This window comes from Sturnus vulgaris, chromosome 2 (assembly GCF_052056855.1).
Source record: "Sturnus vulgaris isolate bStuVul1 chromosome 2, bStuVul1.hap1, whole genome shotgun sequence".
Taxonomy (NCBI): Eukaryota; Metazoa; Chordata; class Aves; order Passeriformes; family Sturnidae; genus Sturnus; species Sturnus vulgaris.
This window is the reverse complement of record NC_142244.1, coordinates 32049348-32106198: the sequence shown is the minus strand read 5'-3', so window position 1 is coordinate 32106198 and position 56851 is coordinate 32049348. Positions and strand designations below refer to the sequence as shown.

Here is a 56851-nt window from a genome sequence, read left to right as displayed (position 1 = left end):
TTATGCTTCTAAGCATGGTACTGTGATGGTCACTAGGTAAAACTCTTCTTCATGGTAAGCACCAGTGTTTCTATACTTCAGAGATGTGAAGCCTATTCTTAATCTCTTGCCAGTTTGGGGAAAATCTTTGACTCCTTGCAAATTGATCCACTAAATGTCTTGAGATTTTCTATAGACTGAGCAGAGAATAAACAAATTTTTTTTTCTTACTGTAGTTGTTGCTAGTTTGTAGGCATTGTTGTTAGAGGTTGTTGCTAGGCCATGTTATTAAATGCTCGTGCCCACAACCACCAAGAAGTGCAGAGAAGAGCAATGCTGAGGTAGAGAAGCACTAATTCTCCTCCTCCCAGAGCTATCAGAGCTTTGGTGTCTGGGTAGGAGACCTATCCAGTGGAGTCAATGGGAAGGGATTACCTTGTGGGTTAAAGGGAGGTTTCCCCTCTGAGGGGTATGGGATGGATGTGTAGGGAGGGGGGAAATCAAAGGCAAGAAACAGGAGTGATTAAGGATGGGAAGCACCATGGGAAAAATGGACAGGAAAAGGGCACAGGAGTTAGCTGCCTGTATAGACTATGCTTGTCTGGCTGTGCCCTGTGTTGTGTCAGCAGTGCAGTCTGTCCATGTCTTCATAATAGTTTTTTTTTTTTTTTTTTGTTCCCTGTGCCTGGAATCTGTTCTGTGCAAATGGATCTAAATGCCAGCATCTGAACAGACCTGAGTGCATGTATATTGTGTGGGTGTGTTGTTGCCAGCAAAATCAAGTCAGAGTAGCTGGTAAGGTAAGATATTTGAGAGCCAGGACATGGCACAGCTGTGGGTCTGGCTAAATGCTGTGAAGACATGTGTGAGTCAGCTGCTCAAGCTCCCAGGAGCTGAAAGAGAAGAGTTTGCATCTGTGTGTGAGGACACTGGGAGACCAGGGAATCCTGGAGCCAGCTGCTGGGTGGAGCCAATGCCTAAGGCTAACTCCTGGAGGGCTCCAGGGTGTGTGTGTGCTTGTCTGCATGTCCACCACTGCAGCAGGGTTGCAGGCCTGGAGGATTGGTGTATCCTGGTGCCAGCAACTGAGAGCAGCTCAGGCTCCAGGGCGTGGAGCTAGCTGCAGGATGGCTGGTCTTGGGCACTAGAGGGATCCATCGAGTGTTTCCCTATAACAGGTTCATCCTGATCAGCCAGAGCCGGGAAGAGGATTAGGCTGTTTGTGCTGTGCTTGCATGTCTGCTGTGCTCTCTGCCTCCGGCCAGTCGTGTACAGTGTGTGTGTGTTTATATGCGTGCACACATTATATACTTGGGGATTTTCTGTGCATGAATGCCTATTGGGAATGCATGCTCAGGCTTGCTACTGGCTGTACCCTGAGGACATGGAACTAACAGCCTCTTCTATACTAGGGCAGCTGATTCAGCAGCTCCTAACATTTGGAGAGGACCTCCCTTCTCAGAGCAGGGTCAACCAGAGCAGGTTGCTTTTTAATACTTTAAAGGATGAGACCTGGATAATCTGTTCCAGCTTTAACAACTTTCACTCCTAAGTTTTTTTCTCATCTTCAAATGGAATTTACTGCATTTTGGTGTGTTCTCACTGCTGCTTCTTTCACTGGATACCACTGTGGAGTGTCTGGTTCCTATTTTATTCCCATCAGGTATTTATGATAAATGATAAAAGCCACCCAAACATTTTCCTCCCGAGGCTCCAGCTCTCTCAGCCTCTCCCTGTATATCAGATACTCTAATCCCTTCAGAACCACTGTGGCCTTTGACTGGGCTTGCTCCATTAAGTTTATATCCTTTGTACTGGGGACCCCAAAATTGGACACAACACTTCAGGTGTCTGATCAATGCTCAAATAAAGAGGAATAATTGCCTCCTTCCAGTAACTGGTGATGAATTTGCTGAAATGCAGCCCAGGTACTGTCTTGCTAAAGGGCTCAGGTGCAACTTTCTGTTCACAATGGCTGGCAAGTCCTTTCCTGCAGAGCTGCCTTCCAGTCCTCAGCTTGAACTGGCGCTTGAGACTATTCTACCCCAGTCATGAGGCTCTGCCTTTCCCTTGGTTCAACTTCCTGAATCTCCTCTCTTCTCATTTCTCCTCCCCATTAAGGTCCCTCTGCATGGCAGCAAGTATCTGAGGTATCAACCACTCCCACTTCTCTATCACCCCCAATGACAGGCCAAAGTTTACATGTGCATGACACAAGCTCATAATCTTGTGACAGCTTCATCAGGGCTTATCTGCTAGCTTGGGTATCTGCGAGGTAGCAACTTCACCAGTTATCTGTACTTCATGTTAAACACATCTCTTACTAAGACTGATGTACTAAAAACTCAGAGCTTTGCTTTTCATCTTTCTCTCTTGCTGTAGTGACAATGCCTTGTGTAGCCATGGTCTGAATAGAAACCAGTCTTCTTGCATCAGGTTGCAGTTCTTTAGATCTTTGCTTCTTAGCCCTCCTGTCATCTATGCATAAGCAAGGCCTTCCCAGAAGCAGCAGTGTTAATTTACAGCCTTAAGAGTTTAGAGCATTATACAGTTATGGAAACACTGTTATTTCTAGCAAGTCACATTGCTGAATGTATAGCACTTACCTTCACCAACCTGGACTTGAAAAATAAATCTTGAGATAGCTACTCTTCCCAAGTGGGAGAAAGAAAAAATTCTCACTGATGTTCCTAAGACTTTCTCCTGGACAGTCTAGTCTACAGGAAAAAGAAGTACTACTCACGTATCTTTCATCAAACACAGCAGTAGTTGCAAATGTTTATGGTTTAGGAATAATCACAGGATCTGTAAAACAATGGACTTAGGTGTTAGATAGATAGGCCCATAAATGGGTTGAAAGAAAAAATCTGAAGTCACCAGCTGCAAAGGTATCCTTTAATCCTAATGCAATTGCACTTCCATGTTTCATCAGCAGTTAAATGGACAAAGACCATTGGCTGAAACAACTAAAGACGGATGTAAGGACCCTGCTGGGACTTATGATATGTATGCTAAAGGTCTGAATCACATTTGAAATAAGCCAAAGAATTCCAACACAGCCTGCTCTGCCACAGGTTTATTTACAAAGTATTATTTACAGACTATAACTGTCTTGAGATCTGATAAATAATAACATTTCCTCCACAGAGAAGGAGTAAGACAGACCACCTACACATTTTTCTGTTACAAATACCCTATTCCAGCCAAACAAGACTATTGTCTCTTTTAAAAAGGGGCAGAGAAAAATGGATATACAAAGGGTTTTCTGTCCACAGCATAAGAAAAGGTATATAAGCAGTTTGGAGAGATGTAAATCTCCCCTCTGAAGTGTGCACGTGCAAAACAGCAACATGCTGAGGTGATGTGATCACACAAATTACAGTGGGGTGTGCTTCTACTCCCAGTTTCTTCTGCAAAGAAAGAAGTACACCATGGAGTGGTGTTCACAGCAAGAATAGCTGCCTCAAAAAATATATGCCTTACCAGCAGCCTCGTGAAGGACTGAATAGTTTATTCCTGATGCAAAATAAAAAAGACAGAAGGGTGCTGAAGTGAGAAGGAATATATGCCAAGGAGTGAATGAGCCGTGTCTCTACCTATCTGTATTTTTGTCCCTGCTTCCTGAATGTCCCAGTCTATCTTGAACCTTCATCTCCAATCTTAAAACGCTATCCACCACCCTCCACCCAATTTGTATTCCATTGAGGATCCATTGTATTTCACTGAGGATCTGAAACTCCAGTATGTGGACTACAGGGCCTACTTAGTGCTGCACAAAGTGGACTGCAGAAGACTGAGAATAGTTTCTAAGACCAGTGCTCTGAAACGTACTCATGGCTGCTGTAAAGCTAAAGCAAGGGGGAACAGAAATGAGAGCAGGTGGTGTTGCCTCACGAGCTTTTTCAGGTCTGGTTGTTTTGCTTTTTTGTCCAGTCACTCATTTGGAAGCAATTGCCATAGGAATGATTCCAAGTGATATCTGGTAAGGATGGGCATTTTTCAAGCTTAAGAATGATCACTCCTTAAAGCCTTGGATGCTGCACAGGATCCTCTTCTGGTGGCCTGGAAGTGATACTCCCATCTGTTTCAAGTCCCTGAAGGAAATGGGAAAAGAAAGGAAAAAAAAGAATTGCTATTCTTGTTCCTTAGAGATGAGGGTGTGGGTAAGGGCAGAAAGAGTTACCAAGCATTAGTTCAACAAGCTTCCTTTCCCTCAGTGCCTCCTAATACACTATCTTTTCTCTAGAGGGAAGAAACTTCTAGATATTCCTGTCCTTCCCTGGCTACCTCTGCCCACCCAGTCAACTGACCTCTTCCACCTCGTGGCTAGGCCTGTGCTCTCAGTAAATCAGGACTTGTGATTAAATCATCTTGTGATAGGAACCATGTCTCAACCCTTCAGCAGGTCTGTGCCTGCTCATTTGTTTCATGTAACTGCCATATTTGGAGCTGGCTGAACATCCCTGACAAAAATAACACAGCTGTGTTCTGAGTCCTTCTGAGAAGCTCAAAAAGATGACACAACAGTGCCTGGCTGATGGAGTGGGGTTAGTCTATATGGGGTTTGTGGCAAGGAAATGATCTTACAAAATCCTACAAGGGTGAGGAGACAATCAGGTTAGAGATCTGTTTGCCATCTATTCTTTTCCCCTTGCTGTTTGTGTCTGATGTTAGTTCAAAGCAGCTGAAGACCCCTGAAGAGCCTCAAGCATGGACATGGATAGTTGGGGAATTAGTCTCACAGTTTGGACTGCTTTAAGTTCTGGGCTGATTCTTCCCTTTTAGGTCAAGAAGCCCATCCACCTCCAGTTAACTGCATGGAGAAGGATGGAGAGAAGCCTTCCAAGGGAATATGAGTGCCTGTTCAGATTGCACAGGGAGGAGCACAGCTACTCGTAGCATCGCCTGAGGTGCCTTGTGGCAGCCTGGCCTGACTTACTCAGCAGTGAGCTCCAGAATGGACTCCATGGTGTCCAGGCCGGCGGTGCGGAAGTTGGAGATGTAGCGCTTCATGCGAATAGATTCCAGCCACTCGGGGATGGATCGGTAGGGAATCCCATCAGATCCACTGCAGCTGGGGAGACGGAGTGTTACCCTGGAGACACATAAACCCTGCGTTAGCCAGGCAACCACTTGAAATGGACAGCACTAGGAGACAGTAACCAAAGGGGAAGCAAGCACCCTCTGCCAGGTAGGGCTTGCTGGTCAGAGCAGGCCAATGTCACCAGGAGACAGAGATGACCACTATCTTCTGCACACAGAGCACTCAAGGTGCATCTTTCCAGTCTGCCTTGCTCACACTGCCTCTCCTCTTGCTGGGGACAGGTTGGTGAAGTGTCCCAGTTAACCATTCCTCCTCTGGTGACAGCCTGCTTACCTGGGATCAAAGTCTGCAACAGGCCGGAGGAGCTGGGGACTTGAGATGAAATGTTGCAGCTGTGCCCGGATTTCCTGAAAATGAGGCCGCCTCATCCGATCGTGTGACCAGCAACTCTTCATGAGTTCATAGAGGATAGAAGGGCAATCCACAGGCGGGGGGAGTCGGTACCCATCCTCTAAGCTTTTCATCACCTGCACAGAGGACATAGAGAAATCTGGCCAAGAGCTCACTAGTGCAGAAGAAGAGCCAGAGACACTGGGAGCAGCCATTCACCACTCACAAAATGCAGCCAGGGAAGGGTGGTGCAGATTACACGTGTATGACACAGGGTTTGGGCAGCATGGCACAGGCTCAATACACCTAAGGGATGCCAAAAACTTAAGTGGCATATGCATGTTTTTTCAGATCTTTACTAGTTTACTTTCCATTTGCTTCTCAGGACGTGCTCATGAGAAGTGAGGAAAAGTGAGGACCAAATGGTCCTGGAATAGGCAGTGAGAGACAGTGAGAGAACGAGAACCAGACTCTGAGGAATAATTTCAACAGCATGTGCTGAGCCTAGAATGAGACCAGACATAATGCACCAGAGCCAGAGGAAGGAGAAAACAAAACCAATAGAAACTATCTCCAGATCCAAATGCCATGGGTGATTTAAACACCCTCTAATTTGGCTCATTGCTATTGACACCTCAATACTTTTTGCCCTTGACTTGGTTGCACTGATTTTTATCAGGGTAGTTAGAAACATAGTAGTTATGTGTTCAAAAGAAACTCAAGACTGCAGGCTGAGGGACATCTACAAAAGTTGTGTCCACGTGCCTCATTTATTTTTAAAATCAGATCTTGAACTCAATGTCTGTTACCTCTTGATTGGTCATGTGCCCATATGGCTTGTCACCAAATGACAGCACCTCCCACATGACGATTCCAAAGCTCCAGACATCACTGGCTGAGGTGAAAATACGATGAGCAATGGCCTCTGGGGCTGTCCATCGGATAGGAATCTTACCACCCTGTAAAAGAGCAGAAACACAGTGTATCCACTATGTTTCACTGAGCTGTATTTCTCCAGTATTTTCATGCAAGGACCTTACAAAGTGGTTCAGAAATTGGGCCCACTTCATTTGAAGTGGCATGTAACCACCCCAGGGAAATTTCTCAAAAGGAGAAAAATAATCCTGGAAAGTAAATGAGTTTAAGCCCTCTGTTCAGTTGAATACTACACAAAATCTCTGCTGTGAGAGTAAGAGCCTGGCACCAGTCACAGCCCTGCTTTGAAGGACAACATGCATTAGAATTACTGGAACTTTCATTAAAAGAGACATAGAGATGACTCTAGTCCAAAACTCTGATCCCAGCAAGGCTATCTTCAAAGCTAGATTTAGTAACTGAGTTCAAGAGATCAGACCTCTTATTTTGCTTCCCATTTTAAACACCACAGTCCCTCTGAATTTCTTAGCAAACAAAATCAATCTGGACTCCAGAGACAAAAGCACCACCTTCTCAACCATCCACACCATGACTTGCAATTTTACTACAGGTTTTCCTCAGAGAGAGCCTACAGTTAATTTACAAGGCCGAAAGACTGGGTTTGCTTTACCTTGGTTTCATAGGTTCCCTCTGCGTCATTCTCCAAAATTCGGGAGAGACCGAAGTCAGACACCTTGCACTGGAGACTGCGTGTTACCAGGATGTTGCGAGCAGCCAGATCCCGGTGCACGTAATTGTGTTCTGAAAGGTAGGTCATGCCAGAGGCTATTCCCTGCAGCATGCTCACAAGCTGCACAGGGCTAAATTTTTCCTCATTCTCCTGCATGGAAGAAGAAGTGAGAGAAGTGACATTGATCTGCTTGGTTTCTTGTCCCTGACCTTATCAACATACAAAAGTGGACAATGGTGAACAAGCAAAAACGCAGTGCTGCAGGCCAAAGGCCCCAACAGCTTCTCACTAAGGGGCTGGGGGTGGTCTTCAGTCATCATTAAGCAGTCGCATTTCAACTACCAAAGATGACATTCTTGTAACTGAACAAATTGGATGGCATTAAGCTTCTGCTGCTGACACTGGAAATGTCAGTAAGTAGAAAGTAAGCAGATGTCTGGATCTTATTTCTAGTTTTATTTTATGGCCCTAAATCCAGGTCAAGTGCAAGTTCTGGCAGTACACAAGCCTATTACATATTGGAGTTTCTCACCCGGAGGAAGGTATCCAGTGCTCCATTTTCCATATACTCAGTGATGATCATCATTGGCCTCCCTTGAGGAAGACAAGAGGGTTTCAGCCTTTTTCAAATTCTCCTATTCATGTCTTTCAATGCTGTCCATATTCCCCAACACAGAGAACCACATCCAACCCCAGCTAACACCCCTACTCTATTGGCAGAGCTGGCTGCCCCTTCTCCTTACACATCTCCCAATGATCTTGTACTCCTCCTTTTACTGCACATTTGACCCTGCAGCATCCCTCACACTATCCCGACTTCTCATCTACTCACCAGTCTTAGAATATCTCTCCTAACACTGCCTCAGGACTCTGTTGGAAATCCATACCTCTCCTCCTTCCCTGATTCTCTGACATGACAATACCTGTCTTCTCCCAGAACAGCCTCCCTTACAGTGAACTCTGAGAAAGGCCTGAGAAATGTGCCAGTTTCTGCTCTCATCCCAGGACTTTCTCACACAGACTCTTACTTACTTTTGGTGACAACTCCCTCCAGACGCACAATGTTTGGGTGATTGAACTGCCCCATAATTGTTGCTTCACGCAGGAAGTTCCACCACTGTGAGTCTGAATATGTTGACTTCAGAGTCTTGATGGCAACCACAATACGTTCTTTCCCTGAGAGTCGCAGGGACCCACGATAGACCTCCCCAAACTCCCCTGGAGACAACCAGAGGCAAAATGTCACAGATTAACTTGACGATCAACAGTGTGGGAAACTGAAAGATGGGGAGAGCAATAAGTAACTCACCCTCTCCAATCACATTCTCCATCGTGACACAAGAGATGTCCAGTTCCTTAGTGAATTCCAGCACCCCCCTGCTGGGGTCGTCATATGGCTGCAGGTCTACATAGGGTTTCAACCAGACCTTCTCTGTGGTAAAGGGAAACAAAAGAGCAAATTATCCTGTCAGCTCTTTGGACAACGTTTTTAAAGCATAACTACAAAAGCAGAAGTGAATCCATGGGCTTCTGACAATGGCAGTCAAACAATCTACCAAACCAACAATGAAGAGCAGAACTGTTGTGGGAAGAGGCAAATTACATCAGAAAAGCCATGCCAGCATCTGGTTACAAACTAATGTTTCTTTTCATTCCTTCCAACACATTCTAGGCTTCCCCCTGGTTTTATTACCCCTTTGAAGCTCACCTCGCTCAAAGCCTGAAGTGTTGTAATCTGGCCGTGCATGTCTCCGACGAGCCCGCCTGGAACATCAGAAAGAGTCATGAAAATAAAATGGTCAGCAGACAGCAAAGGAAAAAGCAAGACTTCCAAGGTGTCTGCCCGAGTTGGTTAGGGACAGAGTTCAGGGTAGCACAGAGCAAAGTGGAACCAGACACTGCAACTACTTGGAAAAGTACAGCTGGCAATAAAATGTGATGCTTCATTAACATTTAGATATGGAGCTTTGTTTTCATACAGCCAGTTTTGTGCTGAGTTACCCACGAATTTCTGTTTATTTCATGTTTTCTGTATGCTTTCAGTAGAACATCTGATCTTCTTAAAACCAAGCAATAGCAGCCTTATAGACATTGAGAAGGAAAGTAGAATTCTGTATACAGGTAGAGGACACCAACAGTAATGGTATATGAAAAATAGTTTGAAATTACTGGATGCATGTATTACCACTCAACTGGTCAGCGGCTATGGAAATGATTGTACCATAACAACGTTTTTATTCCTCTGTCATGATAGGAATATGTCATGATTTCTCAGTTTTCTGAGAAAATAATCCAGCAGTATCATATTCCTATGTTCCCAACAGCAAACATAATCTTATAATATCGATCCCTTCAATCCTGCTAATCAAAATTATTTACTGAGACCCCTTCCATCTTGCTGCAGCACACTGGTGGTTTTCTTCTCGAACTAACCTCTACCTATACAATATCCTGTGAGAAATCAGGGCCTCCCTTTCTCAAGCTCCTATAGCTTGGTTATTCCTACATTTGTACCTTTTTCAATATCAAAAATCCATACTTACTTTCGCCAAAACATGAGAAGTCCCAGAATTAGTGAAATAAATAGGAAAACTCCAAAGATAATAGAGACAATGACTCCACCAGACAGAGCTCCTGTGTCTGCAGAAACAAAAAGAGAGGCCATATCACTTAAAAGACCAGTATCTATTTGTCTGGAATACACCAACCAGCTTTTACCAGTTAATGGCATTAGGCATGTTACAGCTACTCATCTTCCAGGCAGCAGAGCCACCAGATGGAAGTCCTATCACACTATTCATGTGCACAGAGCACCTTCTGGTGGTCATCTGGTTGACTCTTTATCTACAATCTTGGTCTTCAGTTGAGTAATTCATCCCTATGTCTGATTTCCTACTTAAATTCCATGGCACTTTCAGAAATGAAAAACAGATGTTCCTTCCCTCCCACCCCTATCCAACAATCTTTTCAGATCAGGCCCTTCTTCCTGCTCAGTAGCTGATTTAAACTATGGCAAAGCAAAGACATGATTCTTCCCAGCATTCCAAAGTGACTCTCTCCTTGTTTATTAAATTAATTACATGCTCCCCTCCCATCAGTATCTGGGGCTGGTCCTTTGCCTCATTACCCTAACAAAAGCCCCTCACTGCTTAGGACTCCTGAAGCAAGCACTGACTTACAAACTTGCAGTCTATCATATTCCTGTTTTCTCAAAACTCAGCATCAGGTGGTTTCATTCTGTGATTGGACAGCTTTCAGATAATGTTCACATAACAGAGGCTGTCTCCTTCCATTTAGGTTCTCAAGCTAAAGCTAGGCATTTCCACGAAGTACATTTGAATTCATCAGAGAAAATGCTATATTACCTCTGCTGGTATTTTTAAAACTTATTTCCCATAATTTAAAAAAATTAAGAACTTAAAATGCATTAATGGAGAAGGAATGAGAATCTACACCTTTTTAATATTTTCCCAAAAGAGATTTAGGAAAACAGCTGGAAGAAATAAAATCCTCAAATAACTATATTTTTAATAAATGACCGAATTTTTAAGCAAGAAACAGATGATACACAGAACTGTGTGGGGAAGTGTTTCCTAACATGTAGTCCAATGGTCAGCATCCATAAAGCCTAATTAACACTAGTTATTTTTCCTTTGACTCAGCCCACTAAAATTATTAAAAATCACCAGCTTAGTTAAGCAGAAATCAAGAGACAGAGCTAATGTCCTTCTTTTGTTAAAATCAAAAAGCTAAGATTTGGAAGGTGAAATAGTACATTTATTATTAAAATGGACAAGCTTTTAGATACATAGGACTTCTGCAGGAATTTAGGGATCTAAATTATCAAATTCAGATTTAAATAAAAAACTGCCACCCCTTGCAAATCCTGCTACACTAATATTCCTAGACTATAACAACTAAAAAATGCTCCTAGTATTACCAAACAGGAACTCTCATCAAATGAAACCTTGCTGGCACTTCTTTTTGATCCCTTTCATATTCAAAATACCTTTGTCTTGGCATGATAAGGTGATCAACTTTCATTTGAAATGAAGCATAATATTGATGAAAGTATTTTCTGACTTATTCTTTCTTAATCAAAAAAATTGTGCCTGCTAATTTACATCTAAGTTATCCACAGGGTCAATAGGAGTCTGTGGAATGAAGAGAGAGCAAATTCCATTACAGAAAACTTTAGATTAAGAAGAAGTTCCTGGGTGACCCCGGGAAAAAGAAGGTTGGATGTCAGGCCTATATAAGATGTTCTTTAACACAAGAGAAAGGTCTTCTTGTAGCCCTGACAGCTTGGCCTTCTACACATTGTATTTTGGTGAAGAACTTGTTTCAGTGGCATATACCATCTCTTTGGGCAGAGCTACATTCAGGAGCTGGTCTACATACAGTGGAACTGATAAAGCTGGATAAAATAGTGCTGAGGTCCTCTGAGTTCTCCTTTTCACTAGTAACTGACACACAAAAGGAGGCATAAGGTAATCATTCGACCAGCATTCAAACTTAGAAACATTAGCCAAAATTAAAATGTCTTTCAAGAACTAAATGAAGGTCTGGTTAAGTATTGTGCCAGTACAACACACTAAACTGAGACTGATCAGGTCTAAAGGGCAAAGCGCAAGCAAATTTTATAAGACAGCAAGGAAACAAGAAAAATGCCTTTTGTCTTTACAAAGCAACAGACTTGGCTCTGGTGACAAGGAACTCAGGAGAGTGGTGTCTTGCCTTCCAGCCAGCAGAACACAAAAAGAGATCCATGTATCATGAGAATATACAATCTGATGGGGGAGTTACTCCCAGATGAGATACCAGTGCTTGTCCTTTACCTGGTGGAAGGGTGCGAAATTCCTGCTCCGGGGAGTAAGGCCCAGGCCCAAGGGGTGTGATGGATCTCACACGGAGCAAGTAGGCTGTGTCTGGCTGCAGGTCTCTCAGAGTGACGTTCGGCTCAAGAAGGTGCTTCACTGTGTAACGGGCCTCCTCTCCCTGCAGGAACCAAACAGGATCAAGTAAGAGATACATGCTGAATGAGAGGACACTTCCACCCCTTTGGGTGAAAGGGGGAAGAGCAAATCAGGCATTCCTCACCTTCTCGAAGAACATGACCTCATACTCCACTGAGGTTCGGCTGCGTTGCCGTGGGGCGAGCCAAGAAACAGAAAGACTACTGTCATCTCTCTGAGTCAGAATAAACTGGGATACTGTCACTGGAGCTGCAGTGGGAGAGAACAGAGAACATGAGGGCGAAATACAAATAAAATGCAAACTACATCCTCTCTCCACCAGAAGGTCTGGTCATACCATGCAACTGGAACTAAGTCTCATTGGCACTGTCATTTTTCTCTTGTGTGGTGGAAGGGAAATGAGGTCTCTGGTTGTAATTAATTGCTTTCTGTGAATAGTGTGCTTCTGCCCCAATAGTGGAAGCATAACTTTGGCCCTCAAAACAAAACCCGTGTTCCAAGAAATTACATTTATTCCAGGACTGCAATTAAAGTGTCCAATTTGAAATAAAAAATGTTAGGATTTTATGCTCCTACAGCAGCAGTAGCACAGCTATCCTACGTAATGATTTATGAATGCAGCTGCATTGCACAAAGGTATAGTGAAACTTGATGCTCAAAATTTCTCAGCTGCCTGCAAATGCATGCTGTTCATGAATAAAAAGATAATTCTCAAGAGTCTGCAAGGACTGAGGAGTTAAGCCTGGTTCTCTCCTTGTCCTTCATCACCATCAGGAAGTGATGAGGCAAGCCAAAAGTAGCTCTGCTTTTCTAGCTCAGAGTTGTGCTGCCCCTGTATAGCATCAGGAAGAAAAGTCATATTTTGTTACTAAATTAGAACCCGGGAAATGCACCAAGGGCTGTTGAGCACTGTGATGTCACTTTTCTATAATCACATTTTGCAGTGCTCTGGAAAGTATTTACAGGACAGCCAAACTAGCCAGACTGAAGATAACCTACAGAAATGTATCAAGATTTAACATCCTCATCCCTCCATGCTTCCAAAACCCTTTTTTTTCCCAGTTACACCAGGGTTTCTGTTGTGTTTGGTGTTTTGCAATATCTGAGTCATGGAAAATATTTAATGACACAGCCCTCATTCTTCCTGTCACACAAGTAACAATACTTAGTCTGTGTGACAGGGAGGGCTTCATCCTCCTCACCTCTGTTAAGTTACTGGCAGATTCATCGCTCTTTGTGGATAATGATTACTGCTACTTGGATTTGCAAGGAATATGACTAATGGACTGTACATGCCAGAGGCAGAGGTACTTCAGAATCCTCATCATAGCATACCAACATAGGTGTCAGGCAGAAGTAGAAGATGGAGAAAGCTTAAATATTCAAAGAGATTCCTCTTCCTTTTCGTGATGAGCAGGAAGAAATTCTCTCTGCTTCTGCTAACCTGCATGTCCAACTGAAACCCAGACAGCTGGAGCAGTTCTCTGTGGAGAAGGTCCCATTCCTGAGACACCATTATGGGCTTCCACAGTGAATGTGTAATTGGTGTAAGCTTCTAGGCCATCCACATCCACTGCAGGTTTTGTGAGACCAGAGGCACTGGGGGAGAACACCACGCCAGCCTCACAGGGCTCACAGGACAAGAAATGGCAGCGCTGGCAGAAGACTGTGTAAGTCAGGTCCTTCCTCCCTCCGTGGTCACTGGGCGGCTGCCACCACAGACTCAGCTGGGTGCCAATGAGGGAGAAGCTGACATTTCGGGGAGCCGAGGGTGGGCCTATAGGGAGCACAAAAGGAAGTGTTAGTTCCAGCTGTTAATGCCCAAAGTTCTGCGACAGCTTCCCATCTGCTGATGCATTTCAAATGGAGCCCTCTCTCCACCGCAGCCTCTCCCTTTCTGATCTCTCTTCCCCATTTTCCAACCTTTTGTTTCTCCCCTCATATCATTGTTCATGGAATCACAGAATTTTTGTGGGTTGGATGAGACCTTAAAGATCTTCTAGTTTCAACCCCCCCTGCCATGGGTAGGGACACCTTTCACTAGACCCAGTTCCTCCATGCCTCATCCAGCCTAGCCTTGAACACTTCCAGGGATAGAACACCCACAACCTGTTCCAGGTGTCTCATCACCCTCATCATAAAAAATTTCTTCCATGTGTCCCATCTAAATCTACCCTCTTTCAGTTTAAAACCATTGTCCCATTGTCAGTACAGGCCTTGGTGTAAAATCCCTTTCTTCATCTTTCTTGCAGGCCCCACTAAGTATTGAAAGGCCACAAGATGGTCTCCCTGAAGCTTTCTCTTATCAGACTGAACAGCCCCAACTGTCTCAACCTTTCCTCATAAGAGAGGTGTTCCATTCCTACAATAATTTTTAGGGCCCTCCTCTAGATCTGATCCAATAGGTCCATGTCTCTCTTGTACTGGGGGCCCCAGACCTGGATGTAGCCCTCCAGATGAGGTTTCACAAGAGCAGAGTGGAGGAAGAGAATCCCCTCCCTCGCCCTGCCGGCCACATGCTTTTGATACAGTCCAGGATACACTTGGCTTTCTGGGCTGCAAGCTCACACTGCCAGCTCATGCCCAATTTTTCACCCACCAGTACCCCCAAGTTCCTCTCTGTGGTGCTGCTCTCAATAAATTCATTCCCCAGCCTGTGTGGATATTGTTCTCTCTTTCTGTGTGCAACTCACGGGTGCAAGCAATGTTCTGGCCTTCCGAAGGTGCTCGGTAGAAGCCTGCATTGCAGGAACAAGATGTAGCCCCTGACTCATTGGACAAGCTGTTGGGAGGGCACTTCAGGCAGCGTTTAGCATCCAGGGAGTGGCGGTAGAACCCTCGCTGGCAGGCTATGGAAGGACAAACAAGCCAACACAAGATAATCAATAAACCCAGATCAACAAAAAATTGCCTGGCAGTTTTGCTCAGCTTCTTGACTACTCCTTTATCTGCTTCCATTTTATTAGTTCACAGAAATATTTAGGTTAGAAGGAACACCTGGACACCTGGCTGTCACCTAGATCAATTATCTCAAGATAGAAGATGCAAACTCAAGGTAGCATCAGTATTAAGACAGGACTTGCAGACTGAAGAAGGGGGATCTAATTCCTCATAGATGCTGTATGAATCCAGAATCCAGTCAACCTCAGAAACTTCTTCCAATGTAAACCCAGACTGGTCCCCAACTTGTCCTTCAAGCTTTCCACACCATAAATAAGAACCATAAATAGTAGCTATAAATTCTTGCACTCCTCAGTCTTCTGCTTGTTGACTTCATATAGAGTAGCCAGTAGGCTTTTTAGCAGAAGCATCTTTGCTGATTTCAAGTGTTATACCAGACCATCACCTACCAGGACCCTGGGGAATATCTAGGAAGCCATCAGTTCACCTCACAGCATCAAGTGTAACTGGCTATGGAGCCAACACGGACCGCAAGACAATAGGTGTCACGTGTTTTCCACTTCCAGTCCTACAAAAATGAGCAGCCACACTCTCTTGGTATAACACCTGACAACGTGTTTTTGCTGTGTTACTATTAGTTCAATCCATAGAGGCACTGGTCAGCTTACCAGTTGTCTCAAGATCAATGCTTTACCTCTACGGTTGTGTAGCAGGGAGGAAAAAATTAGTGACAGAGCTGAAGGCAACCTGTGAATTTAACGATTTGACAGCTTGTGCTAAATGAATTAAATATTCTTCAGCTAAAGAAACAATCAACCTATTGCTAATCAGATGGTTGAGAAATGCATACACTTTTCTGCCAGAGCTACTACTTTGCATTTAACTTGCACATAGAGGGAATGACCCTTTTTATATTGTACTATAAAAGCAGCAATATCCTGTGTAATCCCTCAGGAGATCCCAAGGGAGAAAACTATCTGTTCAGGAGCCTCACACGAATGGCTTTCTGTGGTGGAGCATAGCATAGGAAAGGATTTTTTTATCCAGAAGACAAAAAAAACCAACCCAGTCATTCCTACTATGTGACAGAGGAACACCTGAGGGACCTTGAAAACTTTCCACTAACAGAGGCCAAAACAGACTACTCATCATCAGTCTGCAGAAGAGATGCTTAAAGAGCCCAGAAAAGAGAAATAATCACAAGTAGGAGCAACCAGCACCTTCTGATTCTGAGAAATGACAGAATCGCTCAGGAAAATCTATCATTCTGAGATACAATCATGCAACTATGTAATTAATGATAGCAAAGGCCATTGAAAAATTAAAAGGTTCAAGTACTGATTGTCACAGCCCAAAGAGATTCCATTTATACTCCAGATCAAATCAGCTCTTTGAGAAACAAGGCAGTAGAAGTTACTTTGATCTTCAGGCTGCTCACAACTGAGAACACTTCGACATGCTGAAGATGAAAAGTTTCCAGGCCTCCTGCCACTTTACTCCACCATAAGATTTGAGAGCTCCTGACATTGGATCAGTTTGGGTCAGGAGAGCTTCGACATGAAAAACAAAGGAAGTGCATGGCCACATTCTTGTATGACACAGAAGTTCTGATGTTGCCTGTATAATACTACCTGCCACAGATATGATACAATATACATACACTCTCATCAGGCTGAGACCATCTGCAAGTAAATTATAGAAATTCAGGGTTGGGAACCTTTGCAAGTATCACAGAATCAATTAAGCTGGAAAAGATCTCTGAGATCATCAAGTCCAACCTGTGACTACAACCAACTAAACCATGTCAACTAAACCACGACAACAAGTGTCACACCCAGCCTCCTTAAACAACTCCGGGGACGGTGATTCCACCACTTCAGCCCATTCCAATGTCTAATCACCCCTTCTTGTAAAGAAATTCTTCCTAATGTCCAACCTAAACCAGATAAAGACTATGTCCTCTTGTCCTGTCACTACTTGCCTAGGAGAAGAGACTGATCCCCACCTGGCTACACCCTCCTTTCAGGTGTTTGTAGAGAGTGATACGGTCTCCCCTGAGCCTCCGAGCCCAACGCCCCCAGCTCCTCCAGCCGCTCCTCATAAGACTTGTGTTCCAGAAGAGGGAACTCCGACCCCAGGAGAGCCTCTGTTCCCCCAGTTCTGAGCTCCAGCGCCACTCCAGCCCACCGCCCAAATCTGCTGTGCCACCGGCGGTGCCGAGCCCTTCCAAGCAGGAGATGCCTTGCAGAGAGGCAACAGCAAGGCAGAGAGGCCGTGGAGCGGGAACTGCCCGGGGTACTCGGGTCGAAGGGACAAAAGCGAGCGCAGAAGCGGCGACACCAGGACACGAGGCGGCGGTGACCGGCAGAGGGCGGGAGCGGCCCGCGGAGCCCGGCCCGGCCCGGCCCCGCCCCGGGGCGGTGCGGAGCGGCCTCGCCCGGCCCGGTGCTGGGGCCGGCCGTGAGGACGGGGCTGCTCGCTCCCCCCCGCCCTGCCCCGGGGGTGCGGAGCCGGAGGGGCTGCTGCCCGCAGACATCTCGCCGGCAGCATCGGCCCCCGCCCAGCCCCGCTAGTCCCCGGTTCTCCCGGGCCTTTGGCACCCTCTCCGGGCGGCGCGATGGGGAAAACAAGCCTGGGAAAGGGCCTGGTCACCAAGCACTAGAGGGAGAGAGGATGGCTGGGGCGCTTCCTGCATTCCTTGTTCCTGCAGGTGCCCCTCGTGAGTGTGGCAGGCAGGCCGGGAAGGCTGCAGGCACCAGGCCGGGGCTGACGGGGAAGGAAGGAGCTCGGCTCACCTGCCGCCCTGCAGAGCCCAGCAAGGAGCCAGGGCGCAGGCCAAGGCACAGCAGCCTCCGTGGGCACAGCAAATTACATACTGGAGGAAGTTAATCACGAGCTCTGGGTTTATGGCAGCAAAGTCTGAATGCTCTGGGGCAGGCACCGCTTTTCTGGGACTGTGGGGTGGCTGAGCCATTCTGCACCCAGCAGAGCTTTATAGAGCTGGGAATTCACTGAGAGATTGAGCGAACTAGTTAAGGACCCGACCCTCTGGTTTTCTCTTGTCTCCTGCCCTGTAACAGAGGTCAGGTTCTTTTCCCTGTTAAAAGGCCAAGGTGTAGCTTTCCTTTTTTTTTGCTCCCTACTTTAGGCAAAACTCAGAATCAGAATGACACTGCCAGGTCTTCCATCCTGTCACATTTCACATGTCTGTAGAAGTCCTCCTCTGTTCTGAGGACAAAGTAAAAGCTGTGATTTCAGTCTTTGTCCTGAGCTGGATTGCTCCCAGTCCATTGCACAGTCTGGTCTTTTCTGCTGAGGGAGCACATCCTCAGATATCCCCCTGCATTCACCTTCTCCCCTGATGCTCCAATAAGACACTATGCTGGTCACAAAGTACCTCTCCCTACTCCTGCTAGGTTCTCCCCTCTTCCCTTCTTCTCCTGGGAGACCTCCCTGGTCCCTATTAATCCTGTAAAACATACTTTTGGCTGCAGCTGTACTTGGGCGGAGTGGGATGAAAGCACAGATGTAGAATGAACCTGTGCTGTGATAGCAGTCGAGGCTTGTCCAGACATGACAGCTTCCCTGCCCCTTCCCAGAGGAGTGCTCTCAGGAGGGCGGGGAGAGTTCTGTAGCACCTAAGTGGAAAAACTGGCTGAGCTGTGCAAGGAAAGAGGATTGCTGGAGGAAGGCAAGGATCTTGTGCTTCAACCTTCTCCAGCTCCCCAAGCAAAACGAGCAGCAAGCAGTAGGGATTCATAGAGACATCAGATCCCTGTAGCAGAGCAAAGCAGACACAGGGCATCTGCTGAATCTGAGAGCACTGCGTGGATCCCTATGGCCTTAGCCTTGTACCATACAGCTCTGGCAACAAGAGCAGAGATCTGCTGTCTTTTACCTCTCTCCCTACAGTAATATATATCCCCCAAAACACCACACAAGTCAAACTAAGTTGCCTTTAAAAGCTGGATCTTGTCCCCTCTGCAGCCAAGGGAGAGTCCTGCACTTTTTACTTTTACAACCCTTGCTTGCTGTGACTCCAGCACCCTGGTGACTCTTTCGCTTGCTAATTGTTCTTCAGGAGAGCAGGCACCACGGTATTGCGCAATATGCTTTACATGGTTTCCCATGGCAGAAGAGCCATCCCAGTCCAGGGTGAACAAGGGGCAGAGGAGAAACCTGTCCCCTCTGCCTCTCAGCTTTCAAGTCACAGGACAAATACCCTGCACTGTGTGTCTGACACGTCTGCCCTGGGAGAACAAGGCTGCTGTTCAAGGGTTGAGAACCAGTTGTTGAGTGAGTCAGTGTCAATCACATAGTTACAGCTCGCAGAAACTAGCTCCAGAGCTGAAAGCTCCTGGATGAAGCCCAAGAGGGAGTGGAGAGGTGTGTGCAGGCCTTACACCTGACACATGAGGAGAAAATTCACAACTGAAAAAGAGAAGCTTAGGAGAGGGTAAGGAGAAGGAAAGATACAAGGGAGAGGTAGACCACACTAACTCTCCTGATCCCACTTTCTGCTTACAGATACTCTGATCTCTAGCTCTCTGGAACCTCTCCCATGGCCTACAGCTAGTGTCTGCATACTCACCTACGCAGCTCCCATCGACTTCCTCAAACCCCACAGCACAAAGGCATTGGCCCACTGGTACCAGCCACTCCCCATCAGTGCTGCAGTGCATCCTGGGGGGAGAGCCCACTTCTTCAGCTGCATACTCCACGCAGACCCCAGGCACTTCTGTCAGCCCCTCTGACCCTGCCAGAGTCTCTGGAAAGCGGGCCAGGCCCCGCACCGCCTCCGGGCAAGTCTTGTAATACACTCGGACAGACACCATCGCTACACAAGCCCCAGAGTTCTGGAAAGCCAGGTAGAAGCCCCGACGAGAGAGCTTCCCGATGGGGCACACTTCTGTGTTCAGCTGCATGGCCCCCGACTCGATGTCTCTGCTCGTGAAACTTCGATCTGCTGCCACAGTGTTGAGCTACATGAAAAAGAGAAAGACAACAGCTTTACCATCTGAGCAGGCCACAGCAGCTGAGATACCCATGCCTCTCAAGCCTCTTTACACTAAGGCCTTTTAGGGACTGTCTGGTCAGCTGCTTCTAATGCCGCTGCACTGCATGCTTTCTTTGCACTTGGAAGAGGCATTAAAAATGGGGCAGGCATCTTTTCCTGTCTCTGTACCTTCCATCCATCACCTCCTTCAACTGCTTTGTAGTCATTCACTGATCTTCTACTATACCTTGTCTTCTGAGTCTCTGATTTCAGAGGTCTTTAGGAACTTCCATTTACAGGAGCAAATCTCTTTCTGTGATAGTTTTCTTTATTTGCAAATTGCATACAGTAAATTCACGACACCACTCAAGAGCTGTGCTTTGAAACCAACCAGGGAATTACAGCCATTTGTTTTTTGGCTGTAGTTGCTGCAGTTCAGATCATCTACTGTAAGGTGCTCCTTCTGCAGCACTCAACATATTTCAGCAATGTAGGTACTTGGGTGAAAAATGCTCCCATGCTTTTACATTCCCACTGCCTCTGCAAACAAAGGGTAAGAGTGACTAAGTGAGGATATTTTCCATGCTTGAGCAAATGGGAAAGGCCTCTGTGACACCCTGAGACATGGAAGAGCTGGACTGCAGGTAGGGTGGCCTTTCTTCTTGGTGGGAGAGCCTGATAACTGATCCTCTCCTCTGCAGGCCCCTTCCCATTGTACGACACCACCCACTCCTTGCAGTTGGATGGGAGATGAAAGGCTTTGTAGAGCAGCTGCATTTGGCAGGGATCATAAGGCATGTTTAGGAGTTGTGGAGGTATCGCACAAATTCATGTTGTAGGCTGCAGGGGAGGTGGAGGAGCACTGGGGAGGGAGGGGAATCAGTTACCAGAGTTCTGCTCTGCCTGTGGGGGCCTTTACTACTCTTTGTTTCCATCACATCCCATTTAAACTGCAAAGGAAAGGGCAGTCAAGTAATTTAGGTCTGTGGCTTCTGTAGAACAGAACTGGCTTAGAAAATTTCCTCAGAAAAAAAAAGCAGAGGTTCTCTTTCTGCAATTCCAAGTTTCCATGGCAAGAGGAAAACAGCAGGTAAAATACAGCAGTGCTAAATACCTTCACACCAGGGAGAATTTCACTTTAGCAAACCATCACTTCCAGGTTTATGAAACAAGACCCTATACCTCATGGCAATCAGAGTAAATAATCAGGACCACTGACACCTGAATTAGATTCTGTTCTTTGGTTGGTTTAATCTTGTTTTATTCCCTAAGGCAAGTAAAATTCCTTTGGTCTCTGCTTTACTGTTTCTAAAAATTGGTGTAACCATCTAGCCCTGTCACAACCCCTTAGAATGCTTACCTACGTGGTGTCTGGTTAAATAAGAGGTTACGCAGAACGCAGGCCTGATCTCATTTGAAATCTCCTATGCCTCCTGTGGCAAAGACTGCTCTGAGCATCAGAGGGCACTGGGGGTAAAGTTTACTCTAAGGACAACACTTACTATCCATGCCCTTCCCCAGATGCTGGTTCTCCTGGCCTGTCCCAGCCAGCAAGACACACCTATCTTAAGCTGAAAGATATGACTCAGTCTTCAGCCCCAGCAATACAGACCTTGGTGAACAGCGGGCGGCGGAACTGGATCCCAACGTCCTGTTCAGACTCCATGTAATACAGATTGAAGGTCTCTTTGCAGGTCACCACTTCACCTTTGAAGCTCTTGCAGTCCCTCACAGTAAACTTTAGCTCCACATAAATGCGCGAGGCTGCCTCACCCCGATAAATCCAGTTGGTGCGAAGCCAGTGATCGGTGTCACCTTCAGAAAGCACACTGCAGTCCTGGTACATGTAGATTGGGGTACCATTTATCATCTGCTGCACTTCACTCCACTGACCCCAGGGGAGAAGAAAACATACTGTTAGACAGATGTGAGAAACAAGTTTCACTTCAAGTATGACAAAATCTTGCCTAAAAAAAAATCAATTCTTACACAGGATTCAGGGCTCAAAGCTTGGCCAGCTAGAAAGTCTCTTACACTCAGCAAGAGCTGCATCCCGTCTAGAGCTCCATGGATACCTAAACTGTACATAGGGAGCAGAGAAGATCCTGCAATTAAGATCTGACTTTCATAGACCTTAGTATATCCCCTTCATCCTACCTTGGTTCTAATTGACTTCTTTCATGCACTGCCTTATCTTGGAGATTGAGAAAAAGACCCACTATTGGGTCAACTATTGAGTTGGGTCCCATGTGTTGGCCATTTCTCTCTGCCACAGTTTACATTCAGGGTGTACAGTAGGACCTACCAGACCAGGACTATTATCTGCCCCTGGAAATAATGCACAGCATGTGAGGGTAAGAGAAAAGATGACCTGGCATAATGGGAAGGTAAATTGCAGAAGGACTGTTCTAGAGCAAGCACTCATTAACTTGGAGTTCACGCTTCTTCAAGTGGGATATTTTGCAAAACCTAATTTAACTATTAAAACTCAGTTGATTTTCCTGACTTCATATTGCATTTAAGTTCTGCAACTTCCCCAGGCAAATAATGGCCAAGAGGAGGATATGGGCCCAGCTGGTTATGTGACCTTACTAATACTATTTGCATGAATCTAGTAAAGTTTGATACTGATTTTAACATATACTTTTGCCAAATTTTAGGTGGTTCTAGTTTATCTTTCCTTTCTACAGGTCAGATACAAAATGCAAAGAACATTCTCCTTTGAGTAATTCACACAGGAGAACTGAACATTTGGAAAGCAAGGTTTTGTCCACAGGGAAAATAACTTACATCCTTTTTCCCCCAATGCTAAGACAGCCGTTCTCATTATGCTTTAAATGTTTAATCAAATTAAATTGAAACAAGTGCCCACATAAGTACTGGCACAAGTTTAAGCACCTTGGTTTTAAATCACACCCCAGGTTAAGATGCAATTTAAACAAGGCTTCAGTCTCTGTGTTTCTCCAGACTTGTCAAATCTCATGGGCTGAGCATGAGATTCACACATTTCTTCAGCACCCCCACCTCCTGTGCTCACAGCACAACAGCTTGTCTCCCCACAGACCAGGTCACTCCGCTAGTGGCATAAAAAAGAGATGGACCCAGAGTGTCAAAGGGGGTCTGTTTTTATGCCATGACTTAGAGCATACCTCCTACACAGCCGCACTCTGAAAAGTATTGGAGAGCTTTCTCCAAGCCAGCAAGTCCTACTGATAGCACAAGCTCCTCTCTGGATGATTTCAGCCCCTTACCTAAGTGCATACTAGCAGTCTCCTCCCAGGAAGTTCTGGGGATGGTATCTATGTGTCCCTTCTTGTTCCCTTTTTTTCTCCACATAATTAATCCCCAGTGTTACCCCACCCTCTTAATCTGATCCAGCTGGCATAGACCTGCAGCACACAGGATTTACACTTATTTCACTCACTGAAGGTCAAATAATTCATGATAACAAAACAAAGAAAGAGACTGACAGATCAATCCCAATTGAGCGGAAGGGACAATCACTTAATGACTTCTTGCAGTCTTTAACTGAAAACCTTCTGGGAAATGTTACAGGACTGAATTTACAATGCATCCTGAAATATGCTGAAGTAGAAGAAAAGAAATTAGGAAGGAGAATAAGAGCAAACTAGCTTTCATACACTAGCAAGGATAGGACTTGCTTTTAGAATTATTTTTCAATGTGTATCTGCCTGGGAAAAACATAATTGCACTTGGAGGCTAAGAGTTAGACAACTTTCTATTAGCAGTTTATCCCAAGGCAGTACCACAGACAGGTGTCACCAGAAAGTGGGTTTTGCATGTCTCAGAGGAAGACATGAGCTGTTGTGGTGCCCATTCTGAAAACACATTTTCAAAATTTACAAGACACAGGACCAAAGTTTCATTTTCAGCGGCGACAACTCTAGCAAAAAAATAAAAGTCCTTTACACACTACTGCTGGGAAAAAAAATCCAGCTGCTAAGCCCTGTATTTCTTAGCTCATCTCAGCCTAGCTTCTTCCAGACTCAGTTCTTCAGGGCAAAGATGCTTGGCACTGACAATTACACAGTTTCATATGCAGTGTGGTGCAAAGAAATAACAAGGGAGTCAGACATGTTTTTTCTAGACTCTACTGCTGATGGGTAAAGGAAGTAAAATGAGGATATTATTTATGCTAACAATACAGAACTATTGTTAAATATGCTTCTGACTTCTTTTCATTATTCAGTGAAGCTTTTAAATTCAAAGTAGTAGAGGAAAACTGTTACATACAACACTTAATGAAAGGGTGATGAGACCAGAAGTTGCCAGGCAACTGTCTCCCATCCTCAAAGAATCTGCTGCAAAATCAAAATGCATGTCTCTGATTTTTAATGTAATGTTCTTAATAAACATGTGTGGTAAAGCCTGGCTCAATCAATATTAATTACTTGCCTCTGCAGTTTGTCTGCCAATGACACTGAATCAACCTTCTTTGATAATATAACTTTTTAACCACTTCATTCGAGACACTGTTGCCTTGTTCCAGTCACCAGTTGGCAATAGGATAGGCAACATTCTTCTAAAAGTGGAGAACAGTGTTAGTCAGACTTCCTTATTTTACCAGTGACTGAATTTGTGGTTTTTTGATGCGAGAGAAAACTTTTTCATAAAATTCAGAATCATAGTAAGATTTAGGATGGAAAGGACCCTTGGAGATCATCTAGTCCAATTCCCTGCCCCAAGCAAGCTAAAGAGTTCTTAAAGTCTTTGCATGTTATTCTTTAAAATGCCTTTTAAACCCTCTTCTTTTTTAAGTTAGAGTCTAAACTGTCCTTAAACTAGTCTTCAAACTCTTAAAATCTTTTAGAATTCTTTAAAAATTTCTAAGAAAACAAATGCCAATGCATTTAGGAGGGTGCCATAGGTCAGTAGCTTGGCTTCCTAAAAAGTCTAGGGATGTAGCCATTGATTTTGAGAACAAACAGGTTTTCTGTACTTCTCAGAAACCCGTATACTAACACAGGCACCTAGTTCCAGAGGTTTGTTCTTGAAAATCTTGGTGGTGTAATACAGACCAAAACGATTCCAGCACAGCAATTAGAGTCAAGTGAATAACAACCTCAATGCACAACGTCAACCTCAATGCAATGGTACTGTGTCAACTACCTCAAAACATTGCAAATTCAGGAAAAAGGAAAAAAGGAAAGCAACTTTCCTCGCATTAGTTAGATTCCATATAAGGAAACCTGTCTTTATAAAGGCCATTCAGAATGACTTCAATGAAAACCTGAAAGGGCACCAATAGGTATTTGTAGTAAACATTATTGGTTTGGTCTGCCATATGAGTAAAATTCCAAAGATAAGATAAGGTATGTGCCTTTTAATATCTGCCCTTATTGACTCTGAAATGATTATACAGTTTGAAGCTCTGAAGCCTACAGAAGGCTCACTCTGCTTATTTTGTATAATGAGTCTTCTCTAGACTAGGTTTGTGTCAAGAATCCTATCTAGGACAAGCTGTGATTCCTTCATCCATCTGTGGACTACTCCTCCTAGGACCTACCATCAGGTACAAGATGGAAACAGACAGTTTGCACATCTTGGAGCCACTGTCTCAGGCTTTGCAGGCATCAATTAATTAAGTGGTCTTCTTTGGTTTTGGCCTTTTTTAGGTGAGGGGGAAAAAAGAAAGAAACAAGCTTTTTATATTGACAAATACAAATTTCATCCCTGCTAATGGAGAAGTAGGCTACAGAGGCAGCAGACTGTGACTGTATTGCAAAGTATAGGCTTATACTGAAGTCAGAAGAACTTGTGACTTGCAATAAGAATACTGTCTCCACCTCCAGCTTGCCAGGGACTTGCCCTGTCTCCTTTCAGAAAATAGCCTGCCTGCTGTGACTTCTATCTCATTTGCTTTCACATTCCCTTAGCACAATCTGTGGTCTGCAGACTGCCGAGGAAAGGCACAGGGATACTTTTAAGAGACTTACAGAAGCAAAAGCAAATCAAGCCTCTACCCAGTAGGCTTAGGGTTACTAAACTAAGATGCATGTCTACACTGGAAAAGTTAATAAGAATTCCTACTGGAAAAGTCAAAGAGTTCATATGCTGAAATCCAATAACTTGTTTAACTTTGGGTTAGAAAATTTCACTAAGATGAAAAGACCAGCTTAGTTAGTAAAGCCAGCTACAGTGTAACCTGTGCATAGCAAGTGTGTCTCAATCTCATTTAATATTCAACAGAATTGAGAGGCCATTAAATCTATTCATGAAGAAAAATTGCAAGGCCCCAAAACAGCCCCAAAACCTTTTTCAGCAGCAGTACATCACTGGTGTGCCAAGCCTGAAACCACCTAGGAGAACATGTGCCGCTGAACACTTTTTATCCCCTTTCCCTGTCTGCAATCTTGCCTCTGCAGTGTCTTCTGTATAGTAGCATTTGCATGCTACCATGACCAAAAAACCTTCATGGAACAGATTCAGCATTGAAGGTAATTACAGCTGTGCTACAATCATAGTGTGGTTTACTCAGAGGAAAGCCGGTGTCAAGAGAGGCACCTTGCTGGCACCTGTCTTGATACAGTGAAGAGCTTATCTTCAGTCGAAATACATATGACAAAAATTTGTCAGGAGGCAAGCTGGACCAGCCAACCAAAAATAGCATTACCACAGTGGTGTATATTCCAGAATTGAAGCTCCTGTGACCCTTTACTGAAAATTTCTCAATACTCTTTGAAGTTCTTTTGCTGGTGTGGAAGACAATTTAGATGACGATGATGAAAGAAGCGTGGTGACATCTAGACACTTCATGAGTCCTGTAACTTCAAATCTGAGAACAGCTGAGGCTGCTCTCATTTCTTTGATCATTTGGCTATGGTCAGGCAATTTTAATTTCATCACATCATCACGGAGCCTTTGACACAGCTGAACATAGAAGAGATGTTTACTTATCTACAGTATCTTTATGGGCGGATGATATCTTTTTTCCCCACAATGATCCATTGGTTATTTTCAGGGAGGAGCAATTCCATTATGTAATTACTCGTTCTTTAGGGCACTAGCACATAGGTCTCCATCCCACCCATGTCCTTTCAATTTAACTGGTACTCATGCTCTTATGGGAAGATAAGGAATTAATGTGAGACACCGAGCACCAGTGCATTGACTACAGAACCTGTTTATCAAACACAGGTTCTGCTGTCTGCTCATTCTCTGAACTGCCTGACCACATTAAGGTCTTGCATAAAAACAGTTCTGGTCACAACAGATGGTGCTAGATGACCAATAATGATAGTCCAGTGCAACATTTCACCCAGCTGATTTGGAACACTTGTTTTGTATATATCTGTTTTACTAACACTCACTAACAGTGCCAATAATTGCAAAAAGGACAGGAGTGAAAAATCAGATTGTGCATCTTAAGAGTTCAGAATTCATGGCTAAAGCCATATTACCAATAAAGTAAAGGTTAGGTTTCATGTTATTTTTGCATTACATTGCATAGGATCCATTGGAAATTGAAGTGATTTTTTCATTTTTTTCAAGGTAAAGGGCTTTATATTGTGAGCTGTGGTTTTGTATGGTGTGTCAAGTGTACTTCTAGTGTTTACAGAGAAGCTGGAAATCAGTCTGATGTTGATGGGCAATACTTGCTCTGTTTGTATAAGTTCCTTTAAAGATGGATCAGGTGGAATCCCACACAAAGATGGGGTAATTACGCCTTGACAAGGATCAAACCTGCCTGGAGAAAAGAAGCTGCAGGAGATGGCAGCCTGAAAGTCATATGAGGAGCTGGCAATAAATATTCACATGAAGCAAAGAGAAGCCAGAAACTAGGCCTTGAAAACAATGGAAATAACCTTCTGAGAAATAAATTGTGGGAATATTTTTCTGCAGATCTACCTCTGAGATGGTGAGAATCACAGTTCAAAGCATAGGTTCATCCTTCGAGGACACAACAGGCAACAAAAGATGTAAAGCCTTTTCTTTTTAATTGCTTGCCTGCAAACTCACCAGCATTTTAGTCGGTATTATAATAGAATTTGTTTTGTTTGGGTTTTCTGTTTGTTTGTTTGGTTGGGTTTTAATATTATTATTATTATTATTTTAAATAGCCTGTTAGTCTTCTTGGAGGACCATGCTATAGGCAGGTTAATCTCCAAGCTCCAGCTGACTTGTGCTGCTTCTGTGTTGACACGAGGAAGTTCAGTGAACCTTGTCCACTCATTCAACAGCTATAAAAGAGTGAAGCAGCTTTCTGATGCTGCCAGGCAACAGGGCTGTCACCACCACAGTGCCTGAGCAGCCGTGGTGATGAATGTCAAGGCTCTACAGCATCTTCACTCCGGCTCCCAACATGCTCTTTTCTGCCCTTCAGGTCACAACACAGACTGCACTGGCCAAGATTGTTACTTGAGTCTCTGGCAGTGACTCCATCCTAGGCTGCCTAGTTGGTGGCTTGTGCAATCCGGCCTTCCTTACAGATGTTCATTTACACTCCACTTGTTCTCATCTCACTGGTTTGTATTCCCCCTTCTCACATTTCTGAGTAAAGTATATCTGGATATGCATAATTTTATTTTCTGGATATGCAAATTATTTTTCTTTTCTCCCAAATTGACACAAAATAATTTTCAATCAACAGGATATCATCAACAAATATCTCTCTACCAGTCCACAGATAACAGCAGCAGGTCATGTCAGGATACAATCCTGAAGCAACAGCTGTTCCTGTTTCCAGGTGGTTGTTTATTAAGCATTTTTCCCTTATTGCTATATAGATGCTGTTCACTCGGAGGAGCAAATCCCCTATGCTTAAACTGAGAGCAGTGAGGTGTACACTGCTATTCTACTCCAGCTTCAGAGGTGACGGCACTCCTCTGAGTTAGCTCCTAAAAGACATGCATGAACAACAGCTGTGGGAAGAGGTGCACAGAACAGCTTTTCTGATGGCTGTTTTTCATACCACCTTTGGATGCTACAAAAAGCTGACTAGCTGAGACTCTTCCAGGTAAGAGTATCTGAGTAAGAGGTCATCAAGTCTGACTAAGTGAACTGCCCAAGTTTAACGAGATAGGAGTGCTGTGCTGGAATTGCTTGCAGGTTGAAGGCTGTGTGCCCCACAGCGCTATTTCCTTCGTGACCAGGACCATCTGTCTGACCAAGAAGTGGTGGAACAGAAACCAGCCATCAGCTGATACCTAAATCTGGGACCACTGAGTCTAGTGGAACACAACCTCACCTTGCTAGAACCTGAAGGCACGTAAATGTTATGGTGTGGGCAGTGATATAGAAGTTGCTGACAGGTCATAGGTACTTGAGCTACTCTATTACCTAAAAGTTTATCAGTGTAGAATTTGAACTATGCCTGGGCTTTAATAGGACAACAACAGCATTTTTAAAAAATCTGACTTTTTTGCTTCATCAAATTGTATTCACATAGCTTTGGCAGCTGTTATGGTCATCATTAAACTTAACTGAGAACATGAGGTGCCAAACTCAGAACTCTTGTTCCTGAACAAGAATCACATAATTTCCAAAGTTTTCAAGTGTTTTTGGAGCCACAATAGTTGCAGTTAGTGGCTATTCATTGATAGCCTTTCGGACACATTATGCCACTGGCATTAGATGCCCATCCTTAGTCTTGTTTGAAAGTAAATCTCAGAAAAGCTGAGCAGATCAAGTGCCGTGCACACTGTGAAACTGGTAGAAAGCTTGAAACTGATAGCAATGCTTTGAAGTATGAGTGGAAGCAAGCAAGAATATGCAATAGGCAGGAAAATAATTATGTCCTCCTCCTTACTGTGAGTAAAAGACTGAGAGCAACAGCAGCTTGGAAAGGAGACTAAGAAATTAATTTGGAAGTTTTAATAATGCTATGACCCATGCAGGAATGTAAGTTGGAAAAAATAAGCTCCACAAACCAGCTACCAGCTGAGAACTGATCCTTGCCAAACTTTTAATATGTAATAAATATGGCACAATTTGGCAGCAGTAGAGTTCATGTGATTCCTGAAATAACATACATCCGATTTAAAAACAAAGTCACCATGAAAAAGGACCCTTTTACAAGCAAAGACACCTGTAGAACTGGTGAAAGGACATCTCCCAAGAAAATGTAGCAACTAAAAAAGAATAAAGTGTGTTTAATTCAATTCATTCAACAATATAGATAGAGAAAGTCATATTGAGAAGCCCAGTGTGCAGCATTCTCCAGCACAAATGGGTTGGAACTTAACTAGTCACATGTACTCATGGAGGTATGACTAGATTATGCAAATACTATTCACACAAACAAAAATTGTAAATTGTGGATAAAAGGAAAATTTCAAAATAGGCCCACAAGCTGGGAGTGAGATAATAACAGCACTAAAGACAAATATTGGATTGCTCAGTATGTTGTATCATAGGCCTAGATAAATACAGAAAATGTAGAAAATAAATACAGGCTTACATGATACAGAAAATCCATAGAAATAGATATAAAATCATGAAAAAAATCAAAACATAAAATCTTTTTTTAGCCCAGCCCTTTTGTGCCTAAAAATTCAAGCTCAGAATTCTAATGAATAAACAATTCTAAATTACCACACAACTGCAAAAATTTAGGTGGGAAAGGACCTTTGGTTCTCTGCTCCAATAGCCTGCTCAGAAGGCTGACTTCAAAGCCAGGCTGGGGTGGTTTAGGGCCTTGTCTATTAAAAGCAAAATGCAGGAGGAAAGCATAATTCCTCATCATAAGCTGTTCACAGCTGATACAATTATATTTGAAAGCAAATTAGTGATTAATAACTTTTTATACTGTTATTTTACAAGGTGCCAAGAAGCAGTGCCACTATGCCTGATAAGTGAATTTGTTCATGATTGGATTTAGGAGGTCCTTTTTGAACACTTTCAGCGGTATCTGAAACCAGTTCAGGTAGCTAGGCTGTTTGTGCAGAATGAGGAGTCTTAAAGAAATGTGGGAGCAAATAAATTCTGTACTCCTGATACCTTCAAAGTGGCCATCATTGGCTCTCTAATATATGTTAAAAGGTGGAAATCTACCACTAGTACTGTAATACACCTCTCTGTGCCCACCTGGTGTTGCTGTGGCAAAACTTCAAAGCCAAAAAAGACTATCAAGGAATACGTTAGATGATGGAGGAGGGGGGTGGTGGGTGGTAAGGTAGATAAAAGGGGATTGTAGGGACTACAGTCTGCCTCTTTGAAAGCCTGTTTCCAGTAGTAGCCTAAAGTGGATGAAACCCTTTCTAAATAGCTACTACAAAGCAAGCTAGCACAAACCTTTTAGCAAACAAAACTCTACAGACACTTTACGTAAAGTACGGAGGCTTTCACTCAAAGGCTACCCTTAAGCTTAGGTAAGGTGCTGGCTCAGGTGGTGCAGAAGTTATGAACTACTGAAGTGCTGTCCAAAACTGAGTGGTGTTCTCAGGCTTAGCCTATGTGTTAACAGGAGCATTGCCTACCCTGGATACAGCCAGGTCTGACCATGAAACAGTCACACCTGGCAAGCCACTTCATCCTCTGTCATTGGCTACAAGTGAGGAGAAAACAAAGGTGTAGTTCTGCCTCCACAGACTCAGCCAGCCTCTTCTGGGCTGTGCCTCAGGGGCCTTGTCCATATAAAGCATGAAAATTCCCCACAGCAAATTCCTCCTCTGTGCGATAAGTATATTGACACAATTCCAGCTCACTGCTGGGAGATCTCCGGCATCTGAGGTTAGGTACAAGTAGCAGTGTTACATGAAGTACACCCTTCAGCTCTGTGTGCAACACAGCTCAGACGTTTCCAGCCTGTTACTAATCAACCTAGTCAGATTATTCAGTACCAATCTTGGCTCTTTTCTGTCAAAAAATATTCTGAATTAATTTCCGTTCTTTTTTGAACATGTTTAGTTCTTCATTTTGAAGGAATGGTTTCAGAAACACCTGTTCAAAGTTTGGATTGCAAGAGAATCAGCCATTGTTCCCTTTTTGCTTGTGGCAATTTGTCAGACTTCCACCTAACAGTTATTGGGAAATGATGTAATTAGACAAATCTCCTCAAAATACTTGCTCATGAGAAGTCAATGAATCTATTCTTCGTCCTCTGTTGTTTTATCAGTCATCCATATCCTGATCTGTTAGTTTTGATTTCTCTCAGGCCACGTTCCCCATAATTTTCAACAATTCTCAGTTACAATTATATTTTGAATATACATATTTTAAAAACCAAGTGTAGCACAAGCAGAAGGATTTGCCAGTTTCTCACATGGCTCTGAACCTTCTGTGCAACACTCAGATGTTCTGTAATAAAGGTTTTCTTTTCTTTCTATCAGATTTTTTTTAACCCACTTCAGTTGTTTTTATCAATCTTTTCAAGAGGCATGCTCATCCTGAACACGCCTGGAGCCTAGAATTGGGGTAAAATTACCACACAGAGAGTTTATGAGACAACAAAGGGCACAATGGGCAAAACATGATCTGCATGTATGTCTCACTAAGGCAACTGTTTTCAGCAGGGTGTAACAATACTACTAATAATAACCAAAACAGCTTTACTAATGAAACAAATGCAGTTATGCCAGTACAGGAGAACCTCACTGTCTGGCTCTACTTCACCCAGAAAGGCTACAGGGAGGTAGAAGGCTCGGCTGGATTTAAACCAGCCACAGCACATTACAGAGGCAAGTTACGGAAATGAGTTAGGAACAGGCTGAACCCAGGTCTAGTTTAGAACAGGAAGGGTGAAGACTCCCCACTGGAAAGCTTGCGACTTGCTACAAAGACAAGAGCATGGATGAGGAACTGAAACTGTGTATTAACATATATGCTAACTACCTGAGCATAGTCCCTAAATTCCCTTTTCTTTGTGCCTTCCTTCCACCACTCCCACAGCACTGTTGCCACAAAGGAAACCACCTTCACTGATGTAGGTTGTAACACCTGAGGGGCTGCTCAACTATGCTTCATGCCAAATTGTACTTGTACAAAAATACTTGTACTTTGTACTTGTACAAAAATAGCTGAGAGTTCAGCTATCTTTCGGGGCCCAGTGTCACAGTGGTTTCAGGAGTACATTTTGAAGCACCTCCATCAACTCAATTTTACAGTCACAAAACAATGGGAAATTCCTCTCTCATTGTCAGCTGTGTGAACCAAACAGCACAGCTTGGTATAAAATCCGAGAATCTTGCAGCCCACCCAAAAGGGCAGATTGCTGCTCCATGAGTTAACAGTTATTTCTTCAGCCAGCTGCTGAATTAAAAAACCTATAATGTGTTTCTAATTTCTTGAGAGACTCTGAGAAAGAAATACTTTTGCTCTGCCTACTTTCCTGGAAAAAAAAAAAAAAGACAGATTTATGTGCAGCATGACAGAATGAAAAACTGGGTGATGATTTGATTTTTCCATTTTCTTCATTGCTTTATTATTTTATGGAAACAGTATATTTCAAGGATGTGTTTAATCATCCTGGAAGTCAATAGGCATCAGTCCTTAAAAAGCTGGCTAGGGGTGAAGCTGCACAGGTGACAAGAGAGACTTAAAAAGCCTAAAGTATCCAGGAGGGGGTGGAGCCTCAGAAGCTCAGTTACCAGAGGTAGGGTGAAATTTCAACACGGATTATATTTTCCATCAGTTAGTACTGCCAGTGGCTCCCCTTCCTTGAATGTGGGTACTCACCCCTACTTCCGGAGGGTCTGGAAGCCAGCCCAGTTCACCCTGTGCAGTGCTTGTGTCAAGTAGATCCACTGAAAACCAGAAGAGAGGGGAAAAAATAAATCGGTGACCCAACTCATATGGCCCACGGAATGGTTTCATCCTTGTTTTGTCAAAGAAGATAAAGCCTGCATTTGGTCTTTCGACCCCCCAGTCTTTTGAAACCTTTCACATTCAAAAAGCATGACTTGAGGAAGGACGGAAAGATACAAGACAGGGCACCTGGTCAGGAGTTAAAAGTTTTTACTAATATATAAGACCCCCTCCTATACACATCCAAAAAATGCAACCCTGACAAATTTTATCACTTCCTAAAACTGTCCCAAAAAGGAAGAAGGAGTCTGAAGCCTATTCAAATGGGAACCCGGCATTAGCAGCTAAACACGTATTTCCTTGAAATAGGAAGGCAGCAAACTAAATGGCTGAAGAGGAAGGCAATCAAATGAATTACCAACACAAAAGATCAATCAGTGTCGCCTGGAGGGACTATTCAGTACTTGAAACACAGTGGGAAAGTACAGAGGCAGTGTGAAGTTGTAGAAGGGACTTTCCATTGTCACAGTACCCAAAAGCCAGGAGATGCATCAGTTGTGCAAATTTATGAGCCCCCTACTTCTAACTCAGACTCTCCACCGGCTGACAATGGCCTAGGAATGGTTTAACCCTCTCCCAACCTTCCGACTTTTTTAGCGGGACATCAAGAGAGTAATGGCTTCGGCTATAGCATGGTCACCTCCTGCGGAATTGCACGGATGCTTTAAGCCTTGCTGCTGGAGTCGTGCGACAAAGGAGAAAATCATTGGTATGTTCATTTTTATCTCTCAAAGGAATTTGAAAATGCGATCACAGTTTGGCCTAAAGTTTTGATCTGAAGACACGTTAAAATGTGTCACTTTGTAGGCAAACACTGGGAAGGCAGAGGAGTTGGAATAAGACATACTGTGGGATGTGCAGCTTCGTGCCTGCCTTTGGGTCTGCCGGTGCTGCCAGCACAGTCTACCGGTTTCCACCGGATCGAAGTCCCAGCTTGGGAACACAGGAAAGAGGAAAAATTCTTTGGATTCCCTTTTAGATTCCTGTGGGTGTATTCAGAGGGGTAGTTTCTAAACAGCTCAGAAAAGAATTTGGGGGTGAAATATAGGAGTGTGGAGATTTTTAAATGGCATTTAAATAACCAGGTTTCCTCCTCTTCATCTGACTGTTTTACAAATGCTCCCTGCCAACTATAAGTAATAGTGTAAAGTGCAGATCAGCAAGAGTCCTGTGGAATGAGGAAGCAGGCTGTGGGCCCAGAATCAGAGATAAGAGGGATTGCTCTGCTGTTCTCACCTCTGAAACACCCTTTCAGGATTGGGAGAAGGGAAAAGCAGGAATCCAGGTTTTGCAAGTTGGAAATGTTCACAGTATGGTCATATGGCAAAACCTTCCTAGCCACAGACTCTTTGTCCAGACAAGGCTCCTCATTCACTTCCTCTCTACTCTCAATCTCTTTATTTGAGATAATATTCTTTTGTGGTTAGCTCCAAAAACTCCATCACCCAGATAACATCTATGCCTTCGTCCCATCCTCTTCAGGACTGAAGCAGCTATGTGGAAGTGAGAGGGGCTGCATGGCAAGCTCTAGCAGAGCAAGGGAAAAGGGACTTGGAAGTGGCTAAGACAGGAACCTGGCAGAGCCCTTGTGCCACGCTCTGCACTGTCAGCAATGGCAGCTTCTTCAGTTGCTGAGTGTCCACTGAGGGACAAAGTCCATTGCCAAGAAATACTTCTCAAAGTGAATCCCACAAGGGGGGTTCTCCACAGAAAGGATGATTGAGTCAGTAAGACTAGAGAAGCAGAGGAATACAAGTACTCAGGGACTACTTGCTCTCTGGTCCACAGCTTTGCTGCAAGGAATCTCACGTGGCTGTCCAGCCACAGGGGTGGAGGTATCCCCAAAAAGAAAAAAGGCTTCAGATAAGAGAGGACGCCGGGAAAATGAGCTGTTTCCCTGATAGACAAGTTAAGGAAGAGTGGATCACAGACACACACAGCCCAAACGAGATGGCTGAGATAGGGGAGAAGCTGGCAGACAGGTCTCTGACTGTTACTGCCAGCTGCTGGTAACACGCTGCTGAGAGAGAAGCCTGCCTGGTGCCACCCAATATTACTTCTCATTCAAGCTGGCCTTCACAGTGTTTGCCAGCTGCATCCACCACGTAGCTGGATTCTTAGTAGAAACATGATTGTCAAGGACACTTTAAAATATCACTCAGCACTCACAGAAACAGAGCAGAGCCCGTGGCTGGCCAGTTACGACAAAGTCCCCTCAATCGAGAACTCCGAGAAGTGAAGGAGAACTGTCCTTGGGATGGAAAAGCCCCAACACTTCTTGCTGTATGAAACAGAAGTCCCTGGCAGGAATTGACTGCAGGAGGATGTAGGAAACAAAGCAGAGATTTACACTTCCCTCACCTTTCTAGTAAAAGTTACCATTCTCCCATGTTTCATAACTACTGTGCAGCTACCAAGATGGAAGGAAAAAAAATCACTACATCTAATAAAAGAGAGTAAGTGATACAGAGAAGGGAAACATGGAAGCCTAAAGAGGTGGAAGAGGAAATTTAAAAGCCCAGCTCTGTCTTCCAGGAGTAGCGTAGTTAAAAGACTCTCCGATAAAATGACTGTCCGCTTGCTCACAAGGGTTAACTCCTCGGAGGGCTTCCTGAGGAAACTGCGGGGGTGTTGCCAGAGGAGGGGAGAAACTTTCTGAGTTTGTGTTTAAACTTGTTATCTGCAAGGCCCGTCTTTGAGAGAAACAGGGGCAGAATTCTCTTGAATCAGAGGCATTTGTGCTTCAGCTGGGAGATGAAGGAGGGGGAGAACACACCTGGGCTCTTTCACCGAGCCACCGAGATTCGGATGGGACTTGCCAGGCCGTGGTCCCCGCACACCCGGCTGCCCTTCCCTGACCCCCAGTCGCTCTGAGGTGTCCCTGGATCCCCAGGCTCGTGGGCCAGGTCCCGTTCCCTGCCCCTTAGCGAGGTGGCTCTCGCTGCGCGCCCCCGCCCAGCCCTCCAGGCAGAGGGACCCACGCTTACCTTCTTTCCCGTGCGCCTCGGGAGGAAGCAGAGCCCAGAGCAGAAGGAGCCCGAGGGGGAGCCCCATCCCGCCGCTGCAGGTGCTCAGCCCCGGGCTGGCCGGACAGGGGGCCCGGCTCGCAGCCCCCGCCGGCTCCGGCCTCCGTGCCCGGGCTGCCGCGGGCAGCGCATGGGCCGCTCCCGCAGCTCCCGTGCGGCGCGCACGTTGCACAAGCGCCCGCCTGGCCCACGGTGGTGATGAAAGATCAAGGCGAGTGGGTGGAGAAGCCTTACTGCCTTTACCTGTTCTAAGGCGCTGGTCACAGACTTCCCATCTGGCAGGCAAATAAACCCACCTTAAAGGCAGCCACCTCTTTCCTGGGAGCCTCCCTGCACCTTTGCTCCACTCCCGTAAGAGGCTCCCGATTGCCACCTCCTGGGCGGCCCTCGCCATCCTTCCCCGGTCCCGGCAACGGCTTTAAACTGAAATTTTAGGAAGAAATTCTTCGGGGTGGTGAAGTACTGGAACGGGTTGCCCAGGGAGGCTGTTGCTTGTTCAAGGCCAGGTTGGATGGGGCCCTGGAGCAATCTGGTCTAGTGGAGGGTCTAGTTCCAGCCCCCATGGCAGGGCAGTTGGAAATAGATGATCTCTCAGGTCTCTTCCAAGCTAAATCATTCTGTGAGTCTGTGATCTATAATCTATAATAATAGGGCTAAAACCACTGAGCCATCCTCATTGGGTATGTTTATGTCCATTTCATTCCCAAGCATGTCACAGTGTGACAGCGATACCACTTTGCCTTGCAGAATTAATGTTTTTCATTCAGTAAGCTCCTCAGCACTGATGGACAGTACCTGCTTTTCGGCAAAAAAGAAATCATGGGAGAGGAAGCAAACTAGAAGGATTATTTCTCTGTGTAGGAAGACCTCATGGGACTTTTAGTTTTCTTCCTGAGGGACATAAATATGAAAGAACCTGCCTTTGTTCTGTCTTTTCTGGCATTCATCAAGGATGTTACTCCCACCCATACACAGCTATTACACCCCTCCCCGTAAAATACAGATGGTATTATTACACCTACACTTGCTGTATGGCTGCATTCCTCCTGCTGTCTTCCTCCTCCTCCCCAAGGAAGGCTAAAGAAAGGACCTTGTCAGGTTGCTTAGAGAGGCTGGGGGATCTCCACCCTTGGAGATGTTCCAGATTTACCAGGACACAGCCATGAACAACATAGCCACCTCTGGAGTCATTCCTGCTCTGAGCAGCACTTGGGACTGTGGACTCTCTGAGGGCCCTTGCATCTAATCTTTCAGTGAATTCTGTCATTCTCAAACCGTGCATCTTGAGAAAGCAGGATCTATCCCAAGATGTCTGAACATAGGCAAGAGAAATTTGAGAACAAATGGTTACAATACTAAGCTTTAAATTTTACGTAGCATATGAAGTAAAATATAGGTGCAAATAATTCAAATGTAAGTGGCATTCAGATTAGTTGTACCTTAAATTTGTTACAGTTTAATCCTGTCTAATGTTCTCTTTATCAGTCCACAGTGCTAAGTCTCAAACTTTTATGCCTATGTTTCTCCCACATTTGAATGACTCACATTACAGGAGTAATTTAAGATTTTTTTTCGTCTACAACCCATACCTTGAGTTTGTGCTGGGGGAATGTGGCCATTTAAGTCTTCATTTGTACAGTTCTGTGCCTTCTTCAGCCTGTGGAGTAGCAGAGGGGCAGACAGACCTACAGCTAACTTCTCTGTGATGGGATAACATAGGCAAGGCCTACACAGACGTGAAATGGGGAAGAACCATTTGCAGCTGGAGGATAAGGCTCTAGGGCAGGCCAGCAGGAGCTCATGTCCTTCCTCAGGCAAAAAAACAAAAACAAAACAAAACAAACAAACAAACAAAAAGAACCCCAAAAAAGCCAGTGTTGAGGCCTGACACTTGGTTCCTCAGGGCTAACAGAGTTTGCATCTGTAAAATCCCAGAAGTTACAAGTTCTGGAATGAAGAGCCTTGAGATGCTCTATCTTCATTTCACTGGTGTGCAGATACTCAGAACATTTGATCTAAGGAATAGGCAGGAAGCAATTTACTAGGGCTTACTGGAAAACATGAGCTAAAACTCAATTACTTTCTTTTTCTCCCCCTTGTAATGTTGGCAGATGGGGATCAACAACTGGGGTTTTCCAGATAATGGTGGTCAGAAATCATATTTATTGATTTATGGTTTTTCAGATTGGAGATCACCTAGTGTAGCTCACAATCAGAATGTGTGTAGAATGATAGTGAAATAAAACGTGATCTAATGTTACAGCAGGGTCAGGATCTGAAGAAAATCTATAAACATGTGGGAGCACACAGAAGTAAAAACACCAAACGCTTAGAACTTTGCTGATATCTGTAAAAGCTCTGCTAGATTGCTTTCCCATGTGTCCTGTGCACCAAAATGCAGATCCAAAGGGAAAAAGACGGAATATACACAGAGGCAGAGTGAGTACCACATGTACATTTTCATACTCAGGATTTAATTGACAGTGTTATTCTGCTTGTGCATCACAAGTTTGGACTTTGTCTTTGGAAATTGTTGGGCAAAATTAATTCTCTGACTGTCTAGTAAAAAAACACAAACAAAAACATGAACAACAAACAACTAAATGAACAAATCCCCAAAACAACCAGCAAATAAACAAAACTGAAAGAGCTTATTTTAAAAAGTCTTTTAATGTTTTGTTTACAATCATATTCTATAATTCTTTGATTTACATCTCCACAGCCTCTCACTCTCATGGCTTTCCAGTGAGCATCCTGTCTCTGGCATGCATTTTGGTATTAAGAAGAAAACTGCATCTTTTTAGCTTACTCTCAGCATGTTTTTGGGCTGAATCTCATCCCGTCTTTCTTGTCCATCTGAGTATTTTTGAATTGCAGGGCCCATATTTTCCTTCCATTTCCCAGTATCCTGTTTTGAGTATCAGTGTGATTAGGTATCCAGCTGGAAAATATCACCACACAACACACCTGGGCTTTCCTCCTACAGCTCTGTGGGCTTGTGGTGAGGGAAGTGAGGAGGAAGGCTCTGCACCAGCTCTTGTTTTGATGAGCTGTTGGGAAAGTCAAAGGGCACTCCCAAGGCTGAGTTGGGACGTGCTTCTTTTGAACTGCAGTTCAGACAGAACTGTCTCATATGATTCTTACAAATTGTTTACTATTTTTGCTGCTCCTCATATTTTAGAATGCGTTTCACCATTGTGCTGTTAAATGGTTGTGCTTACAGATGACGAATGAAACAGAACCTAGAAATAATCTCTGGAGTTTCTCACTTGATATTACTTCCCAAGTTATCAAAGCATCTCTTTGGTACTGATAACTCGAATCTGTGTATCCTGAGCTGGCTTTCAGTAAGGCATCAGAGTAATGTAGATGTATAGGTCTTCTAGCGGCCTCAAATGCATTTTGCAGCAAGCCCCACTTCAGTGTAAAAGAAGAAGTTGCTCTTGTTCTGTGGTCTCTGATTCACTCTTTTTATGCACTATCTCTACAACTCTAGGAATAATTTATGACAGCTCTGTAGAGCATAAGACGGGCTCTGTTTCAATGTCTGATTCCATGTAGAGAATTTGTGCTTTCTCTCCCTTATTCTCACCTGCATGACCACAGTTAAATACCCCAGTGTTTTCATTTTTGTCTTAGAAGGTGTTCTGGCTCTGCTCCACTGGAAATTATCTTAGAATATTTCAAACAGCTGACTTCAGATTGTTTTTCTGCAGAAAACAGACTCCTACCATTTAGTGGTTTAAGCTGATAAATTAGCTTTGTATATGAACATTTTTCATTAGAAACTCAGATTTTATTTTAAATAGATATTTTGAACTCCTATGAAGGAGCACAAGTAGCTCCTCTGGATCACAAAGCAGCCACCCCTATGTTAGAAACCTGAGGACCTGACTGCACAAGTAGTCAAGCTGGTTATCTTTCTCTCTTGAGAAGAATAACAAGGGCAAGGGAATGAATTAAGCTGATAGAGACAAGGTGTAGATCTGAGTTTCCATGCACAGAAGAAGCAGGGGACACTCCCTTATTCTTCCTCACATATGCAGAGATAAACATCCTTGGAGATGTACAAGCTTTGCTTGAAAGGCCCTGAGCAACCTGACACAGTTTTGGTGCTAACCCTGCAGTAAGCAGGTATTTGGCTAAAGATCTCCAGTCATCCCTCCCCACATTAATCTTTTGCTCATTCAGTTCATCATTGGTAGATGAGCAATCACATCTTCTTCCACCAGGAATGCAGACAATTCCTTGCTTGGGCTCCAGTCAAAACAGGTGGATAGCTTCCCAAATATATCTTCCACTTAACAGAGATGTCATACAGTACATGGACTAGAAGAAGTCCAGAATTCTTGAATAAAACTTCACTTACTTCATCATCAGCAACACACTATTAGGTGTTTCTCTACTTACTGGTGCCCTGACTGGACACTTGATCAGAGGGAGAAGCATGTTTGTTCTGCTGCCTGAACAGCAAGCTTGCTGGCTTTTGTCTCTGGATAAGCTTATCCTGCCATGCTCTTATTTGGCATGCAAAACAGGACTGAGTTAAATTATTACACCATCCTACAAATGAAGGGGAGGACCTTGTCTTTTCTGCAGAAATTACCTGAGATAATTCTCTTGCCATGTTATCCCAGCTCTGCTCCCCTCCGTGGTCCAGTGGCTGTGGAGCCCCAGAGGTCTCGGCTGCCTCCAGGAGAGCAGCCAAACAGGGCTTCGCTTATGCTGAGGTGTGACTTTTTGTATAGACAAGAGGAAAGCAACGAAAAACAAGTCATAATAGAATCTGATTCATTCTCCTAATCATAAAACTTCCCTAAGAGGTACAAATCTGGGTCACAAGAGTTAGTTATTTTCTATTATACTATTGCAGCACAGTATATACTTAGAAATCCAAAAAGTGCAGTTCTACACTTACCACTTCTCTTTGAGAGCACGTTCTTCCTGGGTACCTTTAAAGATATTTATTTATCTTGGTGGCATTAGGATTTCACAAGGGGATTCAATTTCCCTTTGAGCATTCCTAACACAACATGTTTATATGTGTGATAAACATAAAACCTGACCCACATAAATTTGATTTCTAGTAGAGATGCTGATGACTTATTCCACTACATTACAGAAAAGTAAGATAATAATATTTTTAGTACTTGAATCAAAGCTCAAAATATATCAATAGCAACCTCTGCATGGCAAACACATACCCCTCTGTAATTTGTAATTTGTTAATATTTTCTAGCCATTCTTCCCCACTGTTAGATTAATTGTGCTCAAGCATGGAAATATCTCACTGACACTGAAAAAGTTTTACTAAAATATACTAAAAAGACATACCACTAGTCACTTAGATAGTGTGATTTTAAATTTATTCTTTCTACTCTTACAGGTGAATGTGTGAGTTAATCAATCTTTTATTTTCTGGGGGTTTATAACAGATATTTTAAAGCTTTCATGCCTGTTTTTAATCAGTTTTTTCAAGGTATTTTTATGGTCCTCTTCTTAACAAATTACAGTTGCCGCCACAATCTCAACACAAGAAACTTGCCCATATTTATTGCTGTTGTAGCTTCATCCTGATGTTGAAGAGTTGCTGTCCAGTGCAGAAATGAAATCGTTTCCACTGGTCACTGTGTTAGCAAGCAGCATTCTCCCTAAGAGGTTTCAAGGTGAGAATATCAGGAAAAGGTATTTGAAACAGACACCTTGCAGATGGAAAGAGGGCACTGAACGTGTTAACATCTTCCCAACTGACTGCCAACTCTATTCCCAGTTCATCCTCCCACTTGATTTTTTGAAACTTGAACTCATTAATTAAATCAAAACATGAAAACTAAAATGAATGCTGAGAGCAACTGCACACCAAAACCACAATGAAACACAACACAGATTTTAGGAGACCTGATTTTCAGCAGTGACTAGGCTAGAGGCCATGCACTGCTGAGCCATCAGGTCTTCCCTCAACTTTACATGCCAATTTGTAGAACCAGACGGTCTTACATCTTTACATGCCCATTTGTAAAACCAGACTGTCTCATATTCTTGCACTTATGCAGGTGAAGCCAAGGGTACACACTGGGTGGGTATCGACCTTCCCTTTCTCACTTTTTCCTGGACTTGCTTGGAAGACAACTGAGCACAATAGGATCTTTTAGAGCCAAGAGCTTTAGGTTAGGGATACAGTGCTGGAATTATTAATAACACCTTCCGTCAGCTTTTTGATGTGGAGGTGCTTGTAGGGCAAGGTGAAACTAATTCTGAAACCAACTGGCTGGCAGGAGCTTCTCCTCTTTCTTCAGCTCCACTTTGGTCTCCTGATTAGTTTTTGTCCTACGTTCATGGTTGTTTCCTGAAACAATCCATTAAAGGAAACTTAAGGCCTGTGCAACACTCGAGTTGATAAATAAAAAGCTTGTAGAAATGTTTAATTCTGTGGAGAAATGGCAGATTATTTAAGTATATTTCTTTCCCATTAGCTTGTTTCTGGGTGTGTGGATTGTATTTGTTTTATATCATATTGGTATGCTGAATACATAATTTCATATATTAGTAAAAAACAGTCTCAGGAAGGAGTCATCTCCCTTCTTTTGTAAGTCTTCTATCTATAAATATCTGCAAAAGAAACTCCTATAACATACTACCCTTTATAGTAGTACAATATGTAAATAGTAAAGCAGAGAAAATATTGCTCCTTTGGTATGTTCATAATAAACATTGAAAATAGAGGCTTTTTCTCATTAAAGAAAATCTTTCACAACTTTTCACCCTCATAATATTAACATCTATTTTCTAGGTTTACTACTAAGCAAACATCCATTTCATTTTACAACTCCATTTTTGTATTATATTCAGCTTATACAGCTGAATATAATATAATACAGCTGTATTATAGTCACCTTTCTGCTTCAGATCAAAGGACAAAAAAATCTATTTGGGTAAACATAGGATTATTTGCAGGTTTTCTAAGCTTTTAAGGAATGTGAAAGAAAGAAAGACTAGTGGACTCACTTTCCACATAAGCCAAAACAGACAGGATGTGCCAACATGACTGTGTCAAGGGAAGATAAATCCACTGAAATTTCTTCCAAGCTCATAAAACTGGATTTTTGCAAATTTTTCAACTTTCTTTACCCATAATATAAACAAGTCCCTCCTTACTCATAACAGAAACAAATCCCCTAAATAAACTTTTTATATTTATACTCCTAGGAAAATATGGATTTTTTTTTTTAATGCAAGTGCATTTGATTCTTTTAGGAGATTGGTTATTTATAGGAACAACTTTTAGGAAATATCTTACCTGGGTTGCCAGCAAGATAATAGTGTGCAAAAAAAAAAAAAAAAGAAAATTAAAGCCAAAGTATTGTCACTGGTTTCTCTCTGAAAGGGAGACTTCACTTATACTCTCCCAGTATCACTGGTACTGGTAGTAGCTCTCAAGGAACCACCTTGAAGTATTTCCTTGAGGAGAGAAACCTTTCAGTGGCATGTACCATTCAAGGTGCTGGACCTTGAGTATCCTGAACGCTGCCCAAAGTCTGTGCTATCATCCTCCAAAAGCTCCATTTCTGAGAACCTGGACAGTGCTGATGTGATCTCACAGATTGAACTCTGACAGGCTGGGCTCTGGTGCTCCAGCATTGATAAGATCTGTGTTCTCACACAGTGCTTGCTCAGGGCTGCCTTTACGAAATTAATTGCAAGGGTGAATACTTTGTTTTTACGGCTTTGTAAACCATGAAGTGATTCTTAGTGATGTCCTAATTGGTTTCACTGGAGAATTTCATGACATCTATGTTTGCCCAATCTCAGGTCTCTGCGAATTTGGGAATGCAAACATTCTTCTTCCAAGAAAGGACAGACCATTTGTGAAGTGCAGGTACACTGCTGTACTCATTCACTGGGGCGTCTTGAATCCCTACCCAACCCAAAAAACAACACCCATGGAAAGATCTTTTCCATGCCCATCTTTGGTTGGAGGTGGAATGTGCACTTGTCAAAATCTGCACTGGATCTGACCGGATCCTGCTGTTCTCTGTAAAGTTCTGAAAAGAACTTAGAAATTACCTTTTCAAAATTATTATTCTGTGCTCATGCCTACCTCAGGGATGGTGCTGCCTTACTTGAGCACTCTCCAGCTCTCAGCACACAGTGTGCTGAGTTAACAGGAGTGAAACAGCCACTTGTTGAGTGAAAAAGGGAACTCGGGAAGGTCCAGTCGATTAAAAGATAACATTTTAGAAAGGAAGTGGGTCTGATATCTCTTATACATTGCTGCTGCTCTTACCTCACAAGCTACCCCTCTTCCCACTCTTATCCCTGAGTCCTTTCTACAGATCTACACAGTGCTCAACCCAGCTGGCATGGGGCAGGGGGGAAAGGGGGCTGTGAATGGGTGTAGGAATACTGATGGGGCTAGTTTTGGACTAGTGGATGTGGGAATACTGGTGAGGATGGTCTTGGGCTCTGGGATATCTCCTCACTCTGTTCATCTGCAAGGACATTGGGTAGAGGAAGTGGCTTTCTGAGAAGAAAGCCTCCACTGCTTGTTATACTTCCCACATGTATGTCAGAATGAAAGAGCTGGGAGTCTAACCTGACTGCTGTTTCAGTTGTGTCATCCCTTCCAAAGGCACCATCTGTATCCTTGTAGTGAGGAGAGGTCTGCCCACATGCCTCTGTTCCACAGTGGTCCATGAGGAACGTCCTAGCTCAGGGAACAGCCCTGCTCTCTTCCCACAGCTGGCAGCAGGTAAGTTATCTCTCTGCTATCCCATGCTCACAGCTGCCAGAAATACATGAGGGCCTCTACCAAGGCTTTGAACAGAATTATAAACCTCAGTATCTTTCTGTCCTTCAGTTTTGTTGCCAGGCATTTGGACATATCAATACCTCCTAGAAGGCAGGTTAGAGACCTCTGATGCAAAGTCCTGCTAATCTAAGGAAGGACCTCTGGCTGTCTCAAGTCCAGCCAGCTGCTTGCAGCAGGATTAACTTCAAAGCTTGATTTGACTTCACAGGATTTGGAATTGATCCTTTCTATTTTTCCTGTGCTCATTACTGTTACTTGATAGTGTTTGATTCAAAGTATTTCTTTAACGTAATTCTGAAGTACTTCTCTATTAGTACGTCGTGTTCTTTCATTAAGACCTTCCCCTTCTCACTTTTGGAAGAGCTGGCAGATTTTTAAAATGTTCACTGCAGCTTTGATAATTTTAAATAATGCAGCTGAATGTTTGCCCACAGAGTAATTAGGTGTTCATTGACATGAGAGCCAATATTCTGTGTTAATGTTTTAGGCAGGCTATACTGTGAACTTGAAGACAGCTTTTAATGTCAGTTTTAAATTCCACATTTCTCTTCTGTCAGAAGGCTCCAAGTTAACTTCCTTAGTTACAGTGACAATTTCTTACATTTGTCAAATCCACTTACCATAATTTTTAATGACTGTAGCCCAGAGAAAGCAAATGCCACTCTGCTCTCTCGATCTGCCCAAAGAGGGCGGCTGAGGTGCTGAAATTCCTTTGGATTAGACAGAGGAACAGAAGCAAACATTTTAATTTTTTTCTCAATGATTTTGTATGTGAGAGGTGGGTTCTGAATCATAGGGTCTTTATGGCCTTTAAAGAGACATGGGGGAGGGAAGAATTAAATAAAATAATGAAGTTGGTTCTTTCCCCCCCTCTTCCTGGCCAAAATTGTTCTTCCCTAATTTGTCTAAATCACTCTGTTCTTCCTACACATAGGAAACTCATAAAATAACACTGCTTTGCACCTTTCAGACTCATGTCTGCTGCAGTCCAGCCTGTGCTGTAACTCTCACTGGTTTTGGTGAAGAAATTGCAATAACTGTGGCAGCAATATTATTACTTTTACAATTATAGATCTCAACATTCCCCAGGCATTCATATTTATATGATGCAGTCTTTTCTGGTAAAAGTCACATGATAAGAACAAGTGTCTTAGCCTTTGTGTTGCCATAGGAACAATCCAAACCTAAAACATCTCCCTCTAAAAGAAAATGTTTTGCTTCCTGCAAAAAGGCATAGGAAAGACTAGTTAGGCTAATGGCATTTTAACTTTCCATATCTACAATAATTCAAGGTTCGATGAGTCTACACTAACAATCTTTGCCTTTGTCATGGGATGCCAGAGTGTAGCCTTCTGCTAAATTTGGAGAAAGCCACAGCTATTTTACCCTTCTTTCTAGCCATGGACTCTCTTCTTTTAACCTTTCTTTAAGCCCTTACAGATTTATTGTGCTGCTAAACTTACCAGTCTAAAATTTGTACTGACTATCCAATTTCTACTGTCATCTTGATAGAAAAATAATGAAACCAATACTTTAATATTGGTTTATTAGCTTTAAAAATTTTTGTGTTGATCTTCTGATTGTGTTGGGATGACTGTGAATGTAAGCCTGACTATGTATGTGATCAGAGAAGCAAGACCAGTGATTGATCAAAGCTCTTTGTCCTCACAACTCACTAAAGCATTTTCCTTTAGATGAAGTGTTATGACGGGGATTTTTTTGAGCAGAGATGTATTTTCCTCATAAATGTAGTGATGCTTGTAGAATTCTGCCTGGATATTTGCCTTAGTGAAGTCTATGGTGATCTGATTATGGGGCTGTTTTCCAACAAATATGTGCTTGTTCCACTAAAATTTGCCACACACACACATCGCAACTCTGATAGTATCCCCGTTCACCTGAGCTCTTTTCTTCCTCCTCAGCATTTTCCTGAGGATGCCTCTGATTTCCTTGTTCCTCAGGCTGTAAATGAGGGGATACATTAGCGGAGTAATGTTGGTGTAGACCAGAGACACCACCTTGTCTCTCGCTGGTGAGTAACTGGACTTAGGGCGGATGTAGATGAAGGTGGCACAGCCGTAGTGCAGTAAGGTGATGGCCAGGTGTGACATGCAGGTGGAAAAGGCCTTGCCCCTTCCCACAGAGGAGGTGATGCCCAGCACGGCCACAGCAATGCAGAGGTAGGAGGCCAGGATTAGGAGGAAGGGGAGCAGCAGCAGGAGCACGCAGGCAGCCAGCAGGGGCAGCTCGGGGCCGTAGCTCTGCGTGCAGGCCAGGTGCAGCACGGCAGGGACATCGCAGAAGAAGTGGTCGATGGTGTGCGAGCCACAGAAGGGCAGGCGGAACACAGCCACCGTCAGGGCCAGGGCAAGGGCGAAGGCTGCCAGGGCGCAGAGCAGAGCCAGCCGGAGGCACAGCCCCTCGCTCATCAGGGCTGCGTAGCGCAGCGGCCGGCAGATGGCCACGCAGCGGTCGTAGGACATGGCAGCCAGCAGGAAACACTCAGCCCCCCCGAGGGCCACGAAGAGGTGCATCTGCACAGCACAGCCCAGGAAGGAGATGGTGCTGCCCTCCGGCCCCAGCAGGCTGAGGAGAGCCTTGGGGACAATGACTAAAGTGTAGCAGAGCTCGATGGCGGAGAGCTGGCAGAGGAAGAAGAGCATGGGAGGGCGTGAGGGCTCCGTAACCACCGCCATGAAGATCATCATATTCCCTGCCAAGGTGACCAAATGAACAATGAGAAAGACAAGGAAGAGCAGGACCCGCAGATGGAGCAGCTCAGAGAAGCCGAGCAGCAGGAACTCCATGGTTGCACCAGTGCTCACATTGTGCCTCTCCATGCAGCCTTCACATGGCATCTACAGGAGAGAAACAGAAAGGAAACAGCTGAATTCCACGCCTGGCAATCAATTCCATATAGGAAATAATGTTTCATCACTGTAGGACCAGTGTAGTAAAGCTTATTGGGTAGGGAGGAAGGTGATTTCATTGAAAAAAAAAAAAAAACAGACTCCAAACCTGATTTCACTCAGCCACATTCAGCACACTCTCAGACCCATATTTTCACAACCACCAAGGTTCTCGTGCCCAAACAATCTCCCTAAGATTCTTTGCTGCAACACTGGTGACAAAGACTCAACTGCTGGGTCTTCATCACTGCTTCTGAGTTGTTCTAGTTTTGTCACCATGTGCAGGTTTTGAACATGCATTAAGTAGGCATTAGGAGTTGACACTGATTAGTCTGACTGAGCTGTCCTGCTTTTGAGAGCCTTCATTGGACTCTTCCTCCTGATCTGAGTGTCTGAAGAAGCTGCAGACAGAGGCGTTTGAGTCTTGGCAGCCATCAGCTCCCAGGTCTCACAGAAGCTGCTGCTGTTCCTTGCAATTCCACTCCCAGGCAGACCTGTTCATTCTCTATTCATAGCACTTCTTCAGTCCCCTACACCTGTGCCACAGAGGTACAAGAACAACCAGTGAGCTGGAGCTCCTGTGCTACAGCCTGACTCCAGTTGTGTTCTCTGACTGGCTTTTCCCTTCTCCACAGTGGAACTGCCATAAGGTTCATACAGAAAGAGGGTTTCAGTGATTAGACGTGAGGATTCCAAAATTAGGGCTGACATTTTGGCTTCTTACATCTTTATGCCTGGTTCAGCCCTATGGCATCAGAGTTGAAGTAAACAAACTTCCAGTCTCAAAACCAAAGATGTTCATGGAAACATACATACTGTGTAACAGTTTTTAAAGGAAAACACAGTGCTAACATCCTGGAGTTGGAGGCTGAGATCTTGCTTTTCACAGGAAGAACAGAAATTTCCAAGGAATGTGGAGTGATACAAAGCTATTTAAGCTGAAAAATCTAGGAAAGATAAGAATGTGGAAAGACATACAAAAATAAATCATATATACTGCTCGTGGCTGAACAGAGTTCATTGCTTACATATTCATCAATGAATACAGTATTAACTACAAGGAATAATTCCAACTCTTTCTACACATTGCCATAAAACAGAAATAAAATCAGAGATTCCTTGAAGACTTCTGCTTATATAAAAATCCCAGCAATATTTAAGCATGAAACAAACTAGAAAATTACATGAAATGTCATCAAAGACTAAGAGAAGGAATGTGAAATTGGTGGAAAAGCTGTTAGTAGAGATGGAGATTTTCCTGGAAAAAGATGTTTCAAAAAACTCCAGAAAAAATAATCATTACAATTGAGAGGCGAATCTGCTCAAAGCCTTCAGAACCTTCGCCTTTTTATTTTTTATTTTTTTTGCCCTAAGGTTTCCTTCTGATTCAGTATCTCAGCAGCATTCAAAACATCTAGGGACTCTGGTGAATATGAAAATATCCACAATTATATTGCCTCAGGTGCAAAACTAGGAATTTAATCAGTCTGCCTCAGAGCATAAGTCAGCAAAATTAACAAGCTAGGAAGCAAGTACCATAAACTCCAAGACCAAAAATTAATGGACAGTCAGTGAAGACCAAGAAGGAGCTCTTTAGAAACATAGAGAGAGCAGCAATCCTGCAAAAGCAAGTGAAAAATACAACTGCTAGATACAGTTTCCAGCAGTTATAAAGCCATGGTTAACTCCTACATCCACGTTTTGCTGCTGCAAGACCTCCCCAACAGCAGTTCTAAGCAATCTGGCTGTAAATCTTTCTTACTCTATGCAAGTAGAAGGTCTTCACTGAAAACAGGAATAATGGGTTGGTACGTGATTGAGGACTGAGTCACTGAGGACCAGCTGGGGCTCCCCTCACTCCAAGTACTGAGACTTTAAGTGGATTCTACTGAACACAACAGGGCTAAGAAGTGGAGAAGAAATGGGTTTCCCTTCATTTTGTTTGGAGCTATTTGCTTTAGTGACAACATACCTTCTCTGAGTTAAAAGGTAAGAAAATAGAGACTTCTTCCTCTTGATGATGTGTGCTGTTCAGTCTGGGCTGAAATTCTGTTTCTGGCCCAGTCTGGGCTCCCTCTGGCTTTGGGTGTCCCTAGAGCCAGTGTTTTCTTTCAGCATCTCATAGCCATCCTCTCCTCTCTTCTGCAGGACCCAGCCCCTTATATGCCGTGTGACACAGAAGTCTGTCCTGTTCCTGCTGCCTCTGCCCTCCCTGCGCCAAGGACAGGCAGTTCCATTCCTCCCAAGAAAGGGGGGATTGCAGGTTTTCTGTAAATCGAGCAGTAATTGCATCTTCAGAGGATGGCAGAGTTGCAGCACCCTCTTCTCTTGTTCTCTTCACCGAAACAATTGAAAGCAGCGATTATTGATGGGGCTGCTTTGTACCTGATATGGCAACATTTTAAGTAACAAAATGCAGTGCTGCTCTTCTTAAATAAAAATAAATCAGTGGTTCTTTAAGTAAGTTTAAACCAAACTAATGCTTAGAGGCAAAGCAAAACAGATATAAAAACTTTAAACATGTTTGTGCATGGAGTTTTCATCAGTTCAGGTGACCCATTTTTTCTTACTGGCTCAGATGAAATCACCATTCAGCAGTTGATAGGACTGAGATTATTTGAGTCCAATTTATTTTTATTGCCATTGTTACATTCATTCCTGGCCACTTACACTGTAATAATTAAAGAGATCTGTAGCCTTATGTGAGTAGAAAAGAGAGGCAAAGTCAAGATTTTTGACTGCTAAAATGGATCTGCTTGGCAGAAATGTAAATATTTTTCATAGGATTTAGTTTAGAATGAATCCTTTCAAAATGTTTTTCTATTTTATTTTAATCTATGTGGCATTGTCATTTTGGAACAAAACTGCCTCATGCATTGGTCCAATCTGGGACTAATTGTGTTGGGAAAAGGACCCGGACTTCCATTGGACATCAAGAAATAGGAGCCAGGAAGAGGCAAAAAAGACCAACCACCTTCTGGGCTGCAATAGAAAAAAGGTGAAGTAAAGTGATTATTCCCCTTTATCTGTCACACATGTAGCCACAACTGGGACACTGCCAAAGTTGCATTTAAGTATTTTTACTCTATTTTAAACCTGTCATTTAACTTCTTGGAATTAAAGCCATGACAGTGGAGTCTTATCCTCTTTAGTTTCTCGAGTCACTTCCTTAACTTTTGAATTTTTATTTTTTTTCATTTCAACTCTTTTCCTTACGCTTCTTATTGTTTAAGGTTCTGAAAACAATTCGGGGCACAGAATGTTTTTAGAGCATTTACAAAACTGAATTCTGAATTTGTCTTGAAGGTACTGTTGTATAATACTGAACAAAACAGCAACCCTGAAGCCTCTCTCAGTGACGTGTTGTCTCTGCAGCTCTAACAAAACTGAGGTGCTGGTAATTTTCTAATTATACCTAGCAAGTTGGGTGGATTATAAATGGAAGCAAATCTTTACAGTGAAGTCTATTTTAGTTGAATGCTTTGCAGAGTAAGACTGCTCCCTCTAGTAAACTCTGTGAGAATTTCAGGACACCAGCTGATTAACTCATGTCGAGTTTATCTTTGTGTTACAAAATAAAATTCAGGGGCTCTAGTGCTGTTTCTTAGTTTATCTCTGACCCAAACTGTGGGAGAAAATCTTCTGCCTCAGTAACAATGCAAAAATAATTATCAGGAACTACTCTGACCAGTCTGTTCCAACTTTCTCATCTTCAGAATGGTCCTTTCCTTCTGCTGGACTGGAGGTGAACCGAGGTGAGTCAACACGTACCCAGTAACCAATACCACACAGTCAGCACTTATATGCACTAATTTTTTTTTACCATAGTGCCCAGCCTTCCACTGAAATAAATCAGGCAAATTACTGTTTCAGTCTGTGTGTGTGCAGATAAGCCATCATTTATTAAAATGCAACTTACACCTCCCTGCAACGTTTCAACACACTCCCACATGTTACCTCCAAAATTCGGCTCCCTGGAGAGGGGAGTGCTAGCTGGAGTGAGCTGTGCAGCACAGTGCCAGAACACACAGCAACCAGACAAACAACAAGCAGCAGAGGATGAGAATATGCATGTCAAAGCGACTCCATACTTCCTCCTCCAGCCCACACCTTTCAGGTTCCCAGCACTTCCATTGCATCAGCTTACAGCCAAATTCATAATAGATTATTAAAAGCTGCACGTTGGCATTAGTGTTTGCATGTCTCGAGTCTGCAGCATGTTATAGAGCTGTACATTCTGCCTTGCTGCAGAGTTCAGCCCTGCTCTCCTCCCCCGCACTCTTAGCTGTGTGATTATTTTTCAGTACATGCCTGCAAGGCTTTGGGACTGGCCTGCCTTAGCCCGAATTTGTATAAAGAGTTTCTTGGAATCCAGCTACAGTTAATGAATCACATCATATCAGCTTCTATCAGCAATTGCAACATACTTCAGAGGATATTCCCCTCGGTCTTCAGAAAAAGGGCCAGTGCTGGGCTTGCCTGTCCACACCCGTGAATAGCCAGCCTGCTCCAAAGAAGGCAAGAGAAACTGAGAAGCTCAGAGTAATGTGGAGCAATCTGGGCAAAATGGAAACAACTGAGAGAGGTACCAGGAAACCTGGAGGAGAGGGACATCCAGTCCCAGCAACAGCCAGGGAAATGGTGCTCTCAGCCCACACAACACAAAACTCTTCAGCAGGCTGAAAGCAATGTTCAAGCAACATGAACTACCTAGCCAGTGGTAAAAGAGAACAAAGAGGATAAGAAAGACTGCAGATCTTCTTTGCATGTACAAGCACTCTGATATTGATCCTCTGGGGGTATCTTACCACCGTAGAAAGCAAAGATTTTGTCTGTTGTAGCTGCACTGATGTTCTGCTGCAGGTATGTTCAGTAGCAGAAGGTACTGTGTAATTCAGAAACGTCATGGTGACTTATCTGATTAGAGAACCTGAGGCAGCTTTAAGGTAGATTGCTCGAATTGGTTTTGGTGGTTGATGAAATGTAAGATTCGCTCAAATTAAAATGTTGAGAGTGGCAATGTAAAAATAAATGCTAATATCTTTTGTGCATTTGTGACTCCAGTACAACTGATTATGATCATAACATAGCAGGTCCAAGGGCTGGAAATTACAGCATCTTGACAGAGACTTTTTAAGAGGTATGGGATCCCTATTCTGTAGGAAACAGAGGCAAGAAATGTTGTCTCCCATAGAGGCAAGACACTGAAACGATTGGGCATAGCCTTTAGGAGGAGCAGTGTATCCTTATTCCCACAATGTCCAGAGCTTTCTGGAAACCGGGAGCTGAAACTGGCTGGGGTGGTAGCAGCAGGATGGCTGGAATCAATTTGCTTTGGTGAGAAAAATCATCCCACTTCTCGAGTTTCTGTTGTTTGGCTTGATAAACTGTGCCTGGGAACCCAGTCTGGGAAAGACGCTGAACCATAAACCAACCAAAACAGAGTTTTGCAAAAAAAGGGCAGGCAACCTAGCAGCTAACTACTCCTCATGATCTGTTAAAGGTGGGGCATTTCTTTCACCTCGCTGTACTTACTCATAATCTAACCCAGCCAAAGGCATTGTCCTGCGTCTCTGCTAAAAAAAAAGTTTGTACAGATCAGTTAATAGCGTCATAAACATCCAAGCTTTTCCCATTTGCAAAAAAATAAAGTTACTAGAAGAAAACTCATTTAGAACTAGAGAGAGAAAGGACAAATCTAAAATAGGAATTCGTGAATCAAAGGATGAAAATATTTAACCTGAGAATAGCAAGTGAAAATGAAAAAGGCAGAGAAACTGAAAATCAGGCTACAGGCCCTGGAAAAGATTAACTAGAACTCCAGAAGTTAAGACAATAAAGAAGGTGAGTGTAGTAAGAAAGACTGATATTCTGACAACAGATCTAAGTTTTCTTCTTGTATCTGAAATTATTTTCAGATTCATTTGGACAACTTTGTGGATGTCTCTGTGGATCCAATTAAAAGTTTGGGTTTTAATTACCTTCAGCTTGAAGGGCTCATCTGGAAAGAAACAGAGTAACTGCAACTCTCATGGTCTTTGAAGGAGCTCAACAGTGTTCAGCCCCTCTGGGGCCTTGCTGAGAATCACTGGTGTTGACTTCCAAAAATCATGTATTTGTTGTTCCCTGTGCAATGGTAAATGAGGCATTGTCTCACCTGAGCTCTTCCTTGGGGTGGCAGTGACTGAGACATTCCACCTGGGGACGTAATTTGTTTTTTGCTTAATTTGTTCTGATGCAACTACAACCATTGGGAGAAAAGACAGAAAAACTCATTGTCCTATGAAGTTCTCCACAGGAGACACCATCCCAAGCTGATGCTGCACACACTTCATCCCCAATGTACTCAACTACTACTCATTTCATTCTCCTCCTCCTATCTCGTGTTTGGTTATCTAGATTAAGATTTTTCATCTGTGTCACTTAGAAATCCAAAGCTCATTTTCAGAATAGTGAGGTAAATAACTATTAGATCAACATGCTTTTCTGAAGAAGCTTATTGCAGAAAATAAATTCTGGAAATCAGCATCCCACACTGAATGTACAAACTCCAGAAGAATTGGAGCTTGTTTGAACAGAAGAACTGTGGTAGACAATCAATATGTGTGTTCAGAGACTGCAGATGGGCTGTAGGATCCATTCTAGCACTGAACTCTCGAGGTTGTTTCAAGTTGTGTTTCAAGAAAGTCAGTTGCAGGTGAAAGAAAAGAGCAATCTGTCCCTAGTTGTGGAAATAATCTATGTTTTAGAAAACGTATATACAGTAGCTTGCTGGACTGGATGGCAGGGGAGCAGGTGCTCAATCAAAGACCCATCCAGCTGTTGCCTTCAGCTTTAGCATCATTTCCACTTATTGTCTCACACAATGATGTACACATTACCTACTTCTATTATTTTGTTTCCTGTGTTCACTACACCTCTAAATTCTTACGTAACATAAGAGCAAACACTGAAACAATGCAGTGAGAATTCAGCAAACTATTTTTGGTACAAAGCCCAGCATTGCAGCACCACTGCAGAATACAGGATAAGATGCAGTAAAATGTTACTAGTCCTGGTGTCCATGAACACAGAATTACAGGAAATCGTTTCAAGACAAGTGGATGCAAGAGAGAAAGACTTTCAATAGCTTTTCTTCATGAGGACCTGGTAGAGATAGGGGAGAGACTTATCAGCCTGCAGGGATCCCTGTCTATAGATATGTCATAGGTTTTATTTCTTCACTGTGATTCTTGGGTGACCAAAGCTCTTATCTGAAAGGAGACATCACATGGCACAACAGAATCATGAGCTGCTTGGAGGAACAGGAGAAAAAAGAGGACATTAGGTCACAAAGGACAAAAAGATTAGGCCTTTATCAACTTCTGTGAGTCTCAGTGAAGATATGGCAGTAACAGAGGACTCACACTTGGCTGAGCTCTGGAAATCCCAGGAGCTGTACTTGATCCTTGTAAGGTCCCTTCCAACTCAGGATATTCTATTCTCTGTTCTATTCTATTCTATTCTAGTGTAGCACCTTGCATTGTATTGCTGACAAATGCCCTTCAGCTGTCAGAGTCCTGAACCCTGTCCTGGGCTAGGGAGCTGTGGGCACACGTAGAGTTATCAGGAGACCATACTTATATTTACGTGTTGATTGATCAGTAAAACGGATCTATGTCTTGGATGGGTGATCTAAAACCTGATACTTCTGTTGCCCCTAAAGATTTCCAATCTCATGGATCTATTTGGTGCAAAGGCTTTTATTCTGAAATAAGCTGCTTGTTAGAGCACATGCTAGCTGATCTGCATATTTATGCCTTTTCCTTTATATTCAGACACTGAGAAGAACTTCCTCCATAATCAGTTTTAGCAACTTTCTTTTATTAGCAAAACCTAATTTTCCCTGATTAGGGAACAGAGGCTGAAGACCCTGTGACATCCTGAGCAATAAACCAAGCTAAGTACTCAGCAGTTCTTTCAGGCTGATGAATGGGAAGTGAAATGAAACTGCATCAAGTGGATGTGATACCATAACGTTCTCCAGTGCTACAAAAGGTCATCACTGAATCACAGAAACATAAGAAACCAGCCTGGAATATCCAGCCTCCTGCTCAGAGCTGGAGTACCAGTAGTGCTGCATCCCATCATGAAGGAACTCTTCTTACAGAGTCCTGGGAGCCTCCAAGGCTGGAGACTCCTTCACCACTCTACATGTCAGTTCCAGTGCTAGGCTGCCTGTGGGTGAAAGGTTTTTCTAATTTCCAACCAGAATCCCCTGAGATGTGATTTACAGCTACTGACCATTACTATTGGTTTAATGGAGCTCTAAAAAACCTCAGGTATTTGAGACTGGAAGTGGAGGAGTAAAGGGAAACAGGACAGAAAGGAGGAAAAGCAAGATCAGTGCATCAAGACAATGTTGGAAACAACCTTTTAGCACAGCATAAAGATGGAGTAGCCTTCTTTACT

General features: G+C 43.5%; 2 protein-coding genes across 2 annotated transcripts; both read right to left on the bottom strand.

Annotated features, from left to right (window-relative positions):
• Positions 1 to 3040: 3040 nt before the first annotated feature.
• On the bottom strand, positions 3041 to 36740 carry EPHA1 (EPH receptor A1). The gene is made up of 18 exons (XM_014884215.2): positions 36644 to 36740; positions 33528 to 33595; positions 21505 to 21780; positions 19488 to 19878; positions 14689 to 14844; positions 13440 to 13772; positions 12120 to 12244; positions 11858 to 12017; positions 9563 to 9659; positions 8728 to 8783; positions 8329 to 8451; positions 8052 to 8237; positions 7552 to 7613; positions 6960 to 7169; positions 6223 to 6372; positions 5357 to 5550; positions 4919 to 5074; positions 3041 to 4073 (listed from the first exon to the last, which is right to left on the bottom strand). The coding sequence occupies exons 1-18, from the start codon at positions 36708 to 36710 to the stop codon at positions 3995 to 3997; spliced, it is 2889 nt and encodes a 962-aa protein (XP_014739701.1). The 5' UTR covers positions 36711 to 36740; the 3' UTR covers positions 3041 to 3994.
• A 10598-nt stretch (positions 36741 to 47338) lies between these two features.
• Positions 47339 to 48349, bottom strand: LOC106857816 (olfactory receptor 10AC1-like). Its single transcript, XM_014884111.2, has one exon. The coding sequence runs from the start codon at positions 48347 to 48349 to the stop codon at positions 47339 to 47341; it is 1011 nt and encodes a 336-aa protein (XP_014739597.2).
• Between the last annotated feature and the right edge of the window lie 8502 nt (positions 48350 to 56851).

What these genes read in the sequence shown, in the direction of transcription:
- EPHA1 (XM_014884215.2), bottom strand. Translation starts at nt 36,710, where the DNA reads ATGGGGCTCCCCCTCGGGCTCCTTCTGCTCTGGGCTCTGCTTCCTCCC. An exon ending in AGGTCATGTTCTTCGAGAAG is followed by an intron (nt 12,018 to 12,119) that starts GTGAGGAATGCC and finishes TGGTTCCTGCAG; the next exon opens with GGAGAGGAGGCCCGTTACAC. An exon ending in CTTCTCATGTTTTGGCGAAA is followed by an intron (nt 8,784 to 9,562) that starts GTAAGTATGGAT and finishes CTGATGTTCCAG; the next exon opens with GCGGGCTCGTCGGAGACATG.
- LOC106857816 (XM_014884111.2), bottom strand. Translation starts at nt 48,349, where the DNA reads ATGCCATGTGAAGGCTGCATGGAGAGGCACAATGTGAGCACTGGTGCA.